This window comes from Salvia miltiorrhiza, chromosome 5, assembly GCF_028751815.1.
Source record: "Salvia miltiorrhiza cultivar Shanhuang (shh) chromosome 5, IMPLAD_Smil_shh, whole genome shotgun sequence".
Lineage (NCBI taxonomy): Eukaryota > Viridiplantae > Streptophyta > Magnoliopsida > Lamiales > Lamiaceae > Salvia > Salvia miltiorrhiza.
In genome coordinates this window covers 47411275-47483363 of record NC_080391.1, presented here as the reverse complement: position 1 = coordinate 47483363, position 72089 = coordinate 47411275, and the positions used below count along the sequence as shown (strand labels likewise).

Below are 72089 nucleotides of genomic sequence, written 5' to 3'. Positions count from 1 at the left end.
CGCCTTCTTTGCACTATCTGTTGTTAACTGATAGTGGAGAACCAGAGTGTTATGATGAAGCCATGCAAGTGGAGAATTCAGCCAAGTGGGAGTCTGCCATGAAAGATGAGATGGACTCACTCATGTCAAATCAGACATGGAAATTAGTTGAGTTACCACCTGGCAAGAAAGCACTTCATAACAAGTGGGTTTTCAGGATCAAAGAAGAGCATGACGGGAGCAAACGCTACAAAGCGAGATTGGTTGTCAAAGGTTTTCAGCAGAAAGAAGGTGTTGACTACAACGAAATTTTCTCTCCAGTCGTGAAGCTGACTACAATCAGACTGGTGTTGAAAATTGTAGCTGCGGAGAATTTACATCTTGCGCAACTGGATGTAAAAACAGCTTTCCTTCATGGTGACTTGGAGGAGGAAATCTATATGAAGCAACCAGAAGGCTTCATAAAAGCAGACAAGAAAAGCCTGGTGTGCAGGTTGAAGAAGAGCTTGTACGGTTTAAAACAAGCTCCGAGGCAGTGGTACAAGAAATTTGATAGCTTTATGGGTGACATCGGTTTCACTAGATGCCAAGCAGATCATTGTTGTTATATTAAGAAGTTTGACAATAGCTTCATTATCTTATTGTTATACGTAGATGACATGCTCATTGCAGGTTCAGACATGCAAGAGATTGATAATTTGAAGCATAAATTGTCAAAGCAGTTCGCAATGAAAGATCTGGGTGCTGCGAAGCAAATTCTTGGCATGAGGATCAAGAGGGACACAAAGTCGGGGACTTTGATGTTGTCGCAGGCCGAGTACATCAACAAAGTACTCTCCAGGTTTAACATGCAAGATGCTAAACCAGTAAGTACACCTTTAGGTGTTCATTTCAGGCTTTCCAAGAAACAATCAGCGAAGACGGAGGAAGAACGTGCACATATGGCTAAGGTGCCATATGCTTCAGCAATTGGAAGTCTGATGTATGCCATGGTTTGTACCAGACCAGACATTGCTCAAGCAGTGGGAGCAGTGAGCAGGTACATGAATAATCCAGGCAAGGTTCACTGGGAAGCAGTCAAATCGATCCTCAGATATCTACGGGGTACCACTAACAAAGCACTATGTTTCAAAGGTGGAGATACGACATTGACAGGCTATGTGGATGCTGATTTAGCTGGAAATGTTGACGTCAGAAAGAGCACTACAGGGTATATCTATACTCTGGGCGGAACAGCAGTGAGTTGGGTTTCTCAACTGCAGAAGATAGTTGCTCTCTCCACAACAGAAGCAGAATATGTTGCTGTCACAGAAGCCAGCAAGGAAATGGTCTGGCTACAAGGTTTCTTGGAGGAATTGGGCAAGAAACAACAAGACAATGTCTTGTATTGTGACAGTCAGAGTGCTATCCATCTAGCAAAAAATCCGTCCTTCCATTCCAGAACGAAGCATATACAGTTGCGGTATCATTTTATCCGGTCACTTCTGGAAGATGGGATTTTGAAACTCGAGAAGATAAGTGGAGCTCAAAATCCAGCGGACATGCTAACGAAGACGGTAACCATTGATAAACTGAGGTTGTGTTCAACTTCAGTTGGTATGCTTGAGTAACAAGACCAGAGGAGCTGTTGCATTGATCGGGGTGTGAAGACAGATTGAAATCAGTCTTCAAGTGGGAGATTGTTAGTCAAAAAGTTGGTTCTAACAATTTGTCAAAAAGTTGGTGCTTTGCAGAAAAGTTTTGGCTGCTTTTGACTAATGCGCATGATTTTTCAACCTTTGCTACAGTAACACTATTCCAATTTTGCCTATAAATTGCTAGGATTCGCAGCAGCTTGTGAACACACCAAAAGAAAAAAGCATAAAAGAGTGAGCAAGAGTGGGTTTGAGACGAAAGCTTATTTGGAAGCTTTTGGTGTGAGAAAATTAGATAGTAATTTTCTCGGGGTATAACGGGTTGTGAGTTGAGTGTTGTGAGTGTTGTAAACACTGTATATTTTTCTCCCTTGATTAAATAGATCTGCAGCAGCTCCGGAGACGTAGGCATAATTGGCCGAACTCCGTTATCAAATTTGTGTCTTTATTATTCCGCATTTATCTCGCTCTCACATATCTGGTTAGAGGGAAATTGCACATAATTTCCCAACACGTTTGTTGTCTGCCGAAGAAGAAAAATTAAGAAAGAAGACATTGGGTGAGCCCAACAAATTAAAAAGAAAAGAAAAAAATAATTTTTGGATGCAATTGTAACTTTCGTTAAGCCTCCGAATGAATTTGCATACTAATCGACACCCTAGGATATTAAATACGACGAATGTTGGCATAAAATTATTTTTACTCGAGCAGGGACAACCTTGAGATTGTATTTAGTATTTAACCCTATTTTCTACCAAACACTTAGATAAAATATCAAACTTATTTGATTACTCCTACCTATCTTGCTTTTATTAATCATAATATTTTCCAACATCAATACGAGAGTGTATTCAATCCAGAATTAAAACACACACTAATGAGTCCTCCCCCCCCACCACCAAAAAAAAAAGAAAAAAAAAATCGTTAGATTAAGCCACATCTATCGGTTATCATTCATTTCCTCACTTTCAGCTGCTCAAATTCGTTACTTTTCGTTAGTGTTCGTCAAATTCATTCTTAAATCACGTTTCCAACTCCAGATGTTTCCCGGATCGGCGGATTGTACTTGTTGATCGGTTAAGCTGTTCCACTTTTTGTGGTTTTTAGCTTCTGAGAAATTTTCGAAATTCGATTTTCGGCTTGTTTTAATTATTTGCTTCGATTCACTCTCAATAGTTTCTTTTGCAACTTTGAGCTAATTTTACCTTTCTCCTGACTTGCTTCTTTATTATTTTTTCTCACAAGGAGTATATATGTCAAGGTAAAATATTGTTCCCATTCTACAATTTCAGGTTTCTATATGGAGTATTAGCGCATGTATTTGTTGATTAGGTCGATTCGGTATTCATTCTCTGGGTTTTTGGTTTCTGAAGAGTTGAGTATTAAGTTTATCAGCATTAGTGATTACCTTATATTATGCTGTTACTTTTAGCCATTTTCATTTTAATTGCTTATGCTTATCAAGTTGGTTTGTTTATCAATCGATGTGCATTTTGGAGCTTGATTTACTTCGAATTAGTAAGCTGTAGTTTTAGCCATCTTTCACGGTTTCTTTCAGCAACACACAACATAACTTTCGTTTGTTTCTTTATTGAGTGTGGAATATTTGGTTGGTTTTTGAAAGAAAGAATTATGAACTTTTATTTAGGAGTATAAAATATCTATTACATTAGTATGCTCATTTTGTGTGTGCAGACAAACTTGTTTAGCTACGTATGATAGCTGCGTTCCTGACATGCATATGGAAAATTCTTCAAACTATTACAATTCTTTTTGAAGAAAAACTTGGAAAATAGTCGATAATCCTTGCTTCCTTCTGCCTCTTTATATAGAGGTTTGAGACCTCTTCACACTTTCGCGTTATTGGCCTCTGCTCTTCATGTAAAGTGAGGTCCATATATTTAGTTATTGCTATCGATTATAACTTTTTCACGCTCATGGTCCTGCTTTTACTTTCTTGCGAATGAAAGACCCAATTACTAGTACATGCTGGGCTCTCCCAGCTTAAAGTTACATGACTTTCTTTTCTCTTGTGGAAATCTACTTTTTTGTTGGCACTCTTGACGTTCTTTTCATTGGAGCCTTGTTGTCTCCGACTTTCACTCTGTCCATTCTTAGCTGGACAATGTCTCTACGAATCTCGATCTCTAATTCTCTATGTCAAATGTCTGATGAGCCATATTACAGTATTTTTAGTAACTTCTGTCTATCGTTATTTTTAGTAGATCAGTGTCGCATTAGCTATCTACTTTTCACACCATGATCCCCTAGTTTTTTCTTGGTGTCTCTTATTTTCTCTAGATCAAAGTTGATATTGGTTTCCTCAATATGGCAGATGGATTCATGCTGCTCTAGTAATAGGTGCTACTGCAACAGATTTTTTACTGTGAGGTAAGAATTTGCATTTTACTTTGTTTACAGCAATTCCAAGGTCTTGTGACAATGAAGTGCAGTCTGTTGATAAGACGCTTTCCCTCCAACTAATAAGTTGGGGGATCGAGTCACCTAGAAGATTAGAGTATGAGTGTGTTTTTCTTTCTTTGGGTAATAACAAATTTTTTTTTTTTTAAAAAGAAGCAATTCCAAGGTTTTGTATGTAGATTTTGAAGCAAACTGGACAAACTCAATCAAACAACATATAAAATGTGTAGAACTTGCTACACTTGATGAACTACATTTGGAGCCATCTATGGCATCCCCGGACCACATAAATGCCCGAGTGTTAGCGTGTCAATAAAAAAACACATTCAACACCCGGTTTGTTCACACAAACCATAAAAAAGTATAATCACTCCATAGATTCTTGATGTATGCTCTGTTTGATAGGTAGGAAATGAGGCTACTTGCTTATAAGCTCAACCAATGTCTTGAAAGATGCAGCAGAACTGGACGGATAACCACCCTCAAAGATGCCTCTCAAGGCAATTGCTCGATTGCGAACTTCTCCATCATCCATCAGCAGGTTAATTCCTTGATTTATATCAAACTTCTTCACCATTTCTGATTCATCGTCTATACCAGGAATCATGTAGCCAACATTATGATACTTGACCACCAACTTGGCATTGTAAAATTGGTCCCCCCTGATCGGCCAGGCCACAAATGGGATGCCGCAAGCGATTGCCTCCACCGTCGAATTCCACCCACAGTGCGACAAAAATCCTCCCGTTGAGGGATGACTGAGTATTGATAGCTGTGGTGCCCATCCCTTTATGATAAGGCCTCTATTCCCAACTCTTTCTTCCAAGCCATGGGGCTGATACCCTTCTTTAGAATCTGACATGGCTCTGCCGCCAGAAATGCTGACAGACGGGCCGGGCTGTCCAGCTCCCGGCTGGATGACCCATATAAATGATTTGTCCGTCTCCGCCAATGCCTCTGCCAACTGATCAAACTCTTCCAGAGATGGACCAACCTCAGTACCAAATGACACATATATGACGGAATGACGTGGCTTCGAATCGAGCCACTGGATCACCTCATCTTCTGTGTAGTTCGTTTCACGGTTCGGCCTACTATCTCTATCATGAACAACCGAACCGATTGATTTCCAGAATGTCTCCGGCAATAATGGGCCCACGCCGAAAACAGGCTTCTCCACTTGACCCGTAAGGTACTTGAGAAATGGAGCTTCAAGACCATCACAAGTGTTGATTAACACAGCAGTAGAGCCTTCAGTCTCATCCATCCAGCGTGTGGACCCTCTGGGCCCCCTGCCTCCACCTCTACCTCCATCTCCACCTGTAGGTCCTCTACCTCTACCTCCACCTCTACCTCCGCCATGCTCATGCCGCCGGCGATCCTGTCTCTTCGTATCCGAATAGCTGAGGGCCATGCTCTCTGGCAGCCCAGGTAGTTTTTGGGCCTGGTCGGGCCCGATATTTTCTACGTGAGCTTTCCATGCAGCATACTCCATAGCAGCGGAGCAAGCGCCAGAGGTGAAGAAGGACACAATGGGAATGTTGGCTTTCTTGAAAATGTCTTTGCTCCAGTTCATCATCACGTCCATCACCACGAATGCAGGCCGGACCTTCTCGTACCTTTCGGAGAGGAATGATTCGATCCCCTGTGCCAGCTGGTGGTGGTGGTGGAGGCCCGGTTTGGTACCGGGTCTAGACCAATCTCCATCGGAAGCATCCGGCGGCAGTGTCGTCTCCGGCGGAGGGGACGAAGACGATGATTCGATTTGGACGATTTCGACTGAAGGGTGGTGGGGGAGATCGGAAGGAATGGAGGAGGAGAGATGAGAAGGGATGATGAAGATTGAGTTGCAGTTGTGAGAGGATAAGTGTTTGCAGAGCTCAGCACATGGAAAGAGATGGCCTTGTCCGAAAAATGGCAGCACCAATATATCTGTTGTTGCACTTGCACCTTCCATTTCTTGCTTAATTTTCCTATTCTTTACAATTCTCGACTGCTATATATATATGTTCTTCTCCACACACGCGTACGTGTTTGCGTGTGTGGACGCGATACAGCATGACAAGATGAGTGATGGAAGAAAAGAATAGGATGTATTTGTCAACGAGATTTAATGAAGTAGTCAAAAGTAACGTGTTGGTTTGAAAGATACGTGTGGGCCTTACCGAAATAATAAATGTATTCGCAAACTTGGCGTAGTGCCCAAACATCTTCATGCCTAAAACATGATTTTTATTTTATTTTTTATCACAACAAATTATAGGCTCCACCACTTTATCAATTTTATTTTTTAATTACTCTTATTTTTAATAATCGTATTCAAAAGTAGGGAACCATGTTTAGTGAAATGAGAAAAGTATTTTTAAGTTCAATCTCATCTAGCCCATATCACACCATACATTGCACTAATATTAACAAAAATATTGTAAAAGTGATCGGAATTAACGAATTTGTAGCATATGTTCTTCGGAACGAACTAGTGGTAGTTTGGGTTTCTTTCTATTAACATTTTTATAAATGTCTTTTATAAGTTTGAACCTGTTATATTTACTCATTTCGTCTCAACTTTTAGTATACAATTGACAGTGGCATAGGTTTTAATAAAATGATTAAGTGTATTGTGAGTGGAATAAGGGTCTCATCTTTTATGTAAGTTTAAAATAATTAAAGTGGATTAATGACCCCACCTACTTGGCTACTTTTACTAAAAATAATAATGAATAATAAAATATGGGACGTGTTGGGATTGGGTCGAAAAACGTAGCAGAAATAATTTTTTCGAAATTATAAATGAAAATACTCCCTCCGTCCGCCAAAAGTAGTCCACTTTGGCGGGCACGGAGTTTAATAAAATGTGTGATGATGTTGATGTAGTGGAGAAAGGGTCCCACCACTTTATGAGATGTGTGGTTGAGATTGAATTTGGAGTGGGTTTTTTGTAAATAAAGAGTGTTTGTAAGGATAAAATATAAATGTGGATGGTGGGACCATGGCTTAAAAAGGAAAGTGGAATATTTTTTGCGGATGCCAAATATAGTAATTGTGGAATACTTTTGGCGGACGGAGGGAGTAACTATTATTTCATTCCAACGGCATTAACGACTTCACGTTAACATGATGAGAGAGCGAGAAAAACAATGCAGAAGACGTTTTTTAACTTTTGCAGAAACGATCCCAATTAACGCAATAATTAACTCGCTTAATTATGGAATTAATATCTTTCTGCGGTTACGTCTGCTGGACAACCGCCTCTTTTCTTCTTCTCCAATTCGGAGAGTATCCGAATATCTTATATCTGAATACAGTTATATATATCCATATATATATATATATATATATATATATATAGGAAGTGGTTCAATTGAGAAACCCATCTTTGTTGAGAAGTGAGAAGGTATTCAAGCCATAGATTTCCCACAATCAAACGGATGAGATGCATTCTTCAAACTTGTAGTCAAAATATTAAAAGGGCTACTTTAGACATCTTCTCATATAATTGGACGTTACTGTAACCGAAGATATTCATTTTTTTTTATGCTGTTGTGTTATACAGGTATACTCATTTAATGCCCCGTAATATGTCAATATATATGTTTGGGTGATTTGAAAATATCTTGAAGCAAAACCATTCGCCCATCAAAAAAAAAAAATCAATTCGTATCCGAGGAATTTTTTTATGAAATTTATAGATGGTCAATTCCCATTCTTGGTATTTTATCAATCATTCCACACACCCACATATATAATAATCAGTAATGAAGTTCAAAAAAATAAATCGGTGACAATTTTTTCACAGTTGCGTTGAACTTTAAATTCAATACGTTGAACTTTAAATCGTTCAACTTTAATATGCAACTTTTTTCATCGTTGAACTTTAATATGCAACTTTTTTCTTCGTTAGGTTTGTTGATTTGTCTTGATTTATTCCTTGGCAGCCTTTGTGGAAAAAGGAAATGGTTGGTGATCCACAATTGCTTTCGGTGGCATGCAATTGTTGAAATGGTTGGTGGCATGCAATTGTGGATTTGTTTAATTAGTTTTTCTGCCTATATAAGGCATTAGTGCCGAGGGAAAGAAAAACCACCAGAACAATCCCAACACAAGCTTAAGCAAGACATTGCTTCATAGCTTATCTGTAAATCTGTTTCTTCTCCATAAATCAGTATCTGTATATCTCCACATATATATATCCGTTCTCTTTTCTGCCCGTGGACGTAGCCATTTTGGTGAACCACGTAAATTTGTGTCTTCTTTACGTTTTATTCTTGTTTGTGTTCTATAATCCTATTCTGTCACAACAAACTGGTATCAGAGCCACGTTGGTGGCAGATATTTTTTCTGATATTTTTTCGCTGTTACTATTCACATGAATAGTGAAAATTTATCGGAGCCTTGTTTTTTGAACCAAGGTTCATTTCCGCTCTGTTAGGATTTTTTTTTTTGAGCAAATCAAGAATGTCTGCTTTCAACGTAAAAGTTGACAAATTCGATGGGAGAAATAGTTTTGGCTTATGGCAGATCAAGATGCGATCTCTGCTAAAGCAACAGGGATTGTGGGCGCCTCTATCAGAAAAATCAAAATCAGATAAATCAAATTCTGATGACAAAGAAGAGTGGAACACCCGAGAAGAAAAGGCCCACTCGACGATCATGCTATGTCTGTCTGACGATGTTATCATCGAGGTTGCTGATGAAGAAACTGCCGCTGGTCTCTGGATGAAGTTAGAGAGTCTCTACATGACGAAATCTCTAACCAACAAGTTGCTCCTGAAGCAACGCCTGTTCCGATTACGCATGCAGGAAGGTACACCCCTTCGGGATCATCTAGACAAATTAAACAAAATTTTGCTAGATTTGCGTAATATTGATGTTAAAGTAGAAGATGAGGACGCTGCTTTAATACTGTTAGTATCTTTACCCGAGTCGTATGAGAATTTTGTTGAATCTTTTATTACTGGGAAAGATAGTCTGTCTCTGGAAGATGTTCGATCTGCACTCCACAGCAGAGAGGACCGTCACCAGGCAACTGGCTCGATCACAGAAAACCAGGCATCCGGACTGTTTGTCAAGGGTAAAGGACAGAAGAAATTTGGGAAGAAATCTGGGATGCCGAACCATAAAGGTTCAAAAGGTCCTAAACCTGAAGACTTATGCAACTACTGTAAAGAACCAGGGCACTGGAAAAATACTTGTCCTAAGAAGAGGAAGCAGACGAAACAAGACGGTGCCGGCGGTTCTGCAGCTGTAGCAGAAAATGACACAAATTCTGAAGAAGATCTGGCCTTAGTTGCAGCAGAACACTCACATCGTAATGATGTGTGGGTTCTTGATACTGGGGCATCATACCATATTTGTCCTACGAGGGAGCTCTTCTCGACCTATGAGCAAATAGATGGAGGCAATGTTTCCATGGCCAACAGTGCTGTCTGCAAGGTGGTTGGAAAGGGCTCAGTCAGGATACGGACAAATGATGGGGAATTCTGCACCTTGAAGGAAGTCAGGCATGTTCCACAGATGACGAAGAAACTGATATCATTAAGTCTCCTTGCCGACAAGGGTTTCAGTTTCGAAGGTCGAGGTGGAGTTTTGCATGTTTGTAAAGGTTCAAAGGTGGTTCTGAAAGGCTTGAAACGTGGTACCTTGTATTATCTACAAGGTTCCACTGTGACAGGTTCTGCTGATGTTGCATCATCCGAAGTTCAGACCAAGGACATGACCAGGCTGTGGCATATGAGGCTCGGTCATATGGGAGAAAGAGGGATGCAAATTTTGTCCAAACGGGATCTTCTTTCTGGGCACAAAGTGCAGAATCTTGAATTCTGCGAACATTGTGTGTTTGGAAAGCTTCATCGCAGCAAGTTTCCAAAGAAGGCCGTTCATCAAACCAAGGGGACTCTCGACTACATTCATTTGGATTGTTGGGGTCCGTCACGTGTAGAGTCTATTGGAGGCCACAGATATTTTATGTCTATGATTGATGACTACTCAAGAATGACTTGGGTAATTATCATGAAACACAAAAGTGAAGCCTTCAAGAGGTTCAAGCAGTGGAAGGCGTTGGTGGAAAATCAGACTGGGAAGAAGATAAAGCGGTTGCGAACTGATAATGGTATGGAATTCTGTTCGTCTGAATACAATGAGTTCTGCAAAGATGCAGGGATTGCTCGACACCACACTATTCGACATACACCGCAGCAGAATGGTGTGGCAGAACGCATGAATCAGACATTGCTGGAGAGAGCGAGATGCATGCTCTCGAATGCTGGTTTGCCTAGAAGATTCTGGGCAGAAGCCGTAAACACGGCATGCTATCTGATCAATCGTGGTCCTCACACTGGCATTGATTGCAAGACACCTTATGAGGTATGGTCTAATAAACCTGCAGATTATTCGCTGTTAAAAGTTTTTGGTTGTAATGTTTACTATCATGTTAGTGAGGGTAAATTAGAGCCAAGAGCTAAGAAGGGTATATTTGTTGGTTTCGGGGATGGAGTTAAGGGATATAGAATCTGGTCACCTGTAGAAAATAGAGTTATTTTAAGCAGGAACGTGGTCTTTGTTGAGAATTCTATGCTTAACCCCACTGTAAAATCCATTGGTGTAGAAAATTGTAGTAGTGTTGATAAACAGGTGGAGCTGCAAGATTTTCTCGATAAGAGTAAATCACAACTCCAAGGTGGAGAAGATCAACATACTACGTCTGAAATATCTGAAACCTCAAATTCAGATGTTCATCCAGAAGCTCGCCAGACAAGCATAGCTCTTGATAGAGCTAGGAGAACAGGCGTGAAACCTCCTGAGAGGTACGGTTTTGAGGATATGGTGACTTATGCATTACAAGTCGCTGACGAGGTTGAAGAGGAAAATCCAGACGCAGGTGAACCATCGACATACAAAGAAGCTGTTTCAGACAGCGAGTCGGCTCAATGGCTTGCTGCAATGAAAGAAGAAATGGAATCACTTGCCAAGAATCTGACTTGGGAGCTGGTCAAACGGCCTAAGGGGAGGAAAATAGTTACTTGCAAATGGATATTCAAGAGGAAGGACGAGACTACACCTGGTGAGGGTGTGAGATACAAAGCTCGGCTAGTTGCAAGAGGGTTCACACAAAAGGAGGGGGTTGACTATAATGAGATATTCTCACCAGTAGTCAGACACACTTCCATCAGAGTGTTACTAGAAATAGTAGCACATCAGGATCTTGAACTTGAGCAACTGGACGTGAAGACAGCTTTCCTACATGGAATACTCGAAGATGATATCTACATGACTCAGCCAGAGGGGTTTCATGTTCCGGGGAAGGAAGATTTTGTTTGCAAGTTGAAGAAGTCCTTATATGGGCTAAAACAATCTCCAAGGCAATGGTATAAGAGGTTTGATAGCTACATGATCCAGTTGGGATACAACAGGAGTCCATATGACTGTTGTGTGTATAACAACAAAGCTGATGACGGTTCCATGATCTACCTCGTCCTGTATGTGGACGATATGCTTATAGCTGCGAAGTCCAAATCTGATATTCAGAAGTTGAAAGATCTACTCAGTGCTGAGTTCGATATGAAGGATTTGGGTGCTGCCAAGAAAATTCTGGGCATGGAGATACAAAGGGAAAGGGAAAAGAATAAGCTTTTCTTGTCACAGAAGAGCTACATTCAGAAGATCTTGTCAAGATTTGGCATGTCTACCGCAAAGCCCATTGATACTCCAAGTGCTGCAAATATTCATTTATCCGCTAATCATGCACCGAAATCTGAAGCTGAGCAGGAGTACATGTCCCGAGTTCCATATGCTAATGCAGTAGGGAGTCTGATGTACGCTATGGTCTGCACTAGACCAGATCTTGCACATGCTGTTAGTGTTGTCAGCAGGTTCATGGGAAAACCTGGAAAGGAACACTGGCAAGCTGTGAAGAGGATTTTCCGGTATCTCAAAGGTACGTCTGACGTTGGTCTCACTTATGGAGGTGATGCTAACTGTTATGTAACTGGTTATTCTGATTCTGACTATGCTGGAGATGTTGATAGTCGGAGATCTATGACTGGTTATGCTTTCACTCTTGGTGGTTCTGTTGTTAGTTGGAAGGCAACTTTGCAGGCTACAGTTACTCTCTCTACAACTGAAGCAGAGTACATGGCGTTGACAGAAGCTACTAAAGAGGGAATCTGGTTGAAAGGACTTATTGGTGACCTTGGTCTACATCATGTTCACGTTACTGTGTTTTGTGACAGTCAGAGTGCAATATGTTTGACCAAGGATCAAGTCCATCATGAGAGAACCAAGCATATTGATGTGAGGTTTCATTTTCTGAGAAATGAGCAGAGAATTAAGGTGATGAAAGTAGGTACCGCTGATAATCCTGCTGACATGTTCACCAAGCCGGTCCCACATAGCAAGTTTCGACATTGTTTGGACTTGCTAAACATCACTAGATGTTAGTTGCCCAAGGAGGGCAATTCTGAGGCAGAAAAGGGGGGAATTTGTTAATCTGGCATTGTAATGATGCAGCTGCAAGGAAACTTCAAGTCAAGGTGGAGATTTGTTGATTTGTCTTGATTTATTCCTTGGCAGCCTTTGTGGAAAAAGGAAATGGTTGGTGATCCACAATTGCTTTCGGTGGCATGCAATTGTTGAAATGGTTGGTGGCATGCAATTGTTGAAATGGTTGGTGGCATGCAATTGTGGATTTGTTTAATTAGTTTTTCTGCCTATATAAGGCATTAGTGCCGAGGGAAAGAAAAACCACCAGAACAATCCCAACACAAGCTTAAGCAAGACATTGCTTCATAGCTTATCTGTAAATCTGTTTCTTCTCCATAAATCAGTATCTGTATATCTCCACATATATATATCCGTTCTCTTTTCTGCCCGTGGACGTAGCCATTTTGGTGAACCACGTAAATTTGTGTCTTCTTTACGTTTTATTCTTGTTTGTGTTCTATAATCCTATTCTGTCACAACAAGGTTCATTGCTTACAACATATATGTTCCTTAAAAATTTTGTATGAACAAATAGATTTATTTTTTAAACTTTAATGAACAAAACTCATTTTATAGATGAACATAAATCAAATTTTTCAATGAATAGTTTATTAATTATGATGATCATACTTTACTAATTTGATTAACATAACTCTATTATTGTTTTATTTAAATTTTATATGTTTTGTTTTCCGTTTCAATGAACTTTGGTATTTATACGTTGAACAATATGTAGATATAATATGAACTTGAACTTCGGAAGTAATGAAAATAATACATAGATCATAATTTCAAAATAAATTATCACATAACATCATTAACATAGATCTGTAAAATATGGAATTGGGAGAATCTCCAACCCCCGCCCTCTCAAACCCGCCCTCTCAAACCCCCTCCCTCGCCACCGGACTTTGAGTTCTTCTACCAACTCAACCGAAACAGAGGTGAAACCAACCAATCTGTTGAAACAAATTGGAAAAATGGGTCAAGCACACACACAAATGCAGTTTATATCTTTCTGCAGAATGATGAAGAACAATTTGGGAAGGAGTGAAGGAGCGTGAGAAATTTTCTCGCTGAATAAGCTCGATCGGCGCAGCGACGAGGCCCGATCCGACGAGGCGGCGGGAATTCCCCCCTCACTCCTAACGTCTGGAAACCCTAACTCCCAAAAGGGACTAACCTTTTTTTTTTTTTAAAAAAAAGGGGTCAAGGTTCGAACAAACCTTTTTCTTTCGTTCGTTCCATGGAGAAAATTGATGAACAAGATTGGAGGATGAAAGAATTGTGAGTAAAGAAGACCTTTCTGAACAAGGTTTTGGAACAAAATCAAAAAAATCTCGCTCCATCTTCATCGACATCGACAAGGAAGGAGAGATTTTTCAGTGATTTGATTACAATTCCATATTTGGATTTAATGAAATTGTCCTTTATAACCCTATCTAGTATAGAACTAATTTTCGGTTCTAATTTCAATTAATAAAATACTTATCTGAACATTAATCAATACCGTTGAAATAGATTAGATCAATGGACTGAATTGCTTCTTAATTCTAAGTATAAGGGGAACTTTTCTATTGAAGCTAACCCTATATATATATATATATATAGGGGAGGGCTAGAATAAAAACACTCTTAAGTGTATAAAATATAAATGATTTTCAGCCCTTAGATCATCAAGATCTACGGTTGATTCGTAACCCTTTTGGATGAATTCGTGGTCCTGGGTTCGAATCCCAAAGGTAGCAAAAATTTATTTTTCACAATTCGTAACCATGTTGGATGAATTTGTAACCCTGTTGGATAAAATTCGTACATTAAAAAACGTTTATATTTATATTTTAAGAAGTGTTTTTACTGTAGCCCTCCCCTATATATATATATATATATATATATATATATATATATATATATATATAGGGGGCGGTTATTCAATAAACCACCCTTATTTTAAGAATTACGAACCAGTAAAAATGCATGAATTTTATGTATAACACGCATGAATAAATTGTACTCCCTCCGTCCCTAAAATAACTTCATCTTTTTCCATTTTGGGACGTCCCCCAAATAACTTCCTCTTTCTTTCTTTCCATTTTTGGAAACCTACCCCACTACTAATAATACTTTATTTATTCTTACTTTTCACTTTTCACCACTCTCAATATTAATTATAACACTTTTCACAACTTCCAATAATAATTATATCACTTTTTCTCCATTATCAATACACTTTACAATTTTTTATTAAAACTCGTGCCGTCCCCAAAGAGGAAGCCATTTCAGGGACAGAGGGAGTATAAAGGTATGAATTGCGAAAAATAATTTTTTGCTACCTTTGGGATTCGAACTCAGGACCATGAATTTATCCAACAAGGTGATGAATCAACCGTAGATCTTGATGACAGCCGCCGATGCAGAGAGCGTGGGTGACTGACGAGATGGCGGCAGGTGGTCGGGGCTCGCCGGTGTGCCGCGCCCGATCACTTTCCGCCGCCTACGTCGCGCTTCAGATATGAGGTGCTGCTGCCCCTCTGTAATGATCCCGCTGCCTCGGGCTTGGAGTCCGGTGGTGGGAGACGACGGCGTGGTGGCGTGTTGATGGCGAGACGGCGCAAGAGGCGTCGCACCGGCGGTGGTCTCGCGCGGCGGACCTGCGCGCTCGCGGCGAGAGCACCACCGCTTCCCCTCCCCTCGATGCAGGCTTGGACTCCAGCGTGCTGACGACCGGCGGGCTTCGTCAGTCGAGGCCGCGCGACGTCATCGGCGTCATGGATCCGGCGGCGGCGACGGGGTGACGGGAATTGGAGGGAGGCTGCTGCTGCTGCATTTCTTCTTCAAACCCTAGCTACAGAACCGGGTATGGGTACTGGGCTGGGCCTAGTTCACTTGTTGGGCCTGTTTCTTTAAGTTGGACTGCTGCTGTTTGGATTGGGCCTGCGAAATCTTATTTAAATGCCCATTCTGGGCAGAACAGTTTATAAAAAAAAATGTTATTGATTTTGAATTAATAATATTAATCCCAATTTCAGAATTAAGTTTATTAATTAGATTAATAAATCTTGATTACTATTATTTTAGAAATAATAATAATCATTGTGTGTTTATATTAATTTGGAATTAATATAGTATTAATTTGAAATTAATTAGATTAATGAATTTTATTTAGTATTATTATTTTGAAATAATAATATTGAATGTATATTTATATTAATTTGGAATTGATATAAATTGACTAATTCATTAATTGGATTTAAATCATGAATTATTATTATTTTTGAAATAATAATATTTGATGAGTTTTTATTAATTTTGAATTAATATGTGAAATTATTATTTTTTAAATAATAATGTTGTATTAACTTGGAATTAATACAAACTGATTAACCCATATTTTAATTGGAGAATAAAATTTTAATTGGATTAAGGAATTTTATTCGTAGAGATTCTATGTTGTTTTGTGATAAGCATGCTATTTGATTTTATGCTTATTTTTTAACTATAGTAGTTAAAGACCGCTTTTATGCTTGGGTAGGCGGCACCCATTATATGTAGTCCGCGTTACTATGTATGGGTAGGCGGCACCCAATACGTGTGGTCCGCATTTCGTATGCCTGGGTAGGCGGCACCCAGTAATTGTTTTTGCTATTTAATATTGGATATTAAATATAAGCAATTAGTATCACATGCAAAATCCCCACTAAATATAAGTCTTTGTGTAAGCACAAAACGCGTCGTCCATCATAATTGTTTGAGTTCCCTAACCTTTTCGTCCAAGGGTATTTACATAAAATTGTATGCTCTAAATCGACAAGGCCAAGGCTCATTCATAGGTTGGCACCGTGTGATGGAGTTGACTTGCTTAAATTATTTTGGAACGCAAAGCGACCAAGAATGATTTAAGGACGCATATTAATTAGATTAATCAACTAAGAGTTGCAAAATTGTTGTTGCAATTGGCTTAGAGGCCTACTAAGTGATATTATTGTAGTCATCAGCAAAGCAGAGGCTGCATAATATTGACTTGGATCTTGGACCACTATGATTTATATTGATTATAAATCCGTATTTTATGTTGGGGGCGTAAGATATGTTAAAATTAGTGGGAGCTAATCAAAACAAAATGCCTTGTTTGATTAGTAAAATAAATGTGATCTTATTTGATTCGATTCGTTTTATCGCTTTCTTTTATCTCTGTTTTATCTGCAACTGTATAGATATGTTTGTTGGATACGGTAAATTGACTAGGTCAAACTTTCTGGATTGACCGCTCAATTTGCGTTTGGTGCTAAGGCTAGATAGGATTGACCATGTCTTGGACAAATCAATCCACATCATCCTTAATGTGACTTTAGAAACTTTCAAAATGTTTGACATTGAAAGTTATAAGAAACATATGGATGATGTAACTTCTGCTAAATATGTCATGATTGTGTCTATGAGTTTGGAATTGCATAAACAACATGATCATATGTTTTCGATTGAGATGTTGATGCACCTGAAGAGTGTTAATGCTTTAGAAGCTAAAACCATAAAGTATAAGATACTCATGGATCTCTTCAGGATTGAGTTAATTGAGAGGTTGGCCACGATTGGAACGAGACTATTCAATATTTGTCTCAATCAACTTAATCTTGCAGTAATGATCTGTCTCATTTGTGAACTTCATAGTGAATTCAAAATGAACAATAGGACAGTGACACTGCCATGAGTTTCATAACATGTTAAGAACGATTTTGAATCGTCTTCCACTAAGGACAAATAAGTTCTTATGATTAATGCTTCCGTCAATTCTAACCCAACAGGAAAGAAAAGGTAGAAGAAGAATCATAGAACTAAATTTTGCATCCTAAGGTGGAAACCAAAAGAAGCAGAAGTTACCCAAAGATGAAATGTCCTTTTGTCAAGAAAAGGACACTGGAAGGAATAATGTTTGATGTTCAAAACATTGGATGTTTTGATAGCAAGATTTGGTATGTTTATCATTGAGGTGAACATGTCTACTAACAACTCATGCTCCTGGGTATTAGATACGAGTTATAGTTCACACATTTATTAAAACAGGAGAGTGGGACCAAGGAAATTTGACTTACGCATTTGTTTTGAGCAATAGTTGTTGCTAAATGCATAAGGTCTTATGGATTTGACCTATCTTTGGGTTTGTGGACATGTTAGATTGTTATTTTGTTCTTGGAATTATGAGGAATATAATTTCCATTCTCGTGTTAGACATTGAAGTTTTTCATTCCATTTTGCGAATAGAATTTATTCTACTTTGCTTAATGGAGATGAAAATATTTCACTTGAGAATGCTTTATATTTGCTCAATGCGAATAAAATATCCTCAATGTGTAAAATAAACCATCACAAGCAATGCGAATAGTCCGACTTAACTTTGGCATGTAGGCTTGGTCACTTAATGAGAAATGATTAACAAGATTGAGAAAGTTAGACTATCTCACACTTTTGACATAAAGTCTTAAAGTGCTTGTGAAATCACATCTCAAGGGTAAAATGACCAACGAGCCACTTTCTGGGAAAGGAATACGAGTTAAAGATGTACTTGAGTTGAATCACATAGTCATATGTGGACCATTTCTAACTCAAGCACAAAGTGGATATTTGTACTTCACAACTTTCACAGACGATTTCTCAGGGTATGAAAATGTGTATCTTATGAATCACAAAAATCAGAAACTTTGAGAAATTTATGGAGTTTAAGTTAGGAGTCGAGAAACAACTTGGAGAAGTATCTAATCTCTACGATTAGATCGAGAAAGAAATACTTAAGCCATGAGTTCGTCGATTGCTTGAAGTCATATGGAATCCATTCACAATGGACTCCTCTAGGGATACCTTATTTGAGTTGGGTATCCGAAAGGAGAAATCGAACTTCATTAGATATGGTTCGATCCATAATGAGCTTCTCAAAACTTCCGGTGTATCTTTGGGACCATACCTTGCTTATTATTGCTTATATTCTGAACCAAGTTCCACTTGAATTAGTTTAGTAAATATCATATGATTGTGGTATTGAAAGAAGCATAGTTTTACACATATGTGAACCTTGGGTTACAGTACATATGTAGAGAAAATGCTCACTGATTAGTTGGAATCAAAAGTGAGAAGTGTTACTTTGTGGGACATCCGAAGAAAACACGAGAATACTATTATTTTCTTGGAAAATATAAGTTCTCAGTTTTAGGATTGTGATGTTTCTTGAGAAGACTTGGTCTATAGGGAACAAGATCGTTATGACTTAGATCTTAATAAGATTTGAGAGCAACAAAGTCAACATGGAGGAATAAAACTTGTTAGATGGTCTAAACAAGGATTTAGTGTGAGCTGTTCATGATCTCATTGGTATTGATGCATTACTTAGAGCGTCATCTACATCCAATAAGACCAGTATTGTAGATTTTGCAGAAATGCAAGATTCTTCAATACGGCCATATGACATTGGATGTCGAAGATTCTTCATCATGATATATCGGATCAACTTTCTCAAGTTCAGAATAACGAAGAGCCTGCACAAAAGCAACGCCGTATAAGTTCTAGAGAACGTAAACCAGTCAAAGAATTAATCTATTGGTCTAAGATCAATACGAGAACGAATTTGAAACCGGTAATGATCTTAGAATTTATGCGAAACTATGATAATCGTAGATTTTTAGAAGTGGCAAGAAGCCATAAAATCTGAATGGATCGGTTATACCATAAATAAGATATCATTTGGGGTAATACCTAATTGATGCTAATGATAATGTGCAAACCTGCAAGGCAAGGTTAGTGGCAAAAGATTATAGTCAGTGCGAGAGCATTGATTATGATGAAATCTTTTCGCCAATTGCAAAAGTCAAATCCATTAAGATTTTACTTGTTGTTATGAACTAAAACAAGCTTATAGAATATGGAACAAATATTTTGACAAAGAAATCAAATTGTTTGATTTTGTTCAAAAGCAAAGAAAGTATTGTGTTTATAGGTAACACAAGAATGAGAACACAATTTTCATCATCATTTATGTTTGACATATTGCAAATGAAAATTATTGTACTCATGATGCAATCCATGAAAGACTAGTTAATTTCCTTCATGGTGAAGGATTTGAGTAAAGCCTATTATATCCTTGGGATCAAGATCTATTGAGTTTTGAGCTAATATATTGTTAGGCTATCAAAATCCACTTACATAGACAAGGTGCTAAGGCGATACTCCATGAAGAAGTCCGAAAGGACATCTACCAATGGAATATGGCATCTTTTTGTCAAGGAATGATTGTCCTTCTAATGACAATGAGATTTAATGCACAAAGGATGATCCTAACGCTAGGGCAATAAGATGGTTATGAATGTCATGATTTTCAATAAGATGGTTATGAATGTCATGAATGTCATGAAGGAAAGGAGTGGGATCCACAAAAACTTGTGTTGGAGATTAAAGGTAGAATTTGGAGTTGGAACAAGACTTTCCAAATGGTGGAAGTGAATGTTCCGTTTTCTTTGTGGTGCTCCCGAGAGTACACACTCCCCTTTTTGTAACTGTTTTGGTACTACTGGTACCGAGTTTTTTAATATATTGCACTTTTATCGATCAAAAAAAAAAAAGTTTGTGTGCTTAGCATCGTTGACATATTTTAAGAGATATTAGAAACAATAAATTATGTTAGAGCATGTTCCCACATAAGAGGGCATTGCTAATCCTTTTGACCAATTGTTATGCATTGTGAATCATAACAAACACTTTGAGTGTTTGGGCATTGGATATCTTCGAGACTGGCTTTAGTCAGTGAGAGTAAAAGTAATATGTCTAGAAATAATTTGTGTTGAGACTTATTACTTGATCACATTTATGACATTTGATGTCACTAATGACATTATGCATTTATTTGATTGATTACTTTGATTATTTGTTTTCATTCAATTAAATGTTCCCATGAGTTAATATTGTTGCTAATTTAGTGAGAGGTTAGCAATAGAGTATAACTCTTAAAGCACCCCAACTAAGGATCATCAAGATTGGGATATTGATGATATGTTATAAGTTGGCATGCGATCTGTATCACATTCTTAGAGAATGTAGTTGTTCTCACGACTATGAGATATTAGATACTCGTGATAGATGCATGGATACTTTAGAGAGTATTGGCATACCCTACCAATATATCATTTGTTTTGGTGTCTATGATTATTGGTGTGTGGAGATTGTGATAGTCCTTTGACTTGAGGACAATGCTTATCTTACTTATTGAATGATATACTTTGACCAAGTATAATGCTTGCACTCCAACCAAAGGGGTAGATACGGCTTGTGTTGGGTATATCGGGATATAAGGGAAGGTGGTAGTTGTGCCAAGATAGGATTCATTCCTCGATTAACATTTCGAGAAGAACACTCAGTTTCTCTATATTACTTGACCGTTAAGTTGATAGAGCTATTAGAAAGACACAATGGCAAATTCTAGGCTCTATCGAGTGGTTCGTGAATGAAAGAATGTTACTATATCTTCGCATAAAGGTTTTGTTTACAGAATCCACGTAAACGTTCTTCATATATCGAGTTCGCTACACAACGCAGTCTAGGAGTTTTGTGTAGACTTTAATTTGATTATCGACGATAATGGAGGCCTATTGGGTCACACTTTATGTGTATTGTTGATTCGCTCAAGGGTGCAAAGATAGTGTTTGGTGTTTAATCTAATGCTAGTCCAAGTCGGAGATTGAAAGATATATGGACTAGATTAGGATATATTTGATATATTCTAATAAGCTTTAATTAATTAGTAAATAGTTTGACTATTGGATTAATTAATTGGAGACGAAAGAAAAGCCTGACCTGTTTAACCTAGGGTTTACAGGCGTGTCTTATTCCTATAAGAATAGGAATACATTTCTTTTGTCTGTGAGATGAACACACGTGAGATACGTAAAATCACAAGAGAGAAAACACTTAAAGCGCTACAGAATTCAATCGGAGATTTCCTAGCTTTCGAAGATTGAATTGTGCATCGGAAATTGTTCCTGCATCGAATCTGCAATATGCGTGGATACCATAGTAGTGGATTCATCTGCAGGAATTGCTAGAAGAATTGCTACAAGATTGTTTGCTACACAACAAGTAAGTTATTCTAACTATTGTTGTGTGTTTGTAATCTCTACACATGATTCAATTATAAATCTAGATTCTTTCCTTGACTGTTATTTTCGCTGCGTATCATTAGATGATGTCAAGGATTTCCAACACATTCTACTCATGGTAACAAGTACTATTCTTTTGAGTATAGATATGGCTTGGATAATGGGAGAAATGCTTCATCATCAGACCGTGAGTAAGTATTTGGAGCCATCTATGGCATCCCCGGACCACATAAATGCCCGAGTGTTAGCGTGTCAATAAAAAAACACGTGCAACACCCGGTTTGTTCACACAAACCATAAAAAAGTATAATCACTCCATAGATTCTTGATGTATGCTCTGTTTGATAGGTAGGAAATGAGGCTACTTGCTTATAAGCTCAACCAATGTCTTGAAAGATGCAGCAGAACTGGACGGATAACCACCCTCAAAGATGCCTCTCAAGGCAATTGCTCGATTGCGAACTTCTCCATCATCCATCAGCAGGTTAATTCCTTGATTTATATCAAACTTCTTCAGCATTTCTGATTCATCGTCTATACCAGGAATCATGTAGCCAACATTATGATACTTGACCACCAACTTGGCATTGTAAAATTGGTCCCCCCTGATCGGCCAGGCCAAAAATGGGATGCCGCAAGCGATTGCCTCCACCGTCGAATTCCACCCACAGTGCGACAAAAATCCTCCCGTCGAGGGATGACTGAGTATTGATAGCTGTGGTGCCCATCCCTTTATGATAAGGCCTCTATTCCCAACTCTTTCTTCCAAGCCATGGGGCTGATACCCTTCTTTAGAATCTGATTTAGAGACGAGGGAAGCCGCGGCGGCTGCCGTTGTCGAGGAAGATGGAGACACCGAAGTAGGTGTGTGTCATGGGTGTGGGTGGCACAAGATCTATGTCTAGGTGTGTGCGTCATATTTCGAGAGAAGGGACGGTGAAAGTAGTTTGTCGGTGGTGGTGCTGAGAGCGGCGGTGACTCCGTCGGAAAAAAAAGGGGCGACCGAAGAATGAAATAGAGGGAGAGATGTGGCTATTGTCGGCGGCAGTAGCTTACGACTGCTGACCATCCCGCATACAAAGAATGAGTGTATTGACGAGGCTGGCGACTATGACTGATTTTGTGATTGCTAGAATTCAAAAGAGAGAGGCAGGGGAATTGGGGAACTAAGATTTTCAGGTGAGATAACGTCGCTTGATACACGGACGGCGACAACTGGCTTGAGCATGCTTGTGTTGATTGTCATGGAGTGAGATGAGGGAGGCATAGCGGCGGTAAGGGAACGTTTGTTGTCTATAGGAGAAGAGAAATTAAGAAAGGAGACGTTGGGTGAGCCCAACATATTAAAGGGAAAAGAAAAAATAATTTTTGGAAGCAATTGTAACTACCGCTAAGCCTCCCGATAAATTTGCATACTAATCGACACCCTAGCATATTAAATGCGACCAACGTTTCTATAAAATTATTTTTACCCGAATAGGGACAACCTTCAGATTGTACCTATTTTCTACCGCACTTGAATAGATCCAACTTATTTGATATTTTGATTACTCCTAAAATAGATAATGAATCATAATATTTCCCAACATCAATACTAAAAATAATAATAAAAAAAAAAAAATCGTTAGATTAAGCGACCTCTATCGGTTATCATTCATTTCCTCACTTTCAGCTGCTGAAATTCGTTACTTTTCGTTAGTGTTCCTCAAATTCATTCTTAAATCACGTTTCCAACTCCAGATGTTTCCCGGTTCGGCGGATTGTACTTGTTGATCGGGTAAGCTGTTCCACTTTTTGTGGTTTTTAGCTTCTGAGCAATTTTCGAAATTCGATTTTCGGCTTGTTTTAATTATTTGCTTCGATTCTCTCTCTCAATAGTTTCTTTTGCAACTCTGAGCTAATTTTACCTTTCTCCTGACTTGCTTCTTTATTATTTTTCCTCCCAAAGAGTATATATGTCAAGGTAAATTATTGTTCCCATTCTACAATTTCAGGTTTCTATATGGAGTATTAGCGCATGTATTTGTTGATTAGGTTGATTCGGTATTCATTCTCTGGGTTTTTGGTTTCTGAATAGTTGAGTATTGTTTATCAGCATTAGTCATTACCTTATATTATGCTGTTGCTTTTAGCCATTTTCATTTTAATCGCTTATGCTTATCAAGTCGGTTTGTTTATCAATCGATGTGCATTTTGGAGCTTGATTTACTTCGAATTAGTAAGCTATAGTTTTAGCCATCTTTCACGGTTTCTTTCAGCAACACTCTAACTTTCGTTTGTTTCTTTATTGTGTGTGGAATATTTGGTTGGTTTTTGAAAGAAAGAATTATGAACTTTTATTTAGGAATAATGAAATATCTATTACATTAGTATGCTCATTTTATGTGTGCAGACAAACTTGTTTAGCTAATTATGATAGCTGCGTTCCTGACATGCATATGGAAAATTCTTCAAACTATTACAATTCTTTTTGAAGAAAACTTGGAAAATAGTCGATAATCCTTGCTTCCTTCTGCCTCTTTATATAGAGGTTGGAGACCTCTTCACACTTTCGCGTTATTGGCCTCTGCTCTTCATGTAAAGTGAGGTCCATATATTTAGTTATTGCTATCGATTATAACTTTTTCACGCTCATGGTCCTGCTTTTACTTTCTTGCGAATGAAAGACCCAATTGCTAGTACATGCTGGGCTCTCCCAGCTTGAAGTTACATGACTTGTGGAAATTTACTTTTTTGTTGGCACTCTTGACGTTCTTTTCATTGGAGCCTTGTTGTCTCCGACTTTCACTCTGTCCATTTTTAGCTGGACAATGTCTGTACGAATCTCGATCTCTAATTCTCTATGTCAAATGTCTGATGAGCCATGTTACAGTATTTTAAGTAACTTCTGTTTATCGATATTTTTAGTAGATCAGTGTCGCATTAGCTATCTACTTCTTTTCACACCGTGATCCCCTAGTTTTTTCTTGGTGTCTCTTATTTTCTCTAGATCAAAGCTGATATGGTTTCCTCAATATCGCAGATGGATTCATGCTGCTCTAGTAATAGGTGCTACTACAACATATATATTTTTACTGTGAGGTAAGAATTTGCATTTTACTTTGTTTACAGCAATTCCAAAGTATTGTGACGATGAAGTGCAGTCTGTTGATAAGATGCTTTCCCTCCAACTAATAAGTCGGGGGGATCGAGTCACGTAGAAGATTAGAGTATGAGTGTGTTTTTCTTTCTTTGGATAATAACAATTTTTTTATTTAAAAAAAAAAAAAAGCAATTCCAAGGTTTTGTATGTAGAATTTGAAGCAAACTGGACAAACTCAATCAAACAATATATAAAATGTGTAGAACTTGCTACACTTGATGAACTACATTTGGGGCCATCTATGGCATCCCCGGACCACATAAATGCCCGAGTGTTAGCGTGTCAATAAAAAAACACGTGCAACACCCGGTTTGTTCACACAAACCATAAAAAAGTATAATCACTCCATAGATTCTTGATGTATGCTCTGTTTGATAGGTAGGAAATGAGGCTACTTGCTTATAAGCTCAACCAATGTCTTGAAAGATGCAGCAGAACTGGACGGATAACCACCCTCAAAGATGCCTCTCAAGGCAATTGCTCGATTGCGAACTTCTCCATCATCCATCAGCAGGTTAATTCCTTGATTTATATCAAACTTCTTCACCATTTCTGATTCATCGTCTATACCAGCAATCATGTGGCCAACATTATGATACTTGACCACCAACTTGGCATTGTAAAATTGGTCCCCCCTGATCGGCCAGGCCAAAAATGGGATGCCGCAAGCGATTGCCTCCACCGTCGAATTCCACCCACAGTGCGACAACATTCCTCCCGTTGAGGGATGACTGAGTATTGATAGCTGTGGTGCCCATCCCTTTATGATAAGGCCTCTATTCCCAACTCTTTCTTCCAAGCCATGGGGCTGATACCCTTCTTCTTTAGATTCTGACATGGCTCTGCCGCCAGAAATGCTGACAGGCGGGCCGGGCTGTCCAGCTCCCGGCTTGATGACCCATATAAATGATTTGTCCGTCTCCGCCAATGCCTCTGCCAACTGATCAAACTCTTCCAGAGATGGACCAACCGCAGTACCAAATGACACATATATGACAGAATGACGTGGCTTCGAATCGAGCCATTGGATCACCTCATCTTCTGTGTAGTTCGTTTCACGGTTCAGCCTACTATCCCTATCATGAACAACCGAACCGATTGATTTCCAGAATGTCTCCGGCAATAATGGACCCACGCCGAAAACAGGCTTCTCCACTTGGCCCGTAAGGTACTTGAGAAATGGTGCTTCAAGACCATCACAAGTGTTGATTAACACAGCAGTAGAGCCTTCAGTCTCATCCATCCAGCGTGTGGACTCTCTGGGCCCCCTGCCTCCACCTCCATCTCTATCTCCACCTCTACCTCCACATCTACCTCCACCTCCACCTCCACCTCCACCTCTATGTCCTCTACTTCCATCTCCACCTCCATCTCCACCTCCACCTCTATGTCCTCTACTTCCATCTCCACCTCTATGTCCTCTACCTCTAGGTCCTCTACCTCCTCTAGGTCCTCTACCTCCGCCATGCTCATGCCGCCGGCGATCCTGTCTCTTCGTATCCGAATAGCTCAGGGCCATGCTCTCTGGCAGCCCAGGTAGTTTTTGGGCCTGGTCGGGCCCGATATTTTCTACGTGAACTTTCCATGCAGCATACTCCATAGCAGCTGAGCAAGCGCCAGAAGTGAAGAAGGACACAATGGGAATGTTTGCTTTCTTGAAAATGTCTTTGGTCCAGCTCATCATCACGTCCATCACCACGAATGCAGGCCGGACCTTCTCGTACCTTTCAGAGAGGAATGATTCGATCCCCTGTGCCAGCTGGTGGTGGTGGTGGAGGCCCGGTTTGGTACCCGGTCTAGACCAATCTCCATCGGAAGCATCCGGTGGCAGTGTCGTCTCCGGCGGAGGGGACGAAGACGATGATTCGATTTGGACGATTTCGACTGAAGGGTGGTGGGGGAGATCGGAAGGAATGGAGGAGGAGAGATGAGAAGGGATGATGAAGATTGAGTTGCAGTTGTGAGAGGATAAGTGTTTGCAGAGCTCAGCACATGGAAAGAGATGGCCTTGTCCGAAAAATGGCAGCACCAATATATCTGTTGTTGCACTTGCACCTTCCATTTCTTGCTTAATTTTCCTATTCTTTACAATTCTTGACTGCTATATATATATGTTCTTCTCTACACACGCGTACGTGTTTGCGTGTGTGGACGCGATACAGCATGACAAATGTGTAAACATTCTTGACTTGGAGGTTAAGTAAATAGGTTGATGAAAACCAAGATGAGTGATGGAAGAAAAGAATAGGATGTATTTGTCAACGAGATTTAATGAAGTAGTCAAAAGTAACGTGTTGGTTTGAAAGATACGTGTGGGCCTTACCGAAATAATAAATGTATTCGCAAACTTGGCGTAGTGCCCAAACATCTTCATGCCTAAAACATGATTTTTTTTTTTTTTTTATCACAACTAATTATAGGCTACACCACTCTATCAATTTTATTCTTTAATTACTCTTATTTTTAATAATCGTATTCAAAAGTAGGGAACCATGCTTAGTGAAATGGGAAAAGTATTTTTAAGTTCGTTCTCATCTAGCCCATATCACACCATACATTGCACTAATATTACCAAAAATATTGTAAAAGTGTTCGGAATTAACGAATTTGTAGCATATGTTCTTCGGAACGATGAACTAGTGGTAGTATGGGTTTCTTTCTATTAACATTTTTATAATTAAGTGTCTTTTATAAGTTTGAACCTGTTATATTTACTCCTTTCATCTCAACTTTTAGTATACAACTGACAGGGGCACAAGTTTTAATAAAGTGATTAGGTGTGTTGTGAGTGGAATAAGAGTCTCATCTTTTATGTAAGTTTAAAATAATTAAAGTGGACTAATGACCCCACCTACTTGGCTACTTTTACTAAAAATAATACTCCCTCCGTCCACGAAATGAGTACCCATTTGTGGACGGCACGGGTTTTAAGAAATGTATGGAGTGTAGTGTGAATAGTTTAAGGTTTTCACTTTTTGAGTGTATTAATTAAAGATATGTGTGGGGTACACTTGCTAAAAAGGGAAATGTGTACTCATTTCGTGGACGGACGAAAAAGGAAATATGGGTACTCATTCGTGGACAGAGGGAGTAATGAATACTAAATTATGGGACGTGTTGGGATCGGGTCGAAAAACGCAGCGGAAATAATTTTTTTCGAAATTATAAATGAAATAACTATTATTTCATTCCAACGGCATTAACGACTTCACGTTAACATGATGAGAGAGCGAGAAAAGAACCTCATACCTTTTCGCACTCCGGTTGATGTCGGGATTAGAAGCAATCGGTTGCTCGCAGGGATCCAAGCGTATTCCCTCTATCAAGTCCATACTTTAGCGACCGTGTCAAGCGATTAGTTCTTCGCTAGCAAAACTAAGCACTCTTGTGTTCTAGAGAAATGAGAGAGAGAGACGGAGCAGAGAGAGCGTGAGTGGAAAACAATGCAGAAGACATTTTTTAACTCTTGCAGAAACGATCCCAATTAACGCAATAATTAACTCACTTAATTATGGAATTAATATCTTTCTGCGGTTACGTCTGCTGGACAGCCGCCTCTTTTCTTCTTCTCCAATTCGGAGAGTATCCGGATATCTTATATCCGGATACAGTTATATATATCCATATATATATATATAAATCTGATTTTACTAGATTTAAAATTAATCTAATTAACTTAATCTCTAACTAAATTAATCCAATTAATTTAATATAGAACCAAACTTGTTAATCTGGTTACATTCAATAAAACTAATTTAATTGAATATCTAAATTAACTCATTAATTTAGAACAAGTCTCAATTTAATTAATCGAATTAATTAATTGGATTTAACTATTAAATCGATTCAATCTGACACGTTCTACTAAATTGTGTGTGACCCTCTTAGGTTCACGACTAGCACTAGTAACAGGCTTGTAACACATTACAACTTAATTAATTTATCTGATAAATTAATTCACTTGAAATTAACTATTTAATTTCAAGAACCTATAAACCATGGGAACATCTAGCAACTAGCATGACCATCTAGCACTATGTGAAACAACGAGTAAACCTATTTTGATTATGAATCGTCATACACATACGGTCCTTCTATCATCTAATTTCCCAATTGGATATTGAGTATGGAATTAAATCGAAAACTCAAAATAATCCAATAATCATATTTTCAATTAATTCAATAACTCTTAAATGAATCATAATTCATTAATCCCTGGCCAAGGTCTTCAAGTTACGAACAATGAAAACTATAGAAAATTCTCTTGTCTCACAAGTAATATATTCTTTATTGACCACTCATTAATCTCCATATAAGTTCATATTTCATCCAACATAAAATCTTTAGTGATTGACTAGCAATCATAAAATATATCAAAATGAAATAGAACTAATACAAGATTACTATGGTGTCTCTAGTCAAAGGACTAATCGTATACTATCATAATATAGTAATTCTTATTTCGATAAAACAAATTCCATATAAGAATTTCTATCGGGTCAGTTCTGTGTACTTGTTCTCCAACAAGCACCCACATATATACACTTACGTCAACTACGTTAATGTTGATGAAACGCAACATTCTCATCTTATGAGTATGTATCGTATGTGCGAGCTATTTCCAACAATTCAATATCCTTTTCTTGAATAGTTATTTCACTCGGAACTATTTTAAGACCAAAGATTTAAAGACATATTTCATAATCACCATCATATGCGTGATCATATCTTATAACTCTTTATGGTCTAAGGACTTTATCTAAATCGCATAAGTTATTAAAAACAAATACATTAGATAAGTAAATGCCTTTATTAATATAAATTCCAATGAGATTGAATTTACATATAAATGAAAATGACCAATCTAATTGGTGCGCCGGGTGTAACTCTTTCAGGACGATCAAAAAAGGAAAGTTTAACGCTAAAAATTGGGACGAAGATAGTAGTTTATTAATCTTGTGTGATTTGTAGATTATTGCAGAAAAACGTGAGTTACTTGGTGCGCACCGAAATTGCTATTGCGGGCTTCTATAAACTAAAAAAAAAAAAGGACTTTGCTTGCCATATACCCTGACATATGTTTCTTAGTTTCTAATTCAGTGAGGATTGCGCTTTTAGCAATTACGCAAGTTAAGTAGTATTAATTTTGTAATTAAAAGATAGTAACGCGGTAGAGGCATGGGATAGCCTGACATGATTTAATCTATACTATATTAAAAATAGAGTTTTCAATTTCAAATTGATTTCAAATCAATTTCAAAATTGAGTGACAATTTTGTAGTTAGAATAAAATTGAAGGTTTATTTATAAGTTATACATCCTTTTTCTTTTTCTTTAACTTCTTATTTTTCTATTTTATTTCTTTTTTAAAATTGTGAAATTCGACTAATTATAAAATATTCGATATGCATATCAAATTAAATATCATGACAAGAGCTTTAATTTTATATATGTTATGTAAATATTGGATTTTAAATATAAAAATTATATTTATTTAAAAATTAAAACTTAAGAAAATTCTCTCTCCTCACTCCTTTTTTTTTCAATAAATCTATTTTTTTCAATTATCTTTTAACTTATATTGTTTTCTTTTTTCACAATATCATTTTTTTATTAATATGAATTATTCTTTATTATTTTTACATTAAACTAAATATATTTATCTTAAATTATTTTTAATTAAATTTACATTTTTTATATAATAATAAAATGATAATCAATTTTATGTATAATAAAATATAAAAATATTTTTCGTGCATTGCACGAGTGCAAATGGTAGTTATGAGTTAATGTTCAATCTCCAAATTAAATATTGTTTGGCATATAAGAAGTAGGAACGTAGATAGATTAAACTAAGTGTGAGTAAAGTATCTGCATACAATTAGTCTATAGCTGAGGGGTCAGTTAGCAAATATGCAAGAGTTAAGGGAGTTCAGTTTTAGGTTGATAAAATTAGTTAAAACACTCTGGCCGAATTCGCGGCTCTCGCCAGAGAAACGGCTTCCGCTCTGGCGCACTTGATTCCTCTAGCTTTGAGTTCTCTGGACTTGATTCCTGTGGACTTGATTTCTCTGGCATTGATTTCGCTGGCTTTGACTTTTCTTCCCTCTGACTTAGAAGCCAGCGCACAGCTCAACCGTCTCAGCTGCTATTTCTTTTCTTTAAATACCTAGGTTAGTTGTTGAGTTGTTGCTTAAGAATTTCCATTACTGTAAACTAGTTGAGAGTGAGGATACATAGCAATCTTGATAGATTTGTAGGCTATACACTTCTTCTAGTGTTGAGAGTTCTTGTAATTGTAAAGTTCTTGAGTGTTCATAGTGAAATAGAGTGGATCGTTTCTTCTCCATGGATGTAGGATTGGAAAATCCGAACCATGTAAATCTTGTTTGTGTTCATTTCTTTTCTGTTCTTGCTGCGTTGATCATCTTTCAAGCAATTCCACAACAAGTGGCACCGTCTGTGGGAAACGGAAGATCGACGCACACCAACTGTTCGAGATTTGAATCGGAGGAAATCTGAATCGGAGGAGTTCTTGATCGGTGGAGGAATCACCATTCTTTTCACTACTACGACGTGCTGAGTCTCAAGTCTGAAGATCTACCAAATGTCGATTGCTAAATTCGACACCGAGAAATTCACAGGGAAGAATGATTTCTCCCTGTGGAGAATGAAGATGAGGGCCGTTCTCATTCAACAGGGCCTTGATGATGTTCTGACCACAGAGAAGGCACCTAAAGAAGGAGATGGGAAGGTGAAGTTTGCTGAAATGCAAAAGAAGGCTCATAGCACTATCATCCTACATCTGGGAGATAAAGTGCTGAGAGAGGTGTCAAAAGAAGACACTGCAGCTGCAGTATGGGCTAAACTGGAGAGCCTCTACATGACTAAGTCTCTGGCAAATCGGCTCTTCTTGAAGAAGAGGCTGTATTCCTTTAGAGTTTCAGAGGAGAAGAATCTATCTGATCAACTGGATGAATTCAATAAAGCCGTTGATGATTTGGCTGATATTGATGTAAAGCTAGAAGATGAAGACAAGGCAATCCAGCTCCTTAGTGCCCTGCCCAAATCCTATGACAACATGAGGGATGCCATGCTGTATGGGAGGGAGACTGCTATCTCCCTGGATGAAGTCATGAATGCCTTGAAATCTAGGGAGTTGCAAAAGGCATCTGATGGCAGGCAAGAAACCGCAAGTGAAAGCCTCAATGTCAAAGCAAAGTCCAACAAAGGAAAATTCAAGAAGCCTTTTAATGAAAAGAAGGGAGGATCAGGAAAGAAGGAGGATGATGAGAAGGAAAACAAGAAATGCCACTACTGCAAGAAGCCAGGGCATATCAAGAAAGATTGCTACAGCTGGAAAAGAAAACAAGCTCAAAAAGGCTCATCAGACACTGCAGACCTTGCTGAAAATTTCCAAGAAGCTGAAGCTTTAAACATCACATCTTCTAAAACTGAGAATAATTGGATATTAGATTCAGGGTGTTCTTTCCATATGTGTCCTAACTTGAATTGGTTTGTTGATTTGCAGATGAAGGACTTGGGATTTGTAGTTTTGGGAAACAACCAAGTCTGCCCTGTCAAAGGCATTGGTGCAATCAAGTTAAAGCTACATGATAACTCTGTAAGGCTCCTAACTGAAGTTAGATATATTCCTAGTCTAAAAAGGACTTTGATATCCCTTGGATCACTACAAATGAAAGGCTATGAGTTTAAATCATGTGTTAATGATATATATGTCTTAAAGGAAGATAAAATTGTTTTGAAAGGAACCAGAAAACAGACTTTGTATCATTTAGTTGCTGAAACTATTGTTGGTGAGTCTGAAATTGCCTCCACTTGTGATATTGAATTGTGATATTGAATTGTGGCATGAAAGACTTGGGCATGTTAGTGAAAAAGGATTAATTGAACTAAAGAAACATGGTATCTTGAGTTTATCTGATGATGCAAAACTGAACAATTGTGATGCATGTGAATTAAGTAAAAGCAAGAAACTTCCATATCCTGTTGGCAAACATGTCTCATCTGCACCACTTCAATATGTTCATTGTGATCTGTGGGGTCCATCCAAAACCACCACTATAGGTGGAGGAGTATATTTCATGTCTCTAATAGATGATTTCTCTAGGAAAGTCTGGGTTTACATTTTAAAACACAAGTCTGATGCCTTTGATAAATTTGTTGAGTGGTGTAGTGCTGTTGAGAATGAAAAGGGATGTAAGTTGAAATGCTTAAGGACTGACAATGGCTTAGAATTCACCTCTGAAAAATTTCAAGAATATTGTAAAGATAGGGGAATTAAAAGACATAAATCAGTACCTGGAAATCCCCAACAGAATGGGGTTGTAGAGAGAATGAATAGAGAGAGTTAGGTGTATGCTCTCTAGCTCAGGTTTGCCACCTAAATTTTGGGGAGAAGCAGTCACCACTGCTGCTTATCTTATAAATAGATGCCCTTCTAGTGCTATTGATTTTAAAACTCCTGAAGAACTGTGGACTGGTAGGGCTGCTAATTACTCAAACTTGAGAAAATTTGGATGCTTAGCATATATGCATGTTAGGCAGGATAAGTTGGAACCCCGAGCAGTGAGATGTGTTATGGTGGGTTATCCAACAGGGGTTAAAGGGTACAGACTCTGGTGCATAGAATCTGGAAAGGGAAAACTCCTAGTCAGTAGAGATGTAGTGTTTAAAGAAAACATGATGCCTCTTAAGGAGCAATCTACTACTGAGTATACTGGTAGAGGAGTTGAAGTAAACACTGATAAAACTAGTGATAACACTCCTATTAATGATGTAGTGTCTAGAGTATCAGAAGTGACAGGTATAAAACAGGAAGAAGATGATCAACAAAAGGCTAATACTGAGGACCTCAGTGAGTATCATCTAGCTAGAGACAGAGCTAGAAGAGTAATCAAACCTCCAGCCAGATACTCTGAAGCAGATCAAGTTAGCTTTGCTTTCTCAGTAGCTGAAGAGGTAAATTACAGAGAGCCTAAGTCCTATAAAGAAGCAATTCATTGCTCTGAAAGCAAGCAATGGATCAAAGCTATGGAGGAGAAAATAGAGTCTTTATTGAAAAATAAGACTTGGATCTTGGTTGACAGACCTAAGAACCAGAAATGTGTAACATGTAGATGGTTATACAAGAAAAAGGTGGAGGTTCATAATGGTGCAGAGATCATCAGGTATAAAGCCAGGTTAGTTGCTAGAGGTTTCTCTCAGCAAGAAGGTATAGATTTTAATGAAATTTTCTCTCCTGTTGTCAAACACTGTTCTATTAGACTTATACTTGCTCTAACTGCACACCGAGATTTAGAATTGCAACAGATGGATGTTAAAACAGCTTTTCTAAATGGTGAGTTAGAAGAAACTATATTCATGAATCAACCAGAGGGATTTGAAGTAGCTGGCTGTGAAGGTCAGGTATGTCTCTTGAAAAGTCTTTGTATGGACTGAAGCAAAGTCCAAGACAGTGGAATAAAAGGTTTGATGAATTCATGATAAGTATAGGTTTCAAGAGAACATTGCATGATAGATGTGTATACTTGAAAGAAGTTGCTAAGTCTGTGATTGTTTACTTACTCTTGTATGTTGATGATATGCTTATTGCTAGTAGTTCTAGTACTGAAATTGATAAAGTAAAGCAATCACTGGGTGCTGAATTTGATATGAAAGATCTAGGGACTGCTAGAAGAATTCTTGGTATGGATATCAAGAGAGATAGGAAAAATATGAAACTTATGCTTGTTCAATCTGATTACTTGAAGAAAGTATTGTTAAAATTCAATATGAATGAAGCAAAAGTTGCTTAGATTCCTATAGCTCAACATGTTAAGCTGTCTAGTAGTCAATGTCCTGTTACTAGTGAAGAGCTTAAAGACATGAGTGTTATTCCTTATGCAAATGTGGTAGGAAGCATCATGTATTCTATGCTTTGTACTCGACCTGATTTGGCTCATGCTGTTAGTCTTGTAAGTAGATTTATGGCAAATCCAGGAAAACCACATTGGCTTGCATTAAAAGGAGTTTTAAGATATCTTAAAGCTACTATGAATAAAGGAATTGTATTTCAAGGTGGAGCTACTGATTTAAATCAAGCTCTAGTTGGCTTTACTGATTCTGATTATGCAGGAAGTATAGATACAAGGAAGTCCCAATCTGGATATGTATTTACACTTTATGGAACAGCAGTGAGCTGGAAATCTACATTACAATCTGTAGTAGCTCTTTCCACTACAGAAGCTGAATTCATGGCTGTCACAGAAGCAGTGAAAGAAGGTATATGGCTAAGAGGTATGCTATCTGAGTTAGGTATTAATCAACATGTAGTCTCTATTCTTTGTGATAATCAAAGTGCAATTCACCTTGTTAAACATCAATCTTTTCATGAGAGGTCTAAACATATAGATGTTAGATTTCATTTTTTTAGGGATTTAGTTGACAAAGGTGAAGTTATAATAGAGAAAGTGTCAACTGATGATAATGCTTCAGATATGCTTACCAAATCTTTACCAACTGTTAAGTTCCAAAAGTGTTGTTCTTTGATTGGTATGAGCTCTCTTGAGGAGAGCAAGTTTTATGTCTAATCTGTGCAGGTACATGCAGGTAACTCAACGTATTCTAATTGTATTAGATAAGGTGGAGAATTGTGAGTAAAGTATCTGCATACAATTAGTCTATAGCTGAGGGGTCAGTTAGCAAATATGCAAGAGTTAAGGGAGTTCAGTTTTAGGTTGATAAAATTAGTTAAAACACTCTGGCCGAATTCGCGGCTCTCGCCAGAGAAACGACTTCCGCTCTGGCGCACTTGATTCCTCTAGCTTTGAGTTCTCTGGACTTGATTCCTGTGGACTTGATTTCTCTGGCATTGATTTCGCTGGCTTTGACTTTTCTCCCCTCTGACTTAGAAGCCAGCGCACAGCTCAACCGTCTCAGCTGCTATTTCTTTTCTTTAAATACCTAGGTTAGTTGTTGAGTTGTTGCTTAAGAATTTCCATTACTGTAAACTAGTTGAGAGTGAGGATACATAGCAATCTTGATAGATTTGTAGGCTATACACTTCTTCTAGTGTTGAGAGTTCTCAATTGTAATTGTAAAGTTCTTGAGTGTTCATAGTGAAATAGAGTGGATCGTTTCTTCTCCGTGGATGTAGGATTGAAAAATCCGAACCACGTAAATCTTGTTTGTGTTCATTTCTTTTCTGTTCTTGCTGCGTTGATCATATTTCAAGCAATTCCACAACACTAAGAAAAGAGTTGAATAATTGCAACATAGTTGGTTCTTACTAGGCCCCCAAAGATTGTATTGAATCCAGAATTTAAGAAATCATGTGACCAAGATAATCTATTTCTACTTGTTCCCTTTATTCGCATCTTCAGCGGCACCTTCCAACTTCCATCTCTAATTTTTTATCCACATCATTATAGATACATTATATCCAATTTTTATATCCAACAATAATTCCACAAACTCAAGTTTTGGTTAACGTCATTAGAGCATCCACAACAGATCTCTCAAAAGTAATCTTAACTTTAAATTTGAGCTAAAATAATAAAAAGTGAGATAAAATGATCATTCAACAGATCACCTATATTAAGTTGGGTCCACAAAAAAATTTACACTCCCCTCAAATTTAATCCTAAATTTACACCCCTTTAAATCTAATCCTAAATTTATAAAATAGATAATGAAAAATAGGAGAGCTGCAGTGTACAATTGTAAAATAGGGGTTAAAAATAATTTAGGGAAGACTTTAGGAGTATTTTTAGGAGTAAAATTTTGAGAGATCTGCTGTGAATGCTCTTAGTGATCGATCCTACTGTTAACTCACTTTCAATTCACTCAATATATTTCTCTTTAAAAAAATCTGTCTCAATATTTATTTATAGTTTAGGGGTTTTTGCAAATAAAATCACGAACAATTTTGAATTTGTAATTTTAACGCGACTTTTGATGTGTGGCGAATTAAATCACCACCTTTTTAATTTTTACAATTTTGTCCCCTCAATTTTTTCCGGCGATCGGAGTGATGAGTTGAAGCTTATGTGGATTATTTTGCCACATAATTAATTGTTGAGTAAGACTAAATATTGCTGACTAAGATTATAACACCATTACTCGGATCCACTTCCAAAAGCTTCTCAGAAGCAAATCCGGCTAACCAATTTGTGGTAATTCATCAAGAATCACGTGCCAAAGGCTGACAATAAAATCTGAAGAAGCTATAATGGAAAATCTTAGACTAAAACAATAAGGTTACGTTTATTTTGATAGATAAATTTATCCATGAAAAAGGATGGATAACAAAAATTTATGTCTTTAAATGTCTATTTTCTTTTCCAACATTTGACACTAAAATATTTTTCTTTCCTTATTTTCACTTCAATGATGGATAATATTATCCACTAAAAAATGGTAGGATAATATTATACATCATTGAAGTGAAAATGGTGAACTTATCTTTTGTGTCAAATGTTGGAAAAGAAAAGAGACATCTAAAGGCATAAATTTTAGTTATCAATCATTTTCTATGGATAAATTTATCCATCAAAGTAAACACAGCCCAAGTGATAACCGTAGCAGCAAACCAATTTGTTTAGATACTATCACAAAATCAGCCTTAGATATCCAATGACTTAGTAAAATATCCAATTCCAAGAATAGTTCAAGAGCACGACGAGAATTGCCATTCACAGCAAGATTGAACTCCAGATTTGGCATTTCACTGAAGAGTTTCCTCGTTGCAACTAAATCACCAGATTTGGTAATTGCAATAACCATCATGTTCCAAGAAGACATGCAGCAGCTTCTCCTATAAATTTCACAAAAAAAAAAAAAAAAACTCAATAAATTTCTCCATACTCTTCTCTAATGAAAGATTCACACCCAAATATTGCACTTGATCATGTTATCAACTTATTTATATCCTCAGAGTTCGTGATCGTGATAACTGATAAACAAACAACTTGGTTGCTTTAGACAAAGGAGCAGTAAGGAAAAAACTTTAGTATTATTAGAGACAAAATATTGGAGATTTTTGTTAATTCCACTTATTATTAGAGACAAATAGTCAGACCTATCCCAAACTATCACCATTTTTCAAATCTATCCGGAACTATCGACTTTGACCAATTATCCCAAACTATCGCTATTTTTCAAATCTATCCCGAACTATCGACTTTGACCAATTAGTACCCAAATTATGAGAATCTATGCAAATCTATCGCCAAATAAATTTTTCGGTACTTGAAAGCTGAGTAGGACGGACTGAATAAGATCCAATGACAGATGATGTTTACAACAGAACAACTTCATGTGGTGCTAATTCGTGGTGCATTCCTTTCAAAAGAATGACTGTGATGGTCCTAGTCATGCGGTACTCAATCTTGAAAGTAGAGTAAGGCTGGCTGATTCTAGCCTTCGATCGGCTTTCAAGCAAAACAAAGATAGAGTTGCCCACATGAACTGTGATTTTTGCAAGTCATGATACAGTTGTTTCCTAGATAGAGTTCTTCTAGCTAAGTCATGTTTCAAAAGAAATAGAATCATGATACAGTTGTTTCAAAAGAAATGGAAACGATGTTTCTGATACATCCTGCTGAATCTTGAAACCTTAATAATGGTTCATGTTTTCCTTTAGACTTTAGTACCATTTAGTGAAAAAAAGAGTTAAATGGATTAGTCAATCACCCAATAAAGTTCATACTTAATCTGTATACCTTAGCCTGAATATTTCTTTACTTATCATTTTTTATCCCCCTAATTCCCCGTATTTTTTTGCTCCTTGCAAACTTTCATTTTAGGGTTTATAACTGTTCACAGATTCATATTCCTTGTTCAGATGGCAGCTTACAGCATTCAGGAGGCCCTCAGTTGGAAAGAAAAACTTGAATCTATTATTGATCAGGTTGTCCTATTCTTCTTCTTCATGTCACCTTCCAAGTATTAATATTTTTTTTATATTTCAAATGCCATAATTTTACTTGATTTTGAACTTAAAATTTCCGAAAACTGATGAACGTTGGTTGCATGCAGCAGCAAGGGGCACATTCTACTCATGGTAACAAGTACTATTCTTTTGAGTATAGATATGGCTTGGATAATGGGAGAAATGCTTCATCATCAGACCGTGAGTAAGTATTTGCTCTCCGATTTATCCATTATATGGGTGGCTTTTTAAGCTTGTTCATGCAGAACATTAACTTTGTCTAATCTGCTATCCCATAGGTTTGCAAAAAATATAATTTCCAATAGAGGATTGCTTTTATGCGGCAGATGCTGGTTATATATTTCATAAGAAACTTTAGTTTGTAGCTTTGTTGGTCTGATGAAAAGTCCCCATCCCTCTCCACAAGAGAGAAGGGAAATTGCTTTTGATTGGAACAAAATTTACTTTCGCTCAGGAGTGTTCCTTAATTAGGATAAAATATGGAAATTTTTCAGATTGATGTTTCTTAAATTCATTGCACTTGAGGATTTCAGGGATAGAGCTGATAGTAGGACCCTGAGCCTGGAAAACTGAAAGAAGGTCCTATCAAGTACTTAGTAGTGGGTTATTAGCCCGTTCTAAAATCAGTATGTCCGTTGCAAACTGCCTATCTATATTGACATCTTCAATTTTGTGGCCTGGGTATTCAATCGTTGTAAAAATAATTTCAAAATGATGATCTGCAAATCGTTGTGATTTCCTTGTGTTATTGCCTATTAGGGTACTCATGTTGCAACAGATATTTACTTCTAGTTCTGTTCCATTACACCCGAATGCATTTGTTGATGATCTCATTGTCAAGGTTGCAATGTTCTAGAATTTTCGATGCATGTTGTTTATCTTTCGCTCAATGTGCTCAACTTTGCTTGGTGAATTCCTTTCAGTGCTGCAGAAGATGATGATGATGATTGTCGCCCAGATTCTCCACACAGAACGATAGGAAATGGTTTGCTGATTATGTGTTTATCTAAGCTTATATATATATATATATATATATATATCTTTTGTAGTAGAATTTCACTAACCACATTGATGTGGCAGGTCCCCCTGAATCTGTTTTAGACTGGACAGATGAATTGGATTCAAATTTACCCAATCAGAATTATAACAGTCGGGCCTTTTCTAGAAAACACTGGCGCCTCCTTCAGTGCCAAAATGGTGTGTCGATGTGCCTTCAGTTTCTTTTCTGTTCGGGGGGTGTTTGAATAATTCTTCAATGAACATTTCTTTTGTGCGAGTTTTCAGGGCTTCGAATTTTTGAGGAGCTTCTTGAAGTTGATCTTCTTGTAAGGACATTTTATTAATTTCCTGTACAATGCACCTAAATTTATTGGCTAGACAGTGGATGCTTTTTTGGTATATTCCTCAAGTTATTTTAATGATGTAGCCAAAGAGCTGCAGCAAAGCAATGAAAGTTGTTGGGATAGTTGAGGCTACTTGTGAAGAAACATTTGAGCTGATAATGAGAATGGATGCTACGCGATGCGAGTAAGGTTTTCTTTTTATTCTCTCAACATTGGATTTGATCGTTCTCATGTATGGTGTCTTTCGTTAGATGTTGATTCTTTCTTTTTTTTGGGCAAGAATGTCATGCTTTACACTTGTGTTCATTTCCTTTCAACACACCTCGTAATGTCTTAAATTAACTACACCTCTCACCACCGGTGTACCAAGATAATTAGTCACTACTGCCTTCTTGACAATAAAAACACGAATGCATTGAGGGTACACTTGGTATTGGGAGCTCAAAAGAAGGATAGCAATAAGAAACTTTATGAGTACATTTTAATATCACTTTTCAAGTATTCTAGTCGTATCATTTTGATGGGTACTTATTCTTGTCATTGTCAGCTTTGAAGAAGCTCTTGAACCTCTGGAATGAAAAAAAGAATTTTGAGGTGAAACTTAAGAGAGGTTTTGCACATTAATGTAACTACTTTATTAATTTTCAAAGCATTTCTTATCTTGCTCAACTCATGTTCTTTTTCTCACCTCTTCTGTCCAATCACTATATCCGAGTAAGTTCTCAGCCTGTCGAGGGCTAAATCATTCGTTTTGTTTTATTTTCTTTTCTCTCTCTCTCTCTCTCTCTCTCTCTCTCTCACACACACACACACACACACACACATAGTGAATAAAATGCTAAGCAAGTTTTTAATCACAGCTTATGGAAGGTTGGATCGTTCTTTCTCTCTGTCTCACACACCCACACCCACACAGAGTGAAATTAAATGTAATGAAGAACTTGGAGAAAGCTTAGGTTTTTGATTCAGTGCCCTTTAAGCAATAGTAGCATTGTGCAGGTGGGATTGCAGTTTTCAGTATGGTAGCTTGGTTGAAGAAGTAGATGGACATACTGCTATTCTATACCAAAGGCTTCAGTTGGATTGGTTTTCAATGTAAAGCCTGTTCTTTTCATAACCATCTCATCTGTTTCTTTCTCTTCTTTGGATATTTTGTGCTCTCCATGCACTTCCTTCGTCAGTTCTGTATTTGGAATTTCAGTTATTATTTGACTGAGGGGCTAATAGTTAACTAAGCTTGTTTGGGGTGGCCTCATAGATGAATATGATATTTTCTAGTGCTATTGTTATTATTTTTACACCATTCAATTTTCTCTTCTCCACAATGTTACATTACGAATAGTTCGCCAAATGGAAGTGCATCAGAGAATCTGATTGAACATGGAGCATTTACTTATTTTGCCTTGTTTTCCGAGTAGATCATTCTTCTATTAGTGTTTCTTGTTTCCAATAGAGAAGTTACTTTTGTTACTGTATCAAAATCAAGTTTTAATCACAAGTGGTTCGATTGCAATTAATGGACGTGATTTTGTGTTCCAATCACTAGAATTAACATCTAGGTTATATTTGAAAATGAAATTTCTCATGTATTTGCTTTCTTGTAATACCACAGGTTTGTATGGCCTCGTGACCTCTGCTATGTACGCTATTGGCGTCGAAATGATGATGGGACTTATGGTAATCTTTGATCATTTCCCTGTTATGTCCTTTTCATTTAGTTTTCTGAATGTCTTTTGGGCATTTTCTTTTATTTCTGCAGTTGTATTGTTTCGCTCTAGGGAGCATGAAAGTTGTGGTCGACAACCAGGATATGTGCGGGCTCATATTGAGAGTAAATTCACTGAACTTTTCGGATAAATTGCATATTACTTTCCTAATTTAGTCTAGAAGATAATTATATATATAGAAACCATCCTTCCCGTAGTATGTAGAACTCTATCTGGACTATTGAACTTTGTATTATATACGGTCGTCATTAAAAGATGCATTATTGTAATACATCAAGTGCATTATCAAAATATGCATGATTGTATGCATAAAAATGTATTACTGTACATATAAACATGCATGGTTCTATGATACTGCGGAAGGGATGGTTCTCCTTCTACACGATCCTATCCCTATATATATATATATATATATATATATATATATATATATATATTTAGAGAGAGAGAGAGAGAATGACTATCTCGTGAGAATAAACACATGAACAAACATATAAAATCCATGAATAAATCCATGTAACACATGAACAAACTAATGTGGTTGTCACGTGTTACATTGATTTGTTTATCTCGGGTTCATGTTTTAGGTGTTTGTTCATGTGTAATTATCAATAAAATCCATCCCTGTATATTTGTTTCATATTTTTTTCATTTTTGTTTCATTGCCATGTCAAACGATTTTGGGTCTGCTTATTTCAGGTGGAGGCTTTAATATATCACGTCTAAAGCCTCGTGGTGGCAGGCCTAGAACAAAGGTCCAGCATCTTATGCAAATTGATCTTAGAGGCTGGGGAGCCGGTTATTTTTCATCATTTCAGCATCACTGTCTTTTTCAGATGTTAAATAGTGTTGCTGGTAAGATGCTTAGGAACTGAGATATTTGATTATTCTTTTTGTGATATATTTCAAGATCATATTACCATCCCATACCTTGTAGATCTTCTGATATACAGAAAAAAAGATAGCCATATCTTTTACGGTTAAAAGTTAAATGGTTCAAGCATGGGTCTCTTAATATTTTTACCAAGTCCTTAAGTAAGGTGTTGCTCAACTATTAACTGACCATCTTTTGCGGCTATTGCACTTAAGCCAATTTTCTTCTTTTAGAAAATCTTACTCAAGGTCTTGTCATCTGTTAATACTCATTGACATATTCAGTAAAAGAGCATTAACCGCATTCCAACATCCCCTGCACTGACACATGATTTATTCAGGGTTCTTCATTATACTGTATGCCTGCCATCGCATTTGCTGCCAATATCTAAATTTTGAATTCTGTTTCACTTGCTCTCAGCTTCCATGACCGCAAACAGAGCCATAGAATTAGAATCACCTGTCCACTGGAGATAATTTATAGTGTAAGACAATAAGGGAAACCGATATTATGCTTAGTTGCCGCCGATAATTTTCTTAAGCAAAAGTCTGAGCTTGAAACTCTTGTTTGCAAGGATATTGAGTTTGAAGGTTACTGTTGCAGGATTACGAGAATATTTTTCTCAAACGGATGAAAGGGCAATAGCTCCTAGGATGCCAGTTATGGTTAACATGACATCAGCTTCCGATTCTTCAAAGAGAAGTAAAAGATTCCAGTCAACTTCCTTTTGCCTCCCCAATTCTTCAAACAGGATGATGGATGAATACTCAGATGATGATGAAGATTTTCAGTTTGCTGATGAAGAGGTCGGTTTGTACTTCTTCGTATATGCTATTCCTATAGCATTGATGATTGAGTTTTGTATCTGCACGTTTGCAGGCTTCTGCGCCTGATGACAAAAAAAATGGTTGGTAGTATCCTTAATAATTCATGCAATTGTATAGATGCATTATTTAATCTCAGATAAATTAATCTCCTTGGAATTCTCTGCACATATAGAAGCCTCTGAAGAAGAACCTGAACAAGACATGACCTTTTACTTTGGTAACCTTCGCCGCAATGATCAGGATAATGCCCGATACTGCTGGACATTATCTGATGGGAACAACTTTAGAGTACGCGGTAAGAATTTCTGCAGCGGCAAATCAAAGGTATATAAAACTCTCATATATAGTGGATACCTGCGGATTTCAGTTTAGCAAGTATTATTGCTCAACTCAATCTCACATTGCTGTGCATATATTTTAGACTGCTAGCGGTAAGCCACTTATGGATCTTGTTGCCGCGGACTGGTTCAAAAGTACAAAACGGATAGATCATGTCGCCCAACGCCTTGGGTGTGCAGCACAAGTAGGTTTCAGTAATGATGACTCAACAGCTTTTTAAGTTCATATGATCTCTCTGACACCGATTACTTAATATTTTTCTAATTATTTACATAATTTCATTTGGTTTCTAATCATTGCTTAATATGTCTTGATACAAATTATCTTTGTGATTACTTTTTAGGTTGCAGCAGATGGAGGGCATTTCTCTATTGCTCTTAATCTCCAAGTGAGTTGATTAAGTAGGCTGATCTCATTTATTGTTTTTATTATATGGTTATCTGAAATTGATAAATTTTTCACTCTAGATACGTGGATCCACACACTACAGCATGGTTTTTTACTTTGTAACTAAGAAGTTAGTACCAGGATCTCTCTTGCAACGGTTTGTTGATGGGGATGATGAATTCCGCAATAGTCGACTGAAGCTTATTCCATCAGTATCAAAGGTATCTTTGTCCCTGTTTCAGTTTATTTGGAGTACTAATGCATTGAAAACTTTTGGTAAGCTAATAAATATCATTCTATTTCACAGAGCTAAATAATTTGTACTTAACACGTAGTATTTAAGACATTATCGTGTAGTATTTTTTATTAGAGGGACTTTGTAGAACTGTTTATACAGATAGGTAATCAAAGATGTATTATGACGCCCCATATTGCTTTGTACAACCTATTGCTAATAAACTTAGAAGCATTTTCAGAACTTGCTTTCTGATGTTTAGAAAACCTTTGTTTTGGAAATGCCAATCACGTGATTATCTTCCCAATCATAGAAAGCAGCAAACTTCTGTAGGCTGATGAAGAAAGACCGTCATCAATGTAGCAGGACTAGATTTAGGCCAATAATGAATGACAGAAGCATGAGTTGAATGTAGACAGACTGAAGATATTATTACGGAATATATAGTAATCGTGCCCGCCTGGGCCCATGGGGTTTCCCAGTAGTGATACGATAGCACAAAGGGCTCTGCCAATAATTGCTTCACACTTGTCGAACTCAAGTTGTTAGAAGAGTCCATCGTACCCATATTGATTGCCCTTGTTCCTTTTATTTATTGTAAAGGACGTGACCCTTGATTTGTGTCCTTGAGATTCAAACTGGTCATTTTAGAAAACTAATTGCACGCTGTACTTGAACCGTTTGTTCAGTTTAACAATCATCTTGTACAATGATCTGAAACCTGCTTTCCTTCTCTTGTTAACTTCATTCTGGTTTGGTGACTTTGCAGGGCTCTTGGATTGTGCGTCAGAGTGTTGGGAGCACTCCTTGTTTACTAGGAAAATCAGTTGATTGCACCTACATCCGCGGCCCCAGTTACTTGGAAGTGAGATTATTTTATAAATTCCCGTAACATTGTGAATACGCTCAAGTTTGGTCTAGATCATTGAGTCAGGCTGAATATCCAACAATTATTTTCACTGAGTTCTCTGATTCTCCATTGCCATTTCTTATTTTTGTGTAGATCGATGTTGATATCGGTTCCTCCACTATGGCAAATGGAGTTTTGGGGCTTGTGATTGGTGTTATTACAACGTTAGTTGTAGACATGGCATTTATTGTACAGGTTTTTCTTCTAATCTAATGGCATATCATATATCCGAGCTACCATTAGTTGCATGTAACTTGGAAGGAAACTTGTTGTGATTCTTTGTGCTCGCATTATTATCATCAGCATCAAGAAATAGAGAGAGGGCTATGTTTTACTGTGATCACAGATATTCATACTTGTGGTGCTCATGAAAATTGAAATGCAGGCTAACACGCCGGAGGAGTTACCGGAGCGATTAATCGGCGCTGTCCGAATTTCTCATCTAGAATTGTCATCGGCAAGAGAGCTCAGAGAGGAAGATGATTTTTGATTCAAATCAAGTTAGAATGACCCAATTTCAGTTCTCAACTACAGGCGGCAATATTATCTTGAGATATTATTTTACTGGCGCCTGCTATTTTTGTTAAATGCTTGCTGCACTTATTCATAGTGCATTTTCCCGTCGATCACATTGTCATTATTCGTTTATTAATTTTTTAATTTTTTACGACTGTAAATAGAAGTATAGAACTGATTTTGATTCTTGGTGTATTTTGTTGATGAAGATGTAGTCTGTCTTTGATACAACTTTCTTGTGAAAAATCATACTCTGGGAATAATATATCTTATCTTATCTTGTATATTTAAGTCTATCTTGACCTTATTATCACTTTATTTTGGTAAGTATATTGAACAAATGAAGGTTGTATTGTAATAGAAGAGACTAAGAATTACTCAATATAAATGATTGAATATAGTACTTGGAAAATATATTTATGAAACAATATACTCGCATGGTCATTTTGAAGAAGGAAACATAATATTTGGTCACTAATTGAAAAAACATAAATTTTGACCATTTTTTTACGTTTTAGAACGGTTTTGCCCTTAAATAGGACGGACCGGATTCAGGTCGAATTCGAGTTTGCGCGCGGGTTAGGAACATATGACACTATTAGTACCATATACTATGTCTTATGCAGTGCTGCACGAATGGTACTTATGGCTATATTAGTACCATTAGTACCATATACTTGTGTGTTGATATTATTTAGATGGATACAGTTATATGACCATTTTGAACACTTCCCCGTAGGATTTAGATTATCTATTTAGGGTTTAGATTCCCCATTTAGGGTTTAGATTCTTCATTTAGTGTGCTGCACGAATGGTACTTATGATCATATTAGTGTCATATCCTTAGATTTTTTTTTTTCGGTTGGCATTTATGTCACTAATAGTGTCATATATCAAATTCGAATTCGACCCGAATCCGGTCCATCCTAATTAAGGGCAAAACAGTCTTTACGAGTAATAAATAGCCAAAATTTGTATTTTTTCAATTAGTGATCAAATATTGTGTTTCATTCTTCAAAATGGCTATTTCAAAAGCGTTTTGTATATTTATTATAATAATTTGAAACTTAAATGCATGCCAGTATACTAGTTTTAATTTCATTACTTTTTTTATGCAATTTTCTTTTTCACATTATACTCACCAGATGAGTGAAAACACTAATTAATAAATGTATTTTAATTTTTATTCTTCAACATCGAACTCAATAAAGTTTTTTGAGAGAAAACAGGAGCCTTTCATTAAACCACCAAAGAAGAGTTTACAGGTAAAGGCCACACATTTGAAGAAAAAAAAACAGAACGAGAAACAAAAGCATAATTTGCTAAACTATCAGCAACAGAATTATCCACCCTCGGGCACCAGCTAAACTCCACCTGGTTCAAAGAATCCACAATGCTGTAAATCTCCTTAAGGATATCTCCTAAGAGGGAAATATCATCCTCACGATTATGGAGTCTCCAAAAAATTCGCCGGCAATCCATCTCCACAACGACATCCGTTAAACCTTTCTCAACACTGAAACGAAGGCCTTCAAGAATAGCATGAGCCTCCCCTTCCTCAACCATGAAGACTCCTTTAAGGAACCCCAACCTATAGCCAAACTGATTATTCTCCGCATCGCACAGAACTATTCCCAGGCCAGACTCAACTCCTCTTTCCACCGCCGCATCACAATTAATCTTCACTTGTGCCTCTCTAGAGCAGCCAACTTGGGTTGGTTTTGAGCTCACCGCACTTGAGCTAAGGGGCTTGGTCCAAATAGCTCTTTCGGCAACCGCCAAACATTCAGAGTGAGACAAGGATTTATTCTGAAACACGAGAAGATTACGAGCATACCAACAAGCCCATAAAACAGAGGCAAAAAGATTATGAACCTCTTTTTCCGGAACCTCTCTGATTTTTCCAATCCACTCAACAAGACTCCACGGAGCATTCGGACTTGTTGACTGTAGTCGAAGAGGTGAAGACTCCCAAAGAAACGTTGCCCAGAGACAATCCCTGAGGGTATGCTCAATAGATTCCAAAGGCTCGCCACATCTATGACAGCAGGGATCCATCCTAATAGAATGGGAAAGAAGAGCTTTGGCAGTGGGAAGACATCCACTCAAACATTTCCACATGAAAAGCTTCACCTTAGGGATGACCGCCAGACTCACACCCAATTCCATAAAGAAGATTCATCCGAAGAAGATGAAGGTTCCTCTCAGTTCTTAAGGGAGCAGGCAAGAAGGTATCTCGATTTGACCGAGTAAGAATTACATTTACAATGAGGCCACAGAGGTCTATCTGGAGAAGTAGGATTAACCCCAAAATTATCAGTAATCTTCCAAGGTTCCTGCACTCTTGCTACATTAAAATTTCCTTTACCATCCGGTAGCCAAGCATCTTTACCAATACGAATCCTTTTCCCGTCTCCCACCCTCCACGCAATTCCCTTGATAAGCAGATCCCTCCCGACTAATAAGCTTCTCCAAACAAAAGATGGATTATGGGCTTGATTAGCCGTTAGGATGTCCGACCTGGGAAAATACCTAGCCTTAAGAGACCGAGCAGCGAGGGTTAAATCATTTTGAAGAATCCTCCACGATTGCTTAGCTAACATAGCTTGATTGAAAAGGCTTAAGTCACGAAAACCTAAACCCCCTTCACTTTTTGGTACACAAAGTTTACATCAAACTCAATAATAGATGGTCTTTTTCAAAGTTATACTATGTGCACGCACTTAAAGACATTTTTTAACTAAATTATTTTTTAGCTCTAAGAAATTCTAAAATTTTAAGCAGACGAAAATTTGTTTAACTTCATTAAAACTTCGAAATACACGTTTAAAAATTTGAATTCTACCAATAATGGGAAATTGAGTTGGGCTAAAAATCTCTTACGTAGGAGTATTATTTTCTAGGGTTAAGTACCAAATATAATTTTAAGGGTGTTCCCATTTGGGCAAAAATAATCCTATGGCAACATTCGTCGCATATAACACCCTAGGGTGTCGATTAATATGCAAATTCATTCGGAGGCTTAACAGATATTAACACTATTCGATATTTTTTATTTTTTATTTTAATCTGAAGGCAAGCGTCGACGGCGGCGGCCTATTGATTGTTGTTGCTCATCGAAAATCGAGGGAGGGGGTGGAGGCCTGAATTTGGGGATCTAGAGATTTCAGAGGTTGAAGAAGGGGAAAAAGGTGAGAGGCGAGAGAGAGAAGAAAACATAAGCAGTCAGCGGAGATCCCATCGCCGCCATTTGATTCAGAGACGAGGAAAGCCGCAGCGGATGCGGTTGCCAAGGAAGAAGGAGGCACTGAAGTAGGTGTGTGTCAGGGGTGTGGGCGGCATAAGATCTATGTCGAGGTGTGTGCGTCATATTTCGAGACAAGGGACGGTGAAAGTAGTTTGTCGGTGGTGGTGCTGAGAGCGGCGGTGACTCCGCCGAAAAAAAAGGGGACGACCGCAGAATAAAATAGAGGAAGAGCTGTGGCTATTGTCGGCGGCAGTAGCTTACGACTGCTGACTGTCCCGCATACAAAGAATGAGTGTATTGATGAGGCAGGCGACTATGACTGATGTTGTGGTTGCTAGAATTCGAAAGAGAGAGGCAGGGGAATTGGGGAACTAAGATTTTCAGGTGAGATAACGTCGCTTGATACATGGACGGCGACAACTGGCTTGAGCATGCTTGTGTTGATTGTCATGGAGTGAGATGAGGGAGGCATAGCGACGGTAAGGGAACGTTTGTTGTCTGTCGGAGAAGAGAAATTAAGAAAGAAGACGTTGGGTGAGCCTGACAAACATGGTTTTCGTACCTCAATTCCACATGATTTGTTGTCATTTCCCTTCATATTTTGCTTGCCAATGCGTGTTTGTACCATAATGATGAGTTTTATGAAGTTTTGATTCCTTGGTGTAGTTTTGGAGTGATTTCAGGAAAAATCAAGGATTAATTGGAGGATGTTGAAGACATTATAGTGAAGTACGTCTCGATAGGAATCCGTGAGCGCAAACAGCGACCAAATCTGAGTCCGGACGAGGAAGAACGGAGCAAAACAAGCGGACTGCGCACAGAGCCCAGTACCCCGCGGTCCGGGCCCGACCGCGGGCCTCTGCTCCAAAATCGTCCAGAACGCCAGATGGCACCCGCGGTCCGGGCCGCGGCCGCGGGCCCCCTCCAAAAGCTCTCCCACGGTCCTTTACCGCGGTCACAGCCGTGAACGCGGTCAAAAGGCGGAATTCTGCGTTTTTGTGGGCCCAGACGGGATTTTTAGCCCCAAAACTCCTTTTTCCCCTCTTTTCTCATATCATTCACCATTCCCACACATTTTCATCTTCCCCAACACTCCAATTCCAAACCCTAGCCTCCATTTCTACCATTTTCTCTCTTCCACACATTAGAACAACACCAAAATCAAAGAAAGAATGGGAAGACTTGGAAATGAGCTCATCAAGACTACATGATTGAAGATCAAGATTATAGGATTTGTTTATGAATCTCTATCTCTCTATATCTTTATTTATGTTTTCTTATGACTTGAGATTTGCTTTTATTATGAATATGCTTGGCTAAAATCTCTTATCTTAGGGATTAGATTAGATGGATTTGTAATGGATTGATTTCTTTGTTTAATGTATATCTTGATTGTGCTTATTGTTATATTTTCAAGTCCTAAATTTATCTCTTGTATGATTGGTTGGCCACCTTTTGTGCATTTCTAATATGTGATTTGAATCGGGAGAGGATAATTAGAATAGATTAGGAGTTTGATACATATCATCTCAATAAACCGGGAGGTTGAGAGGTGGGTGAGGGCTTATTGATCTTTTGTGTTATTGGGAGTTATAGGTTAGAAATTGACCGGGGACGACAATTATGACCCGTAATCTACTGTTTTAGTCGTCCGGGAGGGGGCTAAAACTAGTGGGGAGATCGCCCTAGATAAGTAGGCCATATCAAGATTTATATTGATTTAGATCGAAGTTCATTACGATCCATCGAAATCTAGTCCCTATGATAACTTTCCTTCGAGTTATTCCCCAATTTATTAACTAAGTTTATATTATTGTTATTTAGTTTGCTTGTTTTAATTTAACTTTGATTTAACCTTCAATATCTCTTCATCTTTGGTTTGTCTAAATAGATTGAAAACAACTTATTAATAATATTTAGAAGTTTAAATTCACCAATCCTTGTGGAATACGACATTGTTTCCCTTATATTGCAACTACACCGTACACTTGCGGCGTAGCGAAAATAATTAGCCAACAGAGCCCAACATATTAAAGGGAAAAGAAAAAATAATTTTTGGACGCAATTGTAACTTTCGTTAAGCCTCCGAATAAATTTGCATACTAATCGACACCCTAGGATATTAAATGTGACGGACATTGCTATAAAATTATTTTTACCCGAATAGTGTCACCTTCAAATTGTATTTAGTATTTAACCATATTTTCTACCGCACTTAAATAGATCCAACTTATTTGATATTTTGATTACCCCTACCTATCTTGCTTTTATTAATCATAATATTTTCCAACATCAATACTAAAACACACACTTAATGAGTCGCCCCCTTCCCAAAAAAAAAAAATCGTTAGATTAAGCCACCTCTATCGGTTATCATTCATTTCCTCACTTTCAGCTGCTCAAATTCGTTGCTTTTCGTTAGTGTTCCTCAAATTCATTCTTAAATCACGTTTCCAACTTCAGATGTTTACCGGATCGGCGGATTGTACTTGTTGATCGGGTAAGCTGTTCCACTTTTTGTGGTTTTTAACTTCTGAGCAATTTTCGAAATTCGATTTTCGGCTTGTTTTAATTATTTGCTTCGATTCTCTCTCTCAATAGTTTCTTTTGCAACTTTGAGCTAATTTTACCTTTCTCCTGACTTGCTTCTTTATTATTTTTCCTCCCAAAGAGTATATATAATATTGTTCCCATTCTACAATTTCAGGTTTCTATATGGAATATTAGCGCGTGTATTTGTTGATTAGGTCGATTCGGTATTCATTCTCTGGGTTTTTGGTTTCTGAATAGTTGAGTATTATGTTTATCAGCATTAGTCATTACCTTATATTATGCTGTTGCTTTTAGCCATTTTCATTTTAATTGCTTATGCTTATCAAGTTGGTTTGTTTATCAATCGATGTGCATTTTGGAGCTTGATTTACTTCGAATTAGTAAGCTGTAGTTTTAGCCATCTTTCACGGTTTCTTTCAGCAACACACAACATAACTTTCGTTTGTTTCTTTATTTTATTTTTTTTGATGAAATTACATTATAAATAATACAAAGCACACACACCCCACCTAGTGGTTATTGTGGCCGAGAGTATTCGAACCTGTGACCTCTTGGACAACAGACAACCACCCCAACCACTAGGCCATCCCAATGGGACAAATTTGGTTGGTTTTTGAAAGAAAGAATTATGAACTTTTATTTAGGAATTATAAAATATCTATTACATTAGTATGCTCATTTTGTGTGGGCAGACAAACTTGTTTAGCTACTTATGATAGCTGCATTCCTGACATGCATATGGAAAATTCTTCGAACTATTACAATTCTTTTTGAAGAAAACTTGGAAAATAGTCGATAATCCTTGCTTCCTTCTGCCTCTTTATATAGAGGTTTGAGACCTCTTCACACTTTCGCGTTTATTGGCCTCTGCTCTTCATGTAAAGTGAGGTCCATGGATTTAGTTATTGCTATCGATTATAACTTTTTCACGCTCATGGTCCTGCTTTTACTTTCTTGCGAATGAAAGACCCAATTACTAGTACATGCTGGGCTCTCCCAGCTTAAAGTTACATGACTTTCTTTTCTCTTGTGGAAATCTACTTTTTTGTTGGAACTCTTGACATTCTTTTCATTGGAGCCTTGTTGTCTCCGACTTTCACTCTGTCCATTCTTAGCTGGACAATGTCTCTACGAATCTCGATCTCTAATTCTCTATGTCAAATGTCTGATGAGCCATGTTACAGTATTTTTAGTAACTTCTGTTTATCGTTATTTTTAGTAGATCAGTGTCGCATTAGCTATCTACTTCTTTTCACACCGTGATCCCCTAGTTTTTTCTTGGTGTCCCTTATTTTCTCTAGATCAAAGTTGATATTGGTTTCCTCAATATGGCAGATGGATTCATGCTGCTCTAGTAATAGGTGCACTGCAACAGATTTTTTACTGTGAGGTAAGAATTTGCATTTTACTTTGTTTACAGCAATTCCAAGGTCTTGTGACGATGAAGTGCAGTCTATTGATAAGACGCTTTCCCTCCAACTAATAAGTCGGGGGGATCGAGTCACCTAGAAGATTAGAGTATGAGTGTGTTTTTCTTTCTTTGGGTAATAACAATTTTTTTTTTTTTTAAAAAAGAAGCAATTCCAAGGTTTTGTATGTAGATTTTGAAGCAAACTGGACAAACTCAATCAAACAACATATAAAATGTGTAGAACTTGCTACACTTGATGAACTACATTTGGAGCCATCTATGGCATCCCCGGACCACATAAATGCCCGAGTGTTAGCGTGTCAATAAAAAAACACGTTCAACACCCGGTTTGTTCACACAAACCATAAAAAAGTATAATCACTCCATAGATTCTTGATGTATGCTCTGTTTGATAGGTAGGAAATGAGGCTACTTGCTTATAAGCTCAACCAAGGTCTTGAAAGATGCAGCAGAACTGGACGGATAACCACCCTCAAAGATGCCTCTCAAGGCAATTGCTCGATTGCGAACTTCTCCATCATCCATCAGCAGGTTAATTCCTTGATTTATATCAAACTTCTTCAGCATTTCTGATTCATCGTCTATACCAGGAATCATGTAGCCAACATTATGATACTTGACCACCAACTTGGCATTGTAAAATTGGTCCCCCCTGATCGGCCAGGCCAAAAATGGGATGCCGCAAGCGATTGCCTCCACCGTCGAATTCCACCCACAGTGCGACAAAAATCCTCCCGTCGAGGGATGACTGAGTATTGATAGCTGTGGTGCCCATCCCTTTATGATAAGGCCTCTATTCCCAACTCTTTCTTCCAAGCCATGGGGCTGATACCCTTCTTTAGAATCTGACATGGCTCTGCCGCCAGAAATGCTGACAGACGGGCCGGGCTGTCCAGCTCCCGGCTGGATGACCCATATAAATGATTTGTCCGTCTCCGCCAATGCCTCTGCCAACTGATCAAACTCTTCCAGAGATGGACCAACCTCAGTACCAAATGACACATATATGACGGAATGACGTGGCTTCGAATCGAGCCATTGGATCACCTCATCTTCTGTGTAGTTCGTTTCACGGTTCGGCCTACTATCTCTATCATGAACAACCGAACCGATTGATTTCCAGAATGTCTCCGGCAATAATGGGCCCACGCCGAAAACAGGCTTCTCCACTTGACCCGTAAGGTACTTGAGAAATGGAGCTTCAAGACCATCACAAGTGTTGATTAACACAGCAGTAGAGCCTTCAGTCTCATCCATCCAGCGTGTGGACCCTCTGGGCCCCCTGCCTCCACCTCTACCTCCATCTCTACCTGTAGGTCCTCTACCTCCTCTAGGTCCTCTACCTCCGCCATGCTCATGCCGCCGGCGATCCTGTCTCTTCGTATCCGAATAGCTGAGGGCCATGCTCTCTGGCAGCCCAGGTAGTTTTTGGGCCTGGTCGGGCCTGATATTTTCTACGTGAGCTTTCCATGCAGCATACTCCATAGCAGCTGAGCAAGCGCCAGAGGTGAAGAAGGACACAATGGGAATGTTGGCTTTCTTGAAAATGTCTTTGCTCCAGTTCATCATCACGTCCATCACCACGAATGCAGGCCGGACCTTCTCGTACCTTTCGGAGAGGAATGATTCGATCCCCTGTGCCAGCTGCTGGTGGTGGTGGAGGCCCGGTTTGGTACCCAGTCCAGACCAATCTCCATCGGAAGCATCCGGCGGCAGTGTCGTCTCTGGCGGAGGGGACGAAGACGATGATTCGATTTGGACGATTTCGACTGAAGGGTGGTGGGGGAGATCGGAAGGAATGGAGGAGGAGAGATGAGAAGGGATGATGAAGATTGAGTTGCAGTTGTGAGAGGATAAGTGTTTGCAGAGCTCAGCACATGGAAAGAGATGGCCTTGTCCGAAAAATGGCAGCACCAATATATCTGTTGTTGCACTTGCACCTCCCATTTCTTGCTTAATTTTCCTATTCTGTACAATTCTTGACTGCTATATATATATATATATGTTCTTTTCCACACACGCGTACGTGTTTGCGCGTGTGTGTGTGTGTGGACTCAATACAGCATGACAAATGTGTAAATATTCGTTACTTGGAGGCGAAGAAAATAGATTGATGAAAGCAAGATGAGTGAGATGGAAGAAAAGAATAGGATGTATTTGTCAACGACATTTAATAAAGTAGTCAAAAGTAACGTGTTGGTTTGAAAGATACGTGTGGGCCTTACAGAAATAATATGTATTCGCAAACTTGGCGTAGTGTCCAAACATCTTCATGGGTACGCAATGACGTGGCCAACTGCCTTTCCTTTGTGAAGGCTCCACCACTCTATCAATTTTATTCTTTAATTATTCTTATTTTTAATAATAGTATTCAAAAGTAGAGAACCATGCTTAGTGAAATGGGAAAAGTATTTTTAAGTTCATTCTCATCTAGCCCATATCACACCATACATTGCACTAATATTACCAAAAATATTGTAAAAGTGATCGGAGTTAACGAATTTGTAGCATATGTTCTTCGGAACGAACTAGTGGTAGTTTGGGTTTCTTTCTATTAACATTTTTATAATTAAGTGTCTTTTATAAGTTTGAACCCGTTATATTTACTCATTCCGTCTCAGCTTTTAGTATACAGTTGAGAGTGACACATATTTTAATTAGGGCTGACAATTTTCAACACGATACAAAAGCAAGATGCAAAATTGCATGAAATTAATAGGTTAGAAACACGCACGATAAGGTTTGGGTCCTTATCGAGTCGACCTGATAAGGACTTGATAATTTCGTGTTGGGTTCGGGTCGGGTTCGGGTAACCCGATAGAATTAAATTCTTATTAAATATTTATTTTAAATTTTTTATTCATGATTTCTTTCTACACTTTAGTTTAGCCTTTATTACATATTTGCTTGTATTTTTTATTATTGTTATTGATGTGAATGAACTTGGGCAAATCAGATCAAGTTGTTATCAGATCAGCTCCAAATTCGTGTTGTTATCATGTTGTAATCAGATCGTGTCGCTATCATGTCGTGTCAACACGTTTTGAATTGTGTTGTTATCGAGTTTGTGTCGGGTTCGTGTCGGGTTCAGGCATTCCCTTAACAGGTCGTGTTCGGATTTGGCCTTATCAGGTCGGGTCGATATCAGGTCGACCCGATAACGATCCGACCCGCACGATTTGTCAGCCCTAGTTTTAATAAAGTGATTATGTGTGTTGTGAGTGGAATAAGGGTCTCATCTTTCATGTGAGTTTAGAATAATTAAAGTGGAGTAATGATCCCACCTACTTGGCTACTTTTGCTAAAAATAATAATGAATACTAAAATATGGGACGATCAAAAAAATAAAGTTTGATACTAAAAATTGGAACGGAGATAGTAGTTTATTAATCTTGTGAGATTTGTAGATTATTACAGAAAAACGTGAGTTACTTGGTGCGCACCGAAATTGCTATTACGGGCTTCTATAAACTAAAAAAAAAGGACTTTGCTTGCCATATACCCCGATATATGTTTCTTAGTTTCTAATTCAGTGAGGATTGCGCTTTTAGCAATTACACAAGTTAAGTTTGTAATTAAAAGATAGTAACGCGGTAGAGGCATGGGATAGCCTGACATGATTTAATTATGAGTTAATGTTCAATCTCCAAATTAAATATTGTTTGGTATATAAGAAGTAGGAACGTAGATAGATTAAACTAAGAAAAGAGTTGAGTAATTGCAACATAGTTGGTTCTTACTAGGCTACCAAAGTTTGTATTGAATCCAGAATTTAAGATCTGAATATAAATCAGTAAATCACGTGACCAAGATGATCTATTTCTACTTGTTCCCTTTATTCGCATCTTCACCGGCACCTTCCAACTTCCATCTCTAATTTTTTGTCCACATCATTATAGATACATTATATCCAATTTTTATATCCAACAAACTCAAGTTTTGGTTAACGTCATTATTGATCGATCCTACTTTTAACTCACTTTCAATTCACTCAATATATTTCTCTTAAAAAAAATCTGACTCAATATTTATTTATATTTTAGGGGTTTTTGCAAATAAAATCACGAACAATTTTGAATTTGCAATTTTAACGTGACTTTTGAAGTGTGGCGAATTAAATCACCACCTTTTCAATTTTTGTAATTTAGTCGCCTCAATTTTTTTTCGACGATCAGAGTGATGAGTTGAAGCTTATATGGAAATTAGGGCGTGTTTTGTAGATGGTTTAATGGTACATTGCTTAGTAGCAGAGCCTAATTTTTGTGTTTTGTAGCCAACTACTATTAAAGCTTGGCCCGCTCTAATATCTGGGCCCGTATATAATTTCACTATTCATTCGTGGATGTGGAAACAGCTCTCACCCTCTGTTCTATTTCCAGCAATGCTACAGTCCTCCAGGTAAGAGTGTGAACTTACGATTTTACCCCTCAAATCAAGGTTAAAAAAATCAAATCTGGCGCATAGGTTCGAAAATTGATCTTCTCTCTTTCCACGCCTCATTCCGCAGCAGGCTCCGATTCTTCGTCGACGAAGAAGTCTCAAGAACTCAAGGCTCAAGCACTCGATATTCCATATCTCATCTCGAAGGTAAGGTTCGAAATCTGTAGCTGATTTCTAAAATCGGTGCCTCAGATTTTATTTTGGGTTTCGCATAAACCAGCCGAACCCACAATGTTTTTGTAGATCTATGAACTTGATTTTTCTGAACCCCAAATGCTTTCGATTAGCATCGGGAACCCAAGCCGATGCAACGTAAAATGCCTTCGATTTTCTGATCCCTAAATGCTTTTGATTATCATCGGGAACCCAAGCCGATGCCGAACCCAAAATGCCTTCGATTTTTCTGAACCCAAGCAGAGCCCAAAAATTTCTGAACCCAAAATGCCAATCGATTTTTGATTTTTCTGAACCCAAGCCGAATCTAAAATGCCTTCGATTTTTGAATTGTTCCCGCCTTCGGTTATCTTCTGGAATATGACATGGGTTGTATTGTTGACGCAGGTGTTTGTTTGTGTGCCATCTCAACTAGCTGAATTTGAGGGTAAGCTTGTAATGTACCGCAAAAAAAATAGGGATAGTATGGTAAATACACTTATTTCTAAAGTGGCGTATCTAAGTCAACCAAACACAAATTCTTATTTGTCTCCAAAGATTCTGGGCCTACCAAATGGGTTTGCCTTAATAAAAGTCATGACTAAATTCATGAATTGTGGCCCACTTTTTTAATATGGAGAAAACCGGCAAGGCTACAAAACACGCCCTTGATTGTTAAATAAGACTAAATTGCTTATTAAGATTATAACACCATTACTCAGATCCACTTCCAAAAGCTTCTCAGAAGCAAATCCGGCTAACCAATTTGTGGTAATTCATCAAGAATCACGTGCCAAAGGCTGACAACAAAATTTGAAGAAAAGTTATAATTGAAAATCTTAGACTAAAACAATTAAGGCTGTGTTTATTTTGATGGATAAATTTATCCATGAAAAATAATGGATAACAAAAATTTATGCCTTTAAATGTCTATTTTCTTTTCCACATTTGACACGAAAATATTTTTCTTTCCTTATTTTCACTTCAAGGATGGATAATATTATCCACTAAATATTATTCATCCTTGAAGTAAAAATAAGGAAGGAAAAATGGTGAACTTATCTTTTGTGTCAAATATTTAAAAAGAAAAGAGACATTTAAAGGCATAAATTTTTGTTATCAATCATTTTCTATGGATAAATTTATCCATCAAAGTAAACGCAACCTAAGTGATAACGGTAGCAGCAAACCAATTTGTTTAGATACTATCACAAAATTAGCCTTAGATATCCAATGACTTAGTAAAATATCCAATTCCAAGAATAGTTCAAGAGCACGACCAGAATTGCCATTCACAGCAAGACCAATGATGACTGAACTTCAGATTTGACATTTCACTGAAGAGTTTCCTTGCTGCAACTAAATCACCAGATTTGGCAATTGCAGTAACCATCATGTTCCAAGAAGACATGCAGCAGCTTCTCCTATAAATTTCACAAAAAAAAAACTCAATAAATTTCTCCATACTCTTCTTTAATGAAAGATTCGCATCCAAATATTGCACTTGATCCTGTTATCAACTTATTTATATCCTCAAAGTTCGTGCTCGTGATAACTGATAAACAGCCCGGATGCTTTAGACAAAGGAGCAGTAAGGAAAAAACTTTAGTATTATTAGAGACAAATATTGGAGATTTATGTTAATTCCTCTTATATATTAACTAAACATATGCTCTCATATTTCAACAACTAAAAAGACAAATCAAACAAATTAATCATAACAAAATTCTCAAATCATGGTTTCATAACTTCACAATCCATGTCAATGTTTCATGGTTGGATTACAAAAAAAAGCACTATGTCGTGCTATTCAAAAAACACCATATCCTAATGTTGATATCATCAAAGTAATATCATCAATTTCAGCTCTCTTGTGTTGCATCCATGTTTCCTCGTCCAGCACTCCCTCTTGCAATTCCACTACCAATGACACGACCACAACCACGGCCACGACTTTGATTATTCCCTCGGCCCGATGAGGCATTACAAGTTGCACTAACTTGTGTAATTGATTTATTTGTCAAAGAGCCCTGAAACAATACCAAATATATATGTATATATATGATGGATATAATTACATGTTCATAATTTCGACGAGATATAAATAAAATAAAAAAGAATTATGTTTTTATTTTGTTATAATCTTAGTCAGCAATTTAGTCTTACTCAACAATTAATTATGTGGCAAAATAATCCACATACGCTCCAACTAATCATTCCAACCGCCGGAAAAAATTGGGGGGATTAAATTGCAAAAATTGAAAAGGTTGTGATTTAATTCACCACACTTCAAAAGTCACGTTAAATTTGAAAATTCAAAATTGTCCGTGATTTTATTTGCAAAAACCCCTATATTTTATTTAGATTTCATATTTATCAATAAAAAATTAATTTGATAATTATTTTTAATTAATATAAAAATAAATTAAATATTTTATGAATATTATATGATTAAATTAGCAAATAATAAATATTCTTATTAATGAAAAAAAATGGTACAACACAAAATAAACTTAAATTTAAGAGTTTGAAATATAACGCACAACATAAATCTCTAATTTGACTAGTAAATCATTCTTCATAATTGAACGGCGGCCAAATATGCAACCAAAAATAAAAAGAAAGAAAAGGAAAGAAACGTGAATTAAGAAAAACAAATGAAAGAAAGAAAGAAAAACTAAAGTATAAAAAAAAAGAGGGATAAAAGATAATTTAAAATTTGAAGAGTAAAGAAGGTGAAACCATATTTTCTCTCTACCCACTGACAGACTTCGAGGATGTATCGTCAATGACTTCTATCACTGGGGATGTCTTAAAGAGGCTTAAATTTCAAAATCTTAGAGTATTTTATCATCGATTTCAATAAAATGTTGGTAAAATACTGCACTGAAGAACTATCTATTATTTCATCCGTCTCAACTATATAGCTTGTTTTTCTTTTTCGAATGCCTCAAATATATAAATCGATTTTTATAAAAGGTAACAACTTTTTAACCCATTTATTAAATACTAGCTTTTTTTTAGTATTTTGATTAACTTTAACATTAAAACATTATCAAAAAATAAATATAGACATATTAGAAAAAAAATTGTATAATTTTTTTTTCTATTAATTTTCTTATTTTTGTGTAAAATTTAATCAGCTTATATAATTAAGATGAAAAGAGTATATTCAAGGATATGAAAAGGGAGTAATTAGCAGCTTAATTTATCATTTTTGTAGACCATAAATCAAGCCGAGTACACAATACTCCAGCATGCTTTATTTTTTGAGTAAAAAATTAAAATGTTCATTTTTGTTAAGTTGTAATGAAAAATGTCCACCTTTATAAAATTATTGTGTTTATACACAAATTGACTAAATTACACTTAATGTCTCAATCAATGTACTTGCAAGACAAAAATAACTTGTTGTCAGAAAAGTGGGTTGTCGCCCGGGCAGCAACCATCTTTTTCGACAACAATCTATTTTTTCTAACAGTTTTCTTACACATTTATGTAAAAAAAGTGTAAGATATTACACAAAAAATGATGTAAAGTCATCAACATACAAGGGTAATTTTCGACTCTTCACTTTAATTTCGGCATAGAATCAAGTTTTTTGTTATAAAAGTTGACATTTTTAATCAGAAGTTTTAAATATGAGTATTTTTTACGCATTAACACTTGTTTTTTAGCGAGTGTGTGGTTTAATTTCACAATTTCTTAAAAAATTAATTGTAAATCAAATTTGAAGCTTCTTTGTTTAGTCTAAATACCTAATAAAACTTAATGATCATGTACGAGTCCCAAGCAAAAAATTACTACTCCTTCCGTCCGCCAAAAGTGGACCACTTTTATTATATCGGGCGTCCGCAAAAAGTATACCACTGTCTTTTTATAGAAATGGTCTCACCATCCACTTTAATCTTTTATCCTTACAAACATTTTTTATTTACAAAAAAATCACCCCAAATTCAATCTCAACCACACATCTCATACAATGGTGGGACCATTTCTCCACTACATCAAAATTATTACCAATTTTATTAAATCTCGTGCCCAGCCAAAGGGTCTACTTTTGGCGGACGGAAGGAGTAATATCTAATAAGGTTGATAATCGAAACAACAGATAATCGAACAAGTCTCAAATTTTATACTTCCTCCGTCCTAATATTTATGGTTTGTTTTTTTGTTTAAGTTGTCTTAATATTCATGATCTATTTCTATTTTAGGTAATAATTAGGGTTTGCTTAGCATTCACTTAATCCACCTGTCACTTTGCACACTCGCTCTCTCTCCTCTACCGCCTCCCTTCTCATCCACTGTTCTCGTCTCTCCTCCATTGTCTTCTCTCTCATTCACCGCTCTCTTCCTACATGCTTCTCGTTGTCGGCCGCTTCCCATCTCTACTGTTCTTGGTGCCTCTCTTTTTCTCCAATGTATCGCTTGCCTCCACCCTAGCTAGAAATTAGGGCTCACCGGACTCGTTGCCTCTAATTTCACCGGATGAGCCTTTCAAAATTTCTCTCTACTTTTAATTTTGTTGAAAGATTTCTATCTTGTACTTTTCTGCATTTCATCCCTCGTCTATGTTAATTTCTCTCAACTAGTGTGTTTTTAGTTTTGTTGAAAGACTTATTTTTTTTTAATTGTCATTTTCGTTTTTGGGTCTCTTTATTACGAGAATTGTTGGTTGTTTGAATGATGGTGTGTAGGATGGAGGGAGACGACTAGTACAAACGAAGGGGAGGTGGTGGCGCCGGCCTCGCCAGTGTTGAGTGTTGAGAGCGGCAACGGCAACATAATATTGAAGGAAGAGAGGGTTCCTTTATTAACAATATTTAAAATAAATTAATAATGGCACTAAACATGTGTGTCATATAATTTTTCGTTTAATATAACTCCCCTTAATACATATGTCGAAAATAAACGGGCCATGAATATTGAAAGGATTGAATACTATCCAGTTCGGTCTTTAAAGTTGGTCTTGGATCAAGTAATACCATACTAGTTTCTCTTATTTTATTTTTTGTGTTGTACATATTTCATGTTTCTATTCGTCTCTGCTTTTGTTCATCTAATAAGAGTGTTTGCAAGTTAGTTTTAGGGTGAGTTTTTGATGTAGCCCATTTCATAACTTAAATAAGTTTAAAATCCACATCCATAAAACTATGAGTTTCATAGCCATTTTCTAATGAAAAGACAAAGATGACCTTTGTGGGTCCCATCTTTAAAGGAATGAGGCAGTTGGGAGAATTAAAAACTGACAAGTCTTCATTCTTTAATTTAAACCTTGGTCCCACAATTTCAACCCTTTCCCCTCCCCATCGTTTTCAAATAATTCACCCTCATTTCTTCACCTTCAAATTTTGAATTTTTACTGCTGTTTCCCGTCAAACCACCCTAAACTTGTGCCACCATGACTATGGCAAAATCTGACTGTGACTACGAGGCAAATGAGGATGAAGAGCTCGAAGAAGAAGATGAGGAGGTGCAAGCCACTGACGACGTGGTTACAGGAGATTCTCCGCCGACGCAAGGTCGTCAGAAACGCCGACACGAACCGCCGTCCACTGACCAATATTTAGAACTGCCACTCCCTCCGGTTAGTACCATTTTAATTTTTCAAAATATTTTGAGTTCCATGTGTACTGTGTGAATTCGTTCCTGTGAATTTTTTGGGTTTTTTCTCTGTAAGCACGATTGCACAATTAGACGATAGATTTTTACACGGTAGACTTGTGCACTGTAGATTTGTACACGGTAGATTTGTACACGGTAGATGTATACACTATTATTTGTACACGGGATACATTGTTCTGCGTTTGTTACTTAATGTAGTTGGTTAATTTATATACCTCAATTAATTAATTCTTTTTTGCTAAAAATGTCATACTTTTGTTGTAGAATGATTAAAATCTGAATTAGGTTTATATTTTGCAAACCCCAACTAAGATTCTATGTCATTTTCTTTTATGGCAGGCTCGTTACACATGGGTGCGCCCATTTATGCAACAGTTTCCTAGACGCATTAACCACTACGTCCGCATGAACGTATTGATGGAGATCTACACATGCTTGACACAAGTTCGTTGTCTGGACGCATTTAGAGTCAGATGCTTTGGTCATCTACTTGGTCTTAGGAGAGGTGATAGCGCGAATTCAACACTACACTATCTCATGTCAAGAGAGTTACAAGATGAAAGCTTTTCGATGTGGGAGAAGCATTTCGACATTGGCGGGACGGAGATACAGTTTGGTATTCGAGAATTCTGCATCATCACGCGTTTATACTTCGGCCCTGGGGACTTTGATCAAATTTGGATATTAGAAGAATAATCTGCATAAGATATCCCGCCCAGCTTGCGAGTACTTCAGTTCACCCAAAATGATTCACATAGCTGTGGCGTTTATGCTTGTGCTAGTCTTGATCGATTACTTCAATGTAAACCCCGAATTGTGAACTTGGAGAAGAAGAATAGTATTATGATCTATCGTCATAACCTTAGCCCGAGACTTTTTTCGTTGACTGAACCTTGGCTCTGATCTGTCGTCAGGGTTTGTTGAATTAGGGTTTTTCAAACTTTTGTTTTTGTATCGTGTTTGGTGAAGACAATTTAGACTTTTGTGTTTGTATCGTGTTTGAGATAACATTTTCATACTTGTAATGGTGTTTGTCTATGTTAATGGTATTTGTTGATGAATCAGGTATTTGTTCTTTTAATGGTATTAGTATTTGTTGATGAATTAGGTTTGTTCTGTTTCACAATAAAGTGTGAATCCGTTCTTTTCGTGTAACCTCATAAAGTGTGTACACTTCACTTGTATAAGCTGAATCCGTGCATACCGTGTATTGAAGAACAAAACCGTAAATATGCTTAATCTAATCATTTGCTGATATATATATATATAATATCATTTTGGACCCAACTATTATTAATATAATGATAATCTGTCTCCACAATAATTAAGTCTTAACAAATTGATTCATATATGATCAACTTAAAAACTATGTAAGTATATATGTGAAACAAGCTTAGTAAGTAATGAACTTACTAATATGACAATGAGAGATCTCAATGTCTTTGATTTAAATGAATATGTTGAATCAATTATATCTTAATTTAAACGTATTAGAATCATATATATGGTGATAACATTCACTAATAATAAATAATCACTTAAAAATGATCATTTTTCTATTATTCTCTTGCAATCCACGGTTTAAGGCATACTGTTACACGGTTAGGGTCCCCGGTTGCACGCTTAGGGCACACTTACAACACGAAACCGTGTAAAATAGAACAAATCCATAATTTTGCTTAATCTAATCATTTGCTAATATATATATAATATCATTTTCGGTCCATTATTATTAATATAATGATAATCTGTCTTCACAACATTTAAGCCTACGAATGGATTTACACATGATTAAGTTACATAAAACTATCTTAGTATATATATGAAACAAGTTTAGTAACTAACTAATAAAGACATTGAGATCTCAATGTCTTTGATGTAAATAAACATGTTGAATCAATTGTATCTTATTTTAAACGTATTAGAATTATATATATGGTGTTAACATTCACTAATAATAAATAATCAGTTAAAAATTATCATTTTTCTATTATTCCCTTACAATCCACGATTTCGGGCACACTGTTACACGGTTAGGGCCACGATAGCACGGTTGATCGGCTATCACGGTATGTCGAGCACACGATTTCCCTGATTATGGTAATAACAGTCTGCAAAAAAAATAAAATCATTCCAAATATTTTTCAAGGTAAATGACCATCAAATAAAAAAACAAAATCATTCCAAATCATTCTGAAACGTGTGTCACGTTACTTTCTATAATTTTGCTTTATAAAATTTTACTCTAATACTATAAATAAGTTCGAAAAAAACCAATATTTTTTATGTAACAAATGGAATAAAGCAGAATTTAAAAGATATTACCTTGTCCATCGTGTACTTATGAATATAACCGTAGACGTTAGCCCTGTAATCAAGAACCCTAAAACGTATGTCACATTGCTTTATATAATTTTGCTTTATAAAATTTTACTCTAATACTATAAATAAGTAAAAAAAAAAACAACTAATAACTCATCTGGAATAAAGCGGAATGTAAAAGATACAATCGTATCCATCATGTGCTTATGAAGACAACTGTGTACAGAATCTGTGTAACCAAGAACACACGTACGAATTTAACTATTTTCATACTTTAGGTACTGTTATTCGCCCAAAAAATGATCCCAATCACGAAATTAATATTCCTTATGCATAAAATTATAATTATAATATCTCTAATCTAAAAAAACAAATCGTGTACACCGTGACCGATAAACCGTGTAGTTAAAAACACGTATAAAATTTAACAATTTTCATACCTTATGTATTGTTCTTCAATCCTCAACTTCAGATTCAAGTTTTATCTTGATTTTACAAACCGTGGATGAATCAATAATCTAAATGCAGGGAATATTTCTGATGCACACACATGGGTTTCTCACTTTAATGTTTTTGAAAGATTTATGTTTCAACAACTTTAAAGTGAAATGAAGTTCAAAACTTTAAGTTATTTTATGTGAAATGTACTTCCCAGTAAATGAAGCAAATGTTTGTTTGTGAGATTTGATTTCATTCATAAATGCATCTGATTTTCTTTGATTTTTTTTTTATTGAGGTTCTCCTCGATTTCTTTCAGCAGGCAGGAGGTTTGTGTTTGTATGATTTTATCATTTGTTTTTATTTTCAGCAAGTCAACGAATCTTGCATAGAAAGAAACAAGAAAAGATAAGTCACCATCACCACTTTTAAGGACATCTTTGTCTTTTCATTAGAAAATAGCTATGAAACTCATAGTTTTATGAATGTGAATTTTAAACTTATTTAAGTTATGAAAATGGCTCTTTGTAGGTATTGTCACTTAATTTTAATATTCGTAGATGAAACACTAACACACTCGTATTTGCGAGACAAATGAGCGTGCACAAGGCTGTTTAAATTTTCAAGTGAACATAGTAAAATAAACTAGGTAAAATTCATTTTCTAACCTATAAATAGTGCGACAAAAAAAAGTTAAATACATTAAAAAATCGATTAATTTAAAAAAAATGTTCAATTTTTTTTTGAAAAATAGCTAGTTTTAATGTTTTTTTTCACATTGTAGTTTTTTTTTATAATTTTTTTATTTTTCTTTTGAAAAAATTTGTACTTAAAAAATAAAAAAAAATATTTTTTTTATTAAAAAACTATTGTGTGGAGAAAATAATAAAATTAACTATTTTTTTTAACCAAATTTTTTACTGTGAGGCAAGAATGTGTACACGTGGAAGCAAATACCTTTATATATATAATAAATCATAAAACGTGCAGAACTTGCTACACATGATCAACTACATGTGCTACAAATTTATATTAACCGCCAAAAAGAGTGAAAATCAGTCATAAATTGCTGTTGAAAATAGTCTCTACTTGGTGCTTAAAAACTGAATCAATGCCTTGCAAGATGCAGCAGAGGTGGAGGGATAACCAGCCTCAAAGATGCCTCTCAACCCCATTGCTCGATCTCCAACTCCTCCATCATCCATCACCGCCTTAATCCCTCCCATCACATCATTCTTCTTCACCATTATTGATTTCTCATCACTAACCTCAACCTTGTGCCCAACCTTGAGATACTCCGCCACCATGTTGGCATCATAAAACTGGTCTCCCCTGATCGGCCACCCCAAGATCGGCACGCCACAGCAGATGGCCTCCACCGTCGAATTCCACCCGCAGTGCGACAGAAACCCTCCCGTCGACGGGTGGCTCAGTATCGACAGCTGCGGCGCCCACCCCTTTATGATCAGCCCTCTATTCCCAACTCTCTCCTCCAACCCATGCGGCAGATACCCTGCTTCTTCTTCTTCTTCATCCTCTTCTTCAGATGAGTCTTTCCCGCCAAACATGTTGGCGGGCGGGCCGGGCTTCCCGGCTCCGGGTTGGATGACCCATATGAACGACTTCTCCGTCTCCGCCAGCGCCTCCGCCAGCTCATCATACTCCTCCACGGATGGCCCCACCTCGCTACCGAACGACACGTAGATGACCGAGCCACGTGGCTTCGAATCCAGCCATTGGATCACCTCCTCTTCCGTGTAGTTCGTATCGCGGCCCGGCCTGCTGCTATCGCGAACGACCGACCCGATCGATTTCCAGAACGAATCCGGCAGCAACGGGCCCACGCCGAAAACGGGCTTCTCGACCTGGCTTGTGAGGAATTTGAGAAACGGAGCTTCGAGATCATCACAGGTGTTGATTATTAAAGCGGCAGAGTCTTCGGTCTGATCCATCCAACGGGCGAGCGGGCCTGATTTGGGCGGGCCTAGGTTCGGGCCGAGATTGAGGCGTCCGGGCCTCTCGCCTCGATCCTTGCGGCGGCGATCCCGCCTTTTGATGTCCAAATCGGTCATGGCTATGCCGTGGGGCAGGCCGGGTAGTGCAGGTTGAGGTTTGGATGCGGCATACTCCATGGCAGTTGCGCAGGCGCCGGAGGTGAAGAAGGAGACGATGGGTATGTTGGCCTTGATGAAGATAGGTTTGAGCCGGATCATCAAGACGTCAACCACCACGAATGCGGGCCGAACATTCTGGTACCTTCCGGAGAGGAAAGACTGGATCCCGTGGCCCAGGTCGTGGTGGTCGATTTGGATGACTTCGACGGAGGGGTGGTGATGGAGATCGGAAGAGATGGAGGAGGAGAGATGAGAAGGGATGATGAAGATGGATTTGTGGTTGTGGGAAGACAAGCGTTTGCAGAGCTCAGCACATGGAAAGAGATGGCCCTGGCCGAAAAATGGGACTACCAAGATATCTGTTGCAGCTCCCATTTCTTGCTTTCCCTATTTCTGGATTGCTATATATATATGTGTGTGTGTGTGTGTGTGTGTCTGTGGGGGCAAAGGGGAAGTGTAGAAGAATTGTTATAGTGGGAGAAGGGACTGATATAGATGAAGAGTGAGACGGAAAGGAAGAAGCGGCCGTATTTGTCAACGGTCATGTCGGTATAGATAAACAAGAAAATAAAAGAAAAAAGAAAGGGTAAAGCAGTAATAAATAAATAAGGCGTCAGTGAGCAGTTTGCACTTTTTCTTTTGCACTACTCAAATCATCATCTAAAAAAAAAACCCAAAGAAATCATATGCTAAAAAACCAAACCAAAGAAATCACTACACTTTCTACACTTGTCCGACCCAACTCAACTCAACTTTTTAATAAAATATTTATTTCTCTTTCATCTATCGACACAACTCACAACCTAATATTCCATCCGTTCCGCTAAAAGCGACCACATTTATTTCGGCACGGAGATTAAGAAGGAGATTGTTATGTTTTAATTGAGTGTGACCCACCAAAATTAGCGAGTAATTTTTAGAAAGTGGCCTACAATTATTGACCAAATTAGTGAGTAATTTTGGCATTTTTAGAAAGTGACCTACAATTGTTGATCAAATTAGCGAATAATTGTTGACTTAATTAAAGTAAACTTTTGTCATTTTTAGAAAGTAGCCACTTTTAATGGGACACCCAAAAAGGAAATGTTGCCACTTTTAGCGGGACGGAGGGAGTATAATTTTTTACTCTCAATGTTGACACCAACCCAACCTACCCTACATATTTTTTTCTTTTCACTTTATTTTTAACTAGTACACTCGCCCGTGCGATGCACGGCGAACATAGCTTTGCATCAAAATTAAACGATGTAGTGTGTGCATCGGCTAAGTGATTAGAAGTTAATGTCTAAAACCGAAGGTCTTGGGTTCGAGCCCCTGTGGCGCGGCCTTTAAATTTCTTTATTTAATCATGTTAATTTATCAAAAAAATAAATAAATGATGTATCAAATAAATATTAAATATAGTTAGAATATAAGTAAATGTAAATTATTTTTTGTTAAAGAATAAAATAATCTACATCAATTACAAAGTAAAGATCCTTAATTTTATTTTGTAATTTTCAAAAGTATCATTTTTAATTTTCCACCTATTTAATGGAAAACTTTTTTTTCTTCCCTAAAATTATAGAATAAACACATCATTCAAATTAAAAGAAACGAAGAAATAATAATAAAAAAGTATTCACATCACAATATATATTTTTAAAACATGAGCTAATCATGCATAAAATTATTTTTTCTAAGTTAGCTCATTACCTATGTCATCTGACTCATCTTATTAGAAAAGCTTCAATTGATCAGTAGGAAAATAAATTATATTATTAGAATTTTTTAGAATACTAATAAAAGAATTGAATAATTATTTGATGCCAAAAAACAAATCCCAATAAAAATGAAATATATCATTTTGCTTTAGCTTTCTCCTTCAAACATACTTATTTAAATACATTTCTAAAATCAATTTTTTGCTAAAAAGGTATAATTTCAAAGTTTATAAAATGTTATTGATTATAATTTTGAACATGGTATATAAACGTAAATTTATAATTATTTGTAAACTATTTAAATTATCTTATAATGGCAATTGGCATCACACATCATTATTATTATATAGTAATTAAATACCTTCATTCACAATCTTAATATTAATATATATATATATATATATATCTAATCAAATTTGTTGCAGCAAAAAGAGTTTCTATCTATTACTTTGATTTCTTGTATTACTTCTTGTCATTTTCTCTCATCAGCTTCATTCATCTCACTTTCTCTCAATTTAATACTTTGATTCTTAATTTATTTAGTTAGATGCTAATTTTAAACGTAAATGACATTGTTTTAATATGCCCAAATTAACATTGTATTATTAATCGACAAATATGGTACGTAGGATTTCATATAGTATTTCAGCACAAAATTTGACCAAAAAAATAAGCGAGTATGCAAAATAACAAAATATATAATAATTGGATAATTTTAATATATATTTCAAAATTGATGTGCAAAGGACACTAAATTTATACACAATAGGAAATCAAAGAGAAAAAGTAAACACTTGTTTAGTATTAAGGAGATGTGATATTTCCACAAAAGAATTAAAGGTGTCTTTATATTATGTTTAATAAAATAATCCAACATATAAATATAATGTTTCAATTATATTTATTTATTTATTTTTATCAAAAGAGAAGAGAGTGAAAACAAAATTTTGTAGTAGAGAATGAGAGAGAAAAAATATTAATAATGACGACGATTTTAAAACAACCATGTAAATAAGAAAAGACAAAATATAAAAAATTGATAATAAAAAAAGAGGAGAGAGAAAAAATAAACATCTTAAAATTTTAAAGTATAATAATTTATTTGTTTTAAATTCATATTTGATAATTTTTATAAGATATATATATTGAATAATTTTTATAAATAAAATTTGATTTTTTTTAAATCACAAAAATATGAGAGAGAGAGAGAGAGAGAGAGAGAGAGAGAGAGAGAGAGAGAGAGAGAGAGTGTATATAGAAAAGTGAAAGAAACCGTGTGATGAAAGAGGATAGAGGAGAAAGGAGAAAGAAAATATATGGGATTTGTTGAGTATTTTATAGAATTTGTTGAGTTTTGTAAATACCCTTAATATGATTCTTTAATTGTCATTTTGCCACAAACTGTGTTTTCATATAATAAATAGATTATCTAATATCTAAAATACAATATAAATTAACATTAAATATTTATTTATTATATTTGACAAAATAAAATATATATATATATATATATATTTATATATTAATTTGTAATCATATTATAATTAAACATTGTCATATATTATAATTGATACTTAACTCAATCACAAGTGAAAATTATAAGAATTAAACACATAACTGAAATTAAATAAATCAAAGTACAATACGTGAAACTTAAAAATACAACTAGAAAATGCAAATTACATATTTAATTGTCAGTGCCAAACTTTTCCCATATGTGCTCAATCAAATCATCTTGAAGAGTCCTACGAGCTTCTCTATTGCGAAGTTGATCTCTATTAGTCATATAAGCAGACAAGCTCGTAATACGTTCAGTAGAATAGCGAAAATGTTAGCCATCTTCTGTTTGTACCCTTGTAGGTGTATCCATAAAAAATTATGTTGGATCATAATAATTTTGGTAGATATCTCGTTCATCCTCTACTATCATATTATGCATGATGATACAAACCATCATAATTTTTCCCATCAAAACTTTGTCTCAAATAAGACATGGGCGTCGTAGAAATACAAATTGAGCTTGTAGAACTCCAAATGCTCGCTCAACATCTTTTCGGATAGACTCTTGGTGTTGAGCGAACAACTTGAGTTTGCGGATCTGTGGGGAAGTAATTGACTTGACAAATATAGCCCATGAAGGGTATATACCATCGGTCAAATAA

At 36.9% G+C, this 72089-nt stretch overlaps 5 protein-coding genes and 1 long non-coding RNA gene across 7 annotated transcripts; 2 read left to right on the top strand and 4 right to left on the bottom strand.

Annotated features, from left to right (window-relative positions):
- Positions 1-4227: 4227 nt before the first annotated feature.
- On the bottom strand, positions 4228-6093 carry LOC130987056 (UDP-glycosyltransferase 73B4-like). The gene has a single exon (XM_057910619.1). It carries the CDS (start codon positions 5989-5991, stop codon positions 4453-4455), a length of 1539 nt encoding a protein of 512 aa, XP_057766602.1. The 5' UTR covers positions 5992-6093; the 3' UTR covers positions 4228-4452.
- A 16990-nt stretch (positions 6094-23083) lies between these two features.
- Positions 23084-27011, top strand: LOC130987057 (uncharacterized). The gene is made up of 3 exons (XR_009089558.1): positions 23084-23423; positions 24669-24727; positions 25167-27011. It is a non-coding gene; the product is annotated as an uncharacterized LOC130987057 (long non-coding RNA).
- A 10972-nt stretch (positions 27012-37983) lies between these two features.
- LOC130987052 (protein ENHANCED DISEASE RESISTANCE 2-like) lies at positions 37984-46165 on the top strand. 2 transcript variants are annotated; one of them, XM_057910609.1, is made up of 19 exons: positions 37984-38700; positions 38829-38926; positions 39666-39727; positions 39823-39939; positions 40027-40067; positions 40169-40269; positions 41085-41180; positions 41698-41762; positions 41845-41916; positions 42512-42667; positions 43290-43492; positions 43566-43593; positions 43686-43837; positions 43935-44036; positions 44196-44240; positions 44320-44460; positions 45244-45339; positions 45478-45579; positions 45770-46165. In XM_057910609.1, exons 1-19 carry the CDS (start codon positions 38635-38637, stop codon positions 45872-45874), a joined length of 1848 nt encoding a protein of 615 aa, XP_057766592.1. In that variant the 5' UTR covers positions 37984-38634; the 3' UTR covers positions 45875-46165. The 2 variants fall into 2 exon arrangements, with proteins under 2 accessions (XP_057766592.1, XP_057766593.1); XM_057910610.1 differs by having other exon boundaries at positions 37985-38700; positions 38832-38926.
- Positions 46166-47139: 974 nt separating this feature from the next.
- On the bottom strand, positions 47140-47958 carry LOC131026035 (uncharacterized). The gene has a single exon (XM_057955812.1). It carries the CDS (start codon positions 47956-47958, stop codon positions 47140-47142), a length of 819 nt encoding a protein of 272 aa, XP_057811795.1.
- A 5344-nt stretch (positions 47959-53302) lies between these two features.
- On the bottom strand, positions 53303-55439 carry LOC130987054 (UDP-glucose flavonoid 3-O-glucosyltransferase 7-like). The gene has a single exon (XM_057910618.1). It carries the CDS (start codon positions 55077-55079, stop codon positions 53541-53543), a length of 1539 nt encoding a protein of 512 aa, XP_057766601.1. The 5' UTR covers positions 55080-55439; the 3' UTR covers positions 53303-53540.
- Positions 55440-67048: 11609 nt separating this feature from the next.
- LOC130987051 (UDP-glycosyltransferase 73B5-like) lies at positions 67049-68781 on the bottom strand. Its single transcript, XM_057910607.1, has one exon. The coding sequence runs from the start codon at positions 68597-68599 to the stop codon at positions 67196-67198; it is 1404 nt and encodes a 467-aa protein (XP_057766590.1). The 5' UTR covers positions 68600-68781; the 3' UTR covers positions 67049-67195.
- Positions 68782-72089: the final 3308 nt, after the last annotated feature.

Coding starts and splice junctions, on each gene's coding strand:
- LOC130987052 (XM_057910609.1), top strand. CDS start 38,635: ATGGCAGCTTACAGCATTCAGGAGGCCCTCAGTTGGAAAGAAAAACTT. Junction 40,270..41,084: donor ATGGATGCTACGCGATGCGA/GTAAGGTTTTCT, acceptor AGCATTGTGCAG/GTGGGATTGCAGTTTTCAGT. Junction 43,838..43,934: donor TCTGCAGCGGCAAATCAAAG/GTATATAAAACT, acceptor CATATATTTTAG/ACTGCTAGCGGTAAGCCACT.
- LOC130987056 (XM_057910619.1), bottom strand. CDS start 5,991: ATGGAAGGTGCAAGTGCAACAACAGATATATTGGTGCTGCCATTTTTC.
- LOC130987051 (XM_057910607.1), bottom strand. CDS start 68,599: ATGGGAGCTGCAACAGATATCTTGGTAGTCCCATTTTTCGGCCAGGGC.
- LOC130987054 (XM_057910618.1), bottom strand. CDS start 55,079: ATGGGAGGTGCAAGTGCAACAACAGATATATTGGTGCTGCCATTTTTC.
- LOC131026035 (XM_057955812.1), bottom strand. CDS start 47,958: ATGGATCCCTGCTGTCATAGATGTGGCGAGCCTTTGGAATCTATTGAG.